At 33.0% G+C, this 72,089-nt stretch overlaps 2 protein-coding genes across 2 annotated transcripts in view; both read right to left on the reverse strand.

The window, feature by feature from the left end:
* Positions 1–25, reverse strand: part of LOC129220573 (vesicular glutamate transporter 3-like) — a 77,796-nt gene extending 77,771 nt beyond the window's left edge. The window contains exon 1 of the mRNA XM_054855005.1: positions 1–25. This exon is cut by the window's left edge and continues 62 nt beyond it. Coding sequence (XP_054710980.1) covers positions 1–25 — 25 coding nt within the window.
* A 14,948-nt stretch (positions 26–14,973) lies between these two features.
* On the reverse strand, positions 14,974–56,250 carry LOC129221171 (sodium-dependent phosphate transport protein 3-like). Its single transcript, XM_054855622.1, has 11 exons — positions 56,100–56,250; positions 46,336–46,480; positions 32,618–32,844; positions 30,990–31,226; positions 29,033–29,216; positions 26,595–26,725; positions 24,549–24,698; positions 22,343–22,475; positions 20,970–21,125; positions 19,548–19,633; positions 14,974–15,519 (listed from the first exon to the last, which is right to left on the reverse strand). Exons 2-11 carry the CDS (start codon positions 46,454–46,456, stop codon positions 15,313–15,315), a joined length of 1,632 nt encoding a protein of 543 aa, XP_054711597.1. The 5' UTR covers positions 46,457–46,480; positions 56,100–56,250; the 3' UTR covers positions 14,974–15,312.
* Positions 56,251–72,089: the final 15,839 nt, after the last annotated feature.

Here is a 72,089-nt window from a genome sequence, read left to right on the forward strand (position 1 = left end):
TGACAACAATGTATCTTCTCGGCATTATACAACTATTAGCTACACGTGAAGAAGGCAAAAGAAAAAATTTCAGCTAAGGCCCCTATATATACGAGCCGACGCATCAGCTTAAGATTAGCCATTTTGGATCGGAGCGCGTGTTAGAGTGGTTGTCTTTTCTGGCGAGTTATCGGGTTTCGTGATTGTTCACTGTGAGCAATTATTAGTGGCACGTGAGTTGTTTATTAAATAAAATATTATTTTCGGAAAATTTGGTGAAATCTGAAGCTTTGCTATGGTAACCCTAGCAGTGCAATAATGAAAAATCCTATCCAAAATGGCTAAACTTAAGCTGAGTCATAGATGTAGTAGGGTAACGGCACCAGTAACAGACATGCCTGAGACATCGCTCTCAGATAAACTCAATTTTCTGAGCCTTTTAATGTGTTTAGACTTTTAAAACTATTTTGCTCTCGTGCAACTACATCTCATCTAACGTTTAGCTGCGTCTGGATCTTCTGAATTAGTTAATTTCATTTTTATTTGCTCAATTTCGAAAAAAGGTCCGACCCCACTTACTCCGAAAATTCTGACCACACCCAGAAACAGATATAGGACGAGAAAAGGGTGCGTAATGGACAGAATTCCCCTTTTATCTTCAAAAAAGTTCTTTATTTTTAGATCTAAAATCTTATTTAATTCAAATAAACATGAACCACCGGCAGACCTCGTGGTAGCTGTTCATAACCTTCCACCACTGCCTTGTAAATACCAACTGGCTCATAAAATTTACTCTTATAACACTAGATGGGTGCACCGTATTCTCGGGTTGCAGCATCATCAGTTTTAACAGCGCAAAATTCTTATTATTTAATTCCAAACTTACAACTGTCTGTTATTGGACCCTTGTCTATTACTCTCTCTCTCTGGTGCCGTTACCATATAACTAGATGCAAAACACAGTAGCGTAAGACATTGATCGCCATTAAGCGCGCGAAACTTAAAATAGACGGGCAAAAGCCTACGGGGATGCAATGCTATTTGTATCCCATCAGGTTAGAGCAAAAGTTGTTTGCATGCATGTGCCTAGCTTCGCACATGTGCTTTTCGAACATTTGCTCGTCTATACTAGTAGGGCTCGTTGCCTATGGAACCAGTTTCTTGCTGTATATCAAAACATGTGGAAAATCTAACCTGGCAGCATTACGAAAGCTACTCAGATCCTAACCACAGTATTGCGGCGCTGCCATTTTAGGTTTTCCCCAACTATAGAAAAACAATATGGGGATGTCCATAAAACTAGGGCATCATAGTAAAAAAAAAACTTCATTGTCTGAATAATTCTTTTCTTTCATGTGAGGTAAATAAGACTAATTTTATTAAATCATGCGAAGAAAGTTATAAACGCATTTTTTGTAAGTTTTATAGGCAAATTTTGACAACACTACTCAGTGCCCATGTGTCGTTTCATTAGCGATTCTAAAAGCTAATCTTTTTTTTTTCACTTAGGAAATTAATTGCTATGTCTACAGTCTTATTGTTTTTATTGAAATGTGGTATATCTAGGAAGAGATTAGACCAACAAAGAAACTTTAAACTGTTATAATTGTCTCATACTAATGTAATATCAGTCACAAAATTGTATAAAAGTTCGCATTGCTTAAACAAAAACAAACCCAAGTTTATAAAAAGTCATATTCACTTCATTTAGGATGATATCTGTAATATTAATCCCTTAAATATTTAGAAATAATTGAATTATTTAAAACTTATTTAAAATATGTAAGATCAGTCACAATAACATCAGTCACATTTCTCTTTTCATTAATAAACCTCAAACAAACTGCATTGCTGCAGAAAGGCAAAAAAGGAGGCTATATAAATTAAGAAATAAAGAAAAACATGAAAATTACAAAAAATAAAACAAAGTAGAAGCTGAAAAGAGCAGATGATAAAAAATTAATTAATTAAAAAAATTCTAGTATAATTACCAATGTTAGTTCAGAATAAAATTAAAAACAGAAATTAGGTGAAGGAATAGAACAAGGATAGAACAAATTTAAAGTATTGAAGTCCCAGGTTTAAATTAGTAGCTGCATTGCCCCTCTTTAAAATAATGACACCTAGACAAAATCTGTTAGTCATTTAAAGCGCTATTTGTTATATCTTCACAAAGGAAAACCGCAGCTGTAAAAATTTTTCTTGCATGAAATTTGATAAACAGGTACTCCTATTTCTTCATGTATCGATGATGTAGCACTTTTATTCAAATGTGCTACATCATCATTACAGAAATATTTCTTAATGTCACAGCTTCATGTAAATTTCAAAGAGTCTATCACCATCCGACTTTCACACACACACACACAGTCATATTATAAAGAGTTATATTTGAGCAAAACTTTCTTTTTTATTTCAGAATCAGTATTTTTTTTAGCAGCAACCCTTTCTTGTACAGTAAAGGAGGGAATCACTTCCAGCAGAACATGTTCCAAAATTGTTGACTGAACTAATATATATATATATATATATATATATATATATATATATATATATATATATGAGTATAAGCAAGTATATACGTGTATAGTCGAATGTATACCTGTAGAGATTTAAAATATTTGCGGATACCCATATACGTATTTATTGGTGCATTTATGTGAATACGTCTATATACGTGCCTACACGAGTATATGCCTATGCATACGCATATACTCGTATATTTAACCTCGTTTACTGTAAAAACAATACGTATTAAGTGAAATTAAAATTTAATTTATGTCTTCCTTATACTTAAGGATTAAGTGACATTAGAAGAACAATATTTGCTTAAGCCTAATATTATGACCACTTTACCCCATCTTACTTAAATTGTTCTAAAAAATTATCTAAAATAGATTCAGCTAACTGCTAATGACTAAGGGTTCTTGAGACATGTAGGAAGCTTCCTATGCAGTCAATCTGTTCATAATTCTAAGAAACAAAATTTCCCAAGGAAGTTAAAAGAGGTATTTAGATTTTAAAACTTTACATATTCACACACAATATTTTTTTTCACCAAATAAAATTTTGCCAGTTGTAAAATTTTGTATTCAAAATGTAGCTTCTAACTGCCCTACTCGATAATAAAATTTTCACATTCATTCGAACATTTATTTCCAAGCTATAGCCATTTATTTGACGAATGACCACTTTACCCCATTGACCACTTTCCCCCACCAGACCCTAAGCATTTTAAAAAAAATATTATGCGTTGGAGAATGGTTTTGTATTGATGTCTTTGTGTTTTCTTTTCCTTGTAGAAAAGATAATCCAATTTGAACGAATGTGCTTTTTGAGCAAAAGATCATTATTTTAATTTTAAAAATTTTGTGCCTAAAAAAAATCAAACTTTTTTATCCACCTAATTAAAGAAATAAAATAAACAATAATTTTTAGTCTAAAAATCAAGAAAATTACATTTGGAAATGATGTACTTAATACATATGTTTTTTTAAGAGATAAGGGGCGGGGGGGGGGGACTTCATTCAAAAAATTACTACATTTTTTGCAGGCTTTACATCAAGAAAGATTATGAGTCTATTGGTTGATTCAGTAAATTTAAATCACTTTTTACTAGGATTTTTTTTCATATTCTAAATGATATTTTACGCAAATGTTTTTATTGAAAGGTAAAGGTTTTATTTTCATTCTCAGTCTTTCGCTTCGTTAATATTACATAAATTCAAATTTAAACACTTTCTTTGAAAAAAAATAGTTTTCAACTGAATCTACTTAAAATTAGACGCCTTTGTATAGTGCTGTATGGAAAAAGCACTCATTTATTTATATTTAAGTAAGTGTGCCATATAAGACCAACCAAAGGTTTAGAAGTCAATATCTGGATTATTTATGATTAAATTGGAACCAATTTCTGTACATTCATGAATCGACTCATAATGAAAAAGAAAAAATAAGTATTCAATGGTGGAATGTTAAGTTTAAACTATATCAGCCTTATTATTAACATAGAGCCCTAATAAGTCCTACTTTAAAAAAATCCTAAAAAGTACAATCACACGACAAAAAATTGAAAATTTCTTTGTTGTCAATATAAAATAATAGTAAACCGCATTTGATAATCTCAAAAACATTTTCAATAGTTCCATATATACTTCAATGGAAAGGAGAAAATAGATCAACACATTCGGGGTACTGATAAGCCATTGCTTTATTTTTTTAGTCACTCATGAGCGCAGTTCATGCACACATGAGACATTGAGAAGCAAAGGGATATAAGTGGGTATTTTCAAGTTTCGAGTAAAACGTGTTTAATTATACACCGATCAATGGGGTAAGATTGAGACAGGTTATTATTCTTTTTTTATATAAAGCACGATATCAACTAGACGTATAATTGTTAGAGGAATACTCAACTGACATATTAATGAATTTTTAATTTTTTTTACTTTAAAAATAAAGATAGGAACAGAGTAAAGCTTTAAAAAGTGTTCCGAAACTTACCCCATCTAACGGAGTCATAAAATGAGGTATGAATCGCTGGGACTGAATTTAAGAATCAGTTTTGATCCGTTGTATTTTGAAGTGTTATAACTTGAAAGATCTAATATAGCGTTTTTTGATTCTCTCATCATTTCTTGTTATCGAGTCATTGTCTCTTCTTAAAGGATACAATGTAACTAGTCGTAGAAAGATCTCAAGAAGTTCATACAGAACTAAAGTAGTCTGCTTTCCTGTTCGTCAACTTTGTTTCTTTTGTCATCAGCTATCTTTCTCATTCAGTTTGCTTAATCTGAAAATTATTCCAAATATACACAGTAGGATCTAAAAGTCCGGCGACTATAAAACGATTTGTAATATTGAACATAACGGGTCACCTGAACCAACTTCACAAACCGGGTATGATCCATGGGGAGTAGATTGGGCAACACTCATTCACAAGACGATTGAAAAGCTCCAGCTCCAATTTTTCTAACAGCTCCAACTTTGACGTCGTAACAACCGGCACTTTCACTGCATTACTTTGGTTGCTAATTGAAGGACCGCACATTGAGCCAAAAGAAGTATAATTTAAAAAACAAGCACTATTACTACGTAAAAAGAAACAATATAACATACCTTTGGAAGTGATTTCAAATGTTTTGCTGGTTTTCGTCTTTTCTTTGCCACATTTACATTTTTCGTTAGATATTATGTACTAGTCTCCGCGAAAAAGTATTTCAGCTTACAGAAAGAAACAACACTTGAAGAAAACATTTTCAATTTTTACAACCCTTGATTTCTGGAAATTAGAAGCTCTTAGACCACAATGTAGTTTCATAAATCACAACAATATATTTTCGTGTTGAACATGACATAGTTGTCCTTGCAAATGTTTGTGATGGAAGAAAATGAATTTATTCAATGACTTGAGGGAAGAACCAACACGTTGATGGAATAAAAAATGGAGGTAATGATACATTGTGAAATTCTAATGTTTTCGTTTATGCTTCAGAAGGATAAACATCAAGGAAATAGGCGTCATATGTACCTCGAAGCCAAAAGAAAATGGTTTGGGGCCATACATATTATCATTTATGTGACAAAGTATGTTTAGTTATAGGGCACGACATTGCAGTGCATAGCAATTTATACTCGTTTGGAAATGCAAGAGATATTAGAGGTGACTTTGGGAATTTCAGGTGTATTTTCTAACTGTAATAAACTTCTAATTCCTTACCGATGTAACCATCTGTTCTTCACACTAAAATTTAAAAAAACTAATTAAAATAAAAAAATCACTTCGTTTTAAACACTTACTGTTATCGTTGAAACTCTTGAAGGGAAAAAGTGAAAAAGGGGCGCTTGAAAAGAGCGCAAGCACTGCGACCACTAGTCTATTGCACTTCTTGAAATTCTAAGTTCAATTAGTTCAATTTTAATGACTCCCTTTCCTTCCAAATAAAAATAATTACTATAAAACGGTCAAAAACTGAAAAAAAATGGGGTGTGCCATTTCCAAAAAGTTAGATGTGATGAGGGAAAACGGTGATTTTATTTGAATTCAGAGCATCGGTTTTCATACGAATCAGCAAGACTGGTGTCAGAAGTATTTTAAATGCTCTCTTTTTGTTAGGCTGAGCAGTGTAATTTTTGCCAATGTTACCAAAATGAAGCGATAATTGTTTAAAAATTTCGTCCAAAATCTCAAATTGATTGTGTCAAAATCTCAAGCATCAAAACATTCCCTACATTGCGCGTCTATTTCAACTTCAACTCACTTCGATGAATGAACAAATATATTTAGCAACAAGTTTGCAAAACAGTGTTACTATGAGTACAGCATTGTTTCAACCCATTGCATATTAAAGAATTTAAACTGTTTCAGCATTTGAAACTTTTTTCATCGATTACAAAATTCAGCCAGACTTTTCTACATCATAATGATTCAATGATTTCATTGACTGCTGCGATATCATTACATTTTTAATAATGCAATAAGATTTATTATTATTATTATTGTTTTTCGAGGCATTGAAAAATCATATTGCGCTGTATGATTTTTTAAATATATTTTTTAAATAATTTAAGCAGGCAATTATTCATCTTTAGTTTTTAAAATGCATTCTAAGAAAAGCAAGTATCACTTTCAAGATACTGAGTTATATACTGCAATTTTATTTTGAAATTTATATTCCTTTCTTAAAGGGTTTTATTCTATGTATAAAATCTCCTTAAAACGTAATGAGTTTGCATTTGATTCAAAGTCACATTTCGTGAAGAAAAATTTAAAGGCACCAGAAAATTGCCATTTTAGTTAAAAATTGTTTTATGAAAATGTTGTCTTCGTTTTCCGATGACCTTTTTTTAAAAAACACCATAAAGCGCTTGCAACTGAAAATAATGGTGGAAACTTAAGCAATTCCACCTTTAAACATTCTACTTTTAAATATGAATTTTGAAGTTAGCACAAAAACAATAGATAAAAGTATAGCAACCATAATTTAACTACAAATATAAGTTTTAACATACCAAGGCTCTTCAATAGCATTTGCATACACTACATTGATAACAATGTATTTGTTTCACAGTATTTCGTTCTTAATTTTGAATGGTTTTTCTGAAAAGTGTAAACTAAATACAGTTGCACATCATTTTACCCACCGTGTTTGCACCGACGTGACGTCCAAAATTATCGCCTAAATGTAGTATTGATGGTGTTTCAGCATATATATATATATATATATATATATATATATATATATATATATATATATATATATATACTTAATTTTTGAAGAGCAATTTCCATAAGTAGTTTTGAAGTCGGTTCCATTTTTTTTAATTTTAACCTTCAAGAAATAAATAAATTAATAAGTAACTTTCTTCTGTTTAGTTGTAAGAAAATAATATTTCAAAACAAAAGCCTGAAATTGAACCACTTACCATAACCAGTTGCATAAAAATGAGTTGAGAAAAAAATAACGCTCAGGTAAGAAACTTCAAACCCAATTCTTCAAGCCCCGACTGTAAAAGCGTAAATGATGAAAGAATGTGAAACTGGTTACAAAAATGCATTAAATACTGATGAAAATTTCGAAAACGTTTCTTTTATTTAGTTTTTGGCTATTGTTTGAAAAGAAGTTTACTTTCTGTAAAAGAAGATAAGTTGGCACATAATTTTATGACCTAACTCGCAAAGTAAATATTTTTGTAAACACAATTATAAGAATAGCAAAGATCATAAACACACATGATGATATGGACCTACATTTAAACTTTATTTTAATTAAATTGTAACAATACATATTGTTTCAATATTAATAGATATCGAAAAAAGATATGATTCACTCTTATCTGATTCTGCATATTTGTATTAAAACTTATCTTGGCACCCTCGGTTGGCAACAGAGCGTACTTGGTGTTCTTGCGCGTTTTTTTTTTTTTTTTTGCTGTCTTATTTTACTATTTTATATGGGTTTTTTTGGTCTAGTTTTAGTGTATTGTGGCTTTTACTTGTGTACATCTACATTTCTTTTAACCCAGTTCAGGATTTAAAATTTTTTCGTGTTTTAACATAAATCAAAGACTAGATTCAAGATCGCCGATTTCAATGATGAAGCTTTTTATGAGTCACTTCTGAGTTGTTATTCGAAGATTGAAAGTGCAATCAATTCCAAGAATAATATGAGTCAACAGCCACCAGAAGCTGTTGAGGTCAGAAATGCAGTAAATGAACTGAAGTTTTTGATTTCAATGAACTTCGAACGTGTTAAGGCACATGCTTATCGTGAAGCATGTAAAGAAAGCTTGCATGAGTTTTTCGATTTAAAGTAACCTTTTTTTGCCAGTGCTGTGGCTTCATCTGGAGATTGTGCCTCGGTTGTTTCATCTAAATCAACCGATCTTGCTGCAGCTTATGAACGACCTGATGTCCCCTTGATTAACAAGAAATCAAAGTCCAAAAGCATAATAAATGGAGCTAACAAGTGCACGGGCTTGAAAATTATCCCTAAATATACCTGAAAGGAAGGCTGTATTTTTGTTCAGGTTAAGTCCGGAATCATCACCAAAGGTAGTTCTTGACGTTTTGGCTCCACTGAAATTGGATCATATCCAATGCAAGAAACTAATTACCACATATGACTCTTATTCATCTTTTTACATTGAGGTTTGCGAAAAGAATTTTGAACGTTTAATGAATCCAAAAGTATGGCCTAAAGGTTGCCTTGTGACAGAATTTTTCGGACGTTTGAGAATGGAACGTGTTATACTGGACGCTGATACTGATTGTGAGAATGGGACTCTTAATTCCGAAACTGATGATAAATGACTCAATATTTATTACCAAAACATCCGTGGCTTGAGAACTAAAATTTCTATGTTCAGCTCTGTTTCTTCCAAAGGTTTTGATATAATTTGTCTTACTGAAACTTAGCTTTGTGAAGATATTGATTCTGCTGACTTATTTGACAATAGATATACTGTTTTCAGAAAAGATCGTGATTTTGTGGCTAATGACTGTACGCCTGGTGGTGGTGTAATTCTTGCTATCAAGAACTGTTTTCTGCTGCTAATATTGACTTGCTGAACTTAAACTTTGAATCTTTGTGGATATCTATAAATTTGAGATTTTGCCGTAAATTGCTTTTGTGCGTTGTTTATTGTCCACCTGGTTTTAATAATGAAAAATATCTTGAGTTTTTTGACTGCTTTGAACGTTTTAGTTCTTTTGGTAATATTTTTATCTGCGGTGATTGTAACCTGCACAATATCGATCTTGAAAATGTTCATTTTATGAATTCTTCTGTCAGAAATTTATTTAACTTTATGAATCTGCATGATCTTAAACAATTCAATAATGTTCTCAATTATAATCGTAAATACCTTGACTTAATTTTATCTAATGTTCAGTTTTGTGATATTTTGGTTGTGCATAGTGTTGATCCTCTGGTTTCGGAAGATCTGCATCATCCTGCTCTTGTAATTGGTGTTAATTTTATGCTTGCTCGTCATAGAAAACGCCCCTTAAAAGTGCTAACTATGATTTCAAGAGAGCTGATTTTTTAAAAATGTTTTGTATTTTTTTCCGAGATTGACTGGAACTTTCTAAATGCTTTTGATGATTTCAATTTCGCAATCAAACTATTCCCATTAAAATTAATATCAGGAAATTTCCTTTTTGGCACTCAACTGAAACCAAAAGATTGATAAGGCATAAGTATAAAGTACGCAAATAGACTTTAAGAACTGATGATCCCAATGTGCTTAATGAATTTCGAACTCAAAGATCTACTCTTAAAAAAAGCAATAAAGATGATTACAGTAAATATTTACGTATTACTGAAAATAATCTTATTTCTGATCCAAAGAAATGTTGGTCCTACTTGAATAACAAATATTCCCTGCCTTAAAAAAAATGTTTTACAACAATGTGTGCTATGATAATGATAGTGATACTGCTGGGGCATGCTCAAACTACTTCAGTTCTATGTATCAGCCTAATACTTGTTATGAAAGAAATTTTAATCTGTTTGAAAACAACGTTTGTGATCTAATTAAAGTTGATATTGGTTATGATGATATGAGACCATTGCCATTAACGCTTTAAGGTCCTCTTCAACAGTTGGAGGTTGATAATGTGCCTTTTTTTTATCGTTAAAGGTTGTGCTGATGGGCTAATCTATCCTCTTCATTTATTTAACCTTTCTGTGAAAAGGAACACATTCCCTGATGCTTGGAAGCATACGAAAATTATTCCTTTTTTAAAACTGGGAATAAAAATGAATGCAGAAATTATCGCCCAATTGCAATTTTGAGCTCTTTTTTGAACATTTTTGAATCTATTATTCATAAAAAGCTCTTTCATCAAGTAAAAAATTTAGCATCACATGCTCAACATGGTTTTTTCCCCAAGCGTTCTACGAGTGCTAATTTGTTTTGTTTAACTAATAAAATCATTTCTGCATTTGAAAGCAGTGGTCAATTTGATATTATTTACACTGATTTTGCAAAAGCGTTTGATGCGGTTGACTTCGGTATTCTTTTGACGAAATTGAATTACATTGGCTTTCACATCAGTCTTACAGATTGTTTTTTTTTCATATTAAGTGGTCGAATGTTATATGTTTATTTCAATGGTGCCATTTCTGATGATTTTACTAATACTTCTGGTGTGCCGCAAGGCTCTAATTTAGGACTCTTGCTTTTTATTTTATTCATAAATGATATTTGTAATATTTTTCAATATTGTGACTATCTTTTGTTCGCTGATGATTTAAAGCTATTTAGAAACATTCGTATTCTAAGTAGTGATGTGCCGGATCGTTAAAAAAGTAGATCCGCGGATACGGATCCGGATCATTAGTGTCAAGATCCGCGGATACGGATACGGATCTCATTTTTTTTAAAACCCAATTAAACTATCCAAGTGTAATATTTGTTACGGAAGTTATTTATTACGGAAGGTATGGCAGTTTCTTCAAAAAATGTCAACTGCGACAAAAATATAATCAAGACTATGATTTACTCTTTAAAGAAATCTCCGTTAAAATTGAGGGAGAGTTGGAAGGAATGGGTCAGCGCTGCATTAATGCTTTGATGGAATGTGAAAAATTATTTCTAGTTTACTCGGCAGATGTAGGATACAGGAGCAAGAGTGTAAAGCTGCTACTGGACAGGCTAGGAATAATTCTTCCCATTTTATTTCAGCATAAATGCAGCGCTGAACCATTCCACCGAACTTCTTGGACCGACGAAATACAGAGCCGGGAACAGCTTTACAAACAGTAAATAGAGAATTTAGTCTCACTTTTTTTAAGGATGCCGAGGAAAACAAAAATGAAAAATAACAGAAACCCCAAATTAATAACAAAAACTAATATTAAATTAAAACTTTGAAAAATAAAACATATCCCAGAGAGTCGACCTCATATTAAGATGAATTCCGCGGGTCAAAACACACATTTGTTATCAAATATGAACTGACAGCAGGTAAAAGTTTTAAATCATTGAGCTTTTTCTCCTTATCTTCCGACTATGGAATCGCTACTAATCACGCGTATAAAGACTTAGAATTGCATTTAAAGTTTACTTAACAAGATTATAGCTCCTACTGTATATAAGTTGAAAGTTTAAAATAAATATCAAACGCGGAAAACTTCGTTCTTTCAGTTAGGGCCAACATTTTTAACGTACGGGTAAATTTTTAATTGTGAAAAACATTAAATCGGTTTTTAATTAATATCTCCGGTAATTAAAGTTCTACAAAAACGAGGCCAAGCTAAGAACACTTTCGAAAAAGTCACCTTTTGAACGAAAAATGAACTATCAAAATCGGATCATCAGTTTAGGAGCTACGATGCTACAAAAAGACACACTGATACACACTTTTAAAACTTATTTCTCCTTACTTTTTGCAACGGGGGGGGGGGGGGGGGGGGGGGTACAAATTAGCTTCTGAAATGATACCTTATAATTTAAATAGGGAATAAAACCTAATTTAAACGGAATTTAAGAGCATTTTTTTTAAATATTTAAAAAAATTTTAGAATAGAAATAATCCGTTTAAGATCCGTCAAAAAAGTAACGGATACGGATACGGATACAGATCTTTATTTTCCTTCGGATATCCGCGGATACGGATATCTGGAACATCACTAATTCTAAGCAGTATCTCTGACGCTACCCTTTTACAGATTGATTTGGATAAGCTGCACCGGTGGTGCATGGGAAATAGACTTTATTTACATATTAGTAAATGCAGTGTTTTGAGTTACAGTCGCAGATCTGAGCCATTCTTGCATCTTTATAAAAATTGACCAACAGTGTTTATCGCGTTCTGACTTCGCTATGGATTTGGGAATCACTTTCAATACTAACCTTGATTTTACGCAACACATTAACAACATTGTTTCAACGGCATATCAGGTTCTGTTTTTTTTTTTTTTTAAACACAAGACTAAAGATTTTTCTAATGAGCAAGCACTAAAAACACTTTATTTTTGTCTTGTGCGCTCCAAACTCGAGTACTGCAGTCTCATTTGAAATCCCTATTACAATAATAAATCTAAAACTCTTGAGCAGCTGATCCAAATTTGTTTATTATTTATGTTACAGAACTAATAATCAAGATTTTTAAACTTATTCTTACTCTCATTTACTCTCCCGTGCTGTTCATTCAGATAGAATCGTCTTTACTTAGCCGCTTGCCGTATTCCACGTTCTTCGTGGTGAGACAGTACCAGATTCATTCCTAGACTGGTACGGTTTTCATTTTCAAAACATATTGGACATTCATCCGTCTAACGCGTGCATGCTTTTACAAACTTATCCGAAAACAGTTGATTAAAATGCAATGTGCTATAGATGTAGAAGAATGTTGCTGCTCTTGTTAATAGCAGGGGTGCTCACCTAGGAGATTGGGGGGGGGGGGGGTCATGGTTCAGAATGCGCCATTCAAATTTTTAGGAGGGTTTTGAGGGGGTCTTGCTTTTTGGGGGGGGTCTATGTAATATGTAGGGGGATGCGCCCTTGCTGTTAGGGAGGGCACCCCTGTTAATACAGTTTTTTTTTCATATTATTTTATAACTAGAATTATTTACTTTAACCCCCAAGTTAAATTAGATAAACTATGGATTCTTTGTGACCAAAAACTAACAAATCAACTGAACAACATCGATAGAATAATCATTAGGTTTAGGCTATCTTTAAGCGTTAAATAGTGGTTGTGATCTAGTCCTTGTATTTACTATTGTGATTGATGTAAGAAATGTAACATTTTTTAAAATATGAGTATCTTAACTTTTACTTATACTTTTTTTACACACCTATTACCATACATGAAGCTAAGAGGTAACAGTAACACCTCTTAAGTCTGTTATCTCCCTTAGGTGCTTGTTTGTCTCTATTTTTCATTTCCTAAATACAGTAGACCCTCGTTTTACGCGGGGGTTACGTTTAACGGAAATGCCGCGTAAATTGAAACCAAATAAATTGAGACCTAATACTAGTGTTTAAATGGGGGTTTGGTTCCGTAGATAACAAAATACTTCATTCTAGTGATAACTAATTATATAACAAGTATAATATGTACTTATATCGACTTTTATGCGCAACATGCATAAAGAAAACAAATTAATTTCGTGTTCTGTTTATAAAGAGGAGCTGGTTATGATAGTCTTTTGGCAGTCAATAGGAATTTTTCTCTGTAATTCTTTGCAGAGAATTAACGCATCCACGTTCACTTGCGTCATTTCCATGATAGAATCTTCCCTCACTGACAAATCAGAAATATCATTTCTATTGTCTAGGAATGGCTCCAAATTTTCAATATACAGTTGACTCTCTGTTTAACGACTTTTAAGGGACCACAAAAAATCGTCCTTAAGTACAAAACGTCCTTAAATAGAATGCTTTTAACACTACAGTGAACCATCTGGGACCGTGAAAAGCCGTCGTTAAACAGAGAGCCAACTGTAAACGTTTTTGGTTGTGTGTCACCGACGTCGGTATCCTCGTTGGTTTTGCTCTCCTTTGTCTCTCCTAAAAGCTCTTCTTCGAGTGAATTCTGAACTGTGCGAGTTTATTAAATTTACCTCTGGAAAAAGCTCTGGAACCAATCGCATAATATGTCTCCAGTGGCCCAAGCTCGATTATTTGCACGCCAAAATGCAGTTAATTACGCGTAATCTGAAATCTTTAGGAGTTTGGATTTTGAAAGAGGGAAACATTTTATTTGTTTGCACTGCCACATCCGCGTAAAACCGAAACTCATCCGCATTAAATAAAATAAAGGAGTCAAATCTTTAACCGCGTATAATAGAAATTGCGTAAAATAAACCCGCGTAAAACGAGGGTCTACTGTAAACCTTTTTCATCCAAAAGCTCACAATTTTTTGCATTGAAAAAGGTGTTCCTTATAACAACGAAACACGTGTATGCAGTAATTTGTAATTTTTGAAAACGTTGTTTAATTGATTCATTTAAATTTCAAGCACGAATTCGTTTATTCGTTATTCACTTGCATGATATTTTTAGCAGCATTTCAGTTCTTATTTTTGAAATTTTGATAAGAAATTATCAGAAATAGCTAAGTCCGTAAATGTAAATGATCCACTGATGCAATAAAACACATTAAGGGGCTTCGTCAAAGTAATGTGTTAAAATGTTCCATAATTGCCAAAAACATATTTTGAGCCACTGCTAAATATAGCCGCAACGGAGCAGACGCAAGACATTTGTCTCAATAAAAAGGAAACATACCAAATTTTAAGACCATTGTAAAAAAAATTGTTTTGAAAATTAAATAGTGTTTTTGTTTGTTCATTTCTGTTTTTAGTCACTTTCTTCAAAATTGTATAACTATTTATTTCTTTTTGTACTCTTACAAATGAAAAGCAGCACAAAAGAGAAAACTAAATAACCACAAATTGTTAACTTTTAAAAGAGATTCTTAAAATAAATTCAACACAATTTATCTTTGAATATATTTTAAAGATAAATGCTTGATTATATCTCAACAGCATAAAAGCAATATATATTTGAAAGGCTCAGGGCCTGAAAGGATCTTCTGCAATACTAAAACCAGACTTGCTTTTCTCCAAATGACATAATTTATCGTCATGTTTATTTCAATTTTTATTATGAGGGACAAAAAGTTTGATCGAAAAGCCACTTCTTGTGGCTTGTCACATTTCTGCCCCGAGCATTTGATGTCAAATAAAAAGCTTCATATGTGAAAACTGAACGTTCCGTTTCTTTCACGTCAGTGGACATTGTCTTCTGTTGCATTTGTTCCGCATTTATTTCAACATTTCTGCCTCGAGCCCTTCATTTGATGTCAAATAAAAAGTTTCATATGTGGACTGAACTTTCCGTTTCTTTCACGTCAGTGGACGGTGTCTCCTGTTGCATTTGTTCTGCATTTTTTTCAGGGCATTCCACGTTAGTAGGATTCCAGGGTTGCAGTTCTGCTGATCCAAAAACAGCAAAGCATATCCCAGAAATCATAGCTACTGAGATTGATATTATGAAAAACTTGTTCCATTGTCCTACTGATTGCTGAAAAAAAAAAGGATTCTTAAAATAACAATAAAAAAACATTACTTCATTCACAATTTTTTCTAGTTTTCAATAAAACAAAGTTAATGTATTACACGAGATTTGAACCTTTTCAACCACGCTCCAGTTCAGGGTGTTTTGAATAGTCAGTGCATTTTTATTTGAAACAGAAATATTATTAGAAGCATCAAAATACTTATATCAGTTTACCAGATGATATTTTATGTGATAATACTTCAAACGTACTCACGTATTTTAACTAATCAATACAGAACAGTATTAAATTTTTTTTTTTTTTTTTTTTTTTTTTTTTTGGGGCAATCACGATTGCTTATTGCTTTCATTTGACTGTTTTGATGTCCTATCATTTTATTTTCTCACCGCCAACCACCGCACCATCACCGTGGACAGGCGCACAGTGGGGCGAAAACGCCAAAAAGCGCTTAGAAGTGTTTTTAAACCTCTCTCGCTTGTTTGTTTACGCAAGCATGTTATAATGGATTTTTCTCGATTTGTTTGGGCTCTGGGTCCAAAGTTCGCAGGTTTACGCAGCTAATTCCTTTTCAGGGTCTTTCTACAGACCATTGATGACCGATTAATATTAATTTCTAAGAGGACATAAGAGGACATTTTTTTGTAGGGCGTTTTGAAAAAAATAACTTTGAATTCCCCAGTTTTCGGTGCTGATCAAAACCAATTATTGGTTTGAATATTCGTTTATTCTTTTTTGTTGCTGTTTTACTATCGTCGGACCCGAGAAAAATTAAATATACCCGCCATTAATAAGAAAAAAATGTATAGATTGTTTAAAAGCAATTTGTTTAAATCCCCTTCATTCATAGTTCTTCACCATCTAAAGGCTATCTACAGCTTTGTAGTGGACGAATGGCTCTAAAATTTCAGTTATGATTGCCCAAGATGTAGGACTGTGCAAATATATCAATCCTCAATTGGTTGACTATTGAAAAAAAAAACCCTTTTAAGCGGTTTTTCTCGCTTTCGCCCCACTGTGAGGCGGGCTCCTCACGCTGCTGCTCCTGTAGCGAAAGCCGTCTCCAGGTTGCATCCATGTCCTACACACACGCGCACACATACACAACTACACACACACACACGCACGCACACATACACACACATACACCTACACACACAAACACATACAACACGCATACATAGACACCTACACATACACACACAAAAAACATACATACACACACAAAAAAACACACACACACATTCATGTCAGCACACAGACACAAACACATATGCCTACACAAGTACACCATACCCCCCTACACACACATTCATACACACAACTACTCACACACTTATGCCAGCATACAAACACACATGCCTACACACACATACACATATCCCTACACACAAACACACTCGCCTATATACACAAACTCGTGATTGCGAAAAACGTAATTTGAATTCAAGATGTCAAAATTATTTTTTTTTTTTTTTTGAAGAGGATAACTTTATATCAGGTAAATTTATTTATTGTTTTGTGTGAATTTGTAAGAATATGTTTTTTTTTTTTTGAGCAATCACAATTGCTTATTGTTCTCATTTGACTGTTTTTGACGTTCCTTTGATTTTTCCCACCGCCGCCCTCCGCACCATCACCGTCGACGGGCTCCTCACGATGCTGCTCCTATAGCGAAAGCCGTCTCCAGATTGCATCCATGTCCTACACACACGCGCATACATACTCAACTACACACACACGCGCACACATACACACAAACACACATACGCACACACACATACACACAGTCAAACACATACACACACAAATACATACAGACACCTACACATACACACACACACACAAACACATACATCCCCCCCCACATAAACACATTCAAACACACAACTACTCACACACTTATGCCAGCACACAGACACAAACACACATGCCTACACACATACACATACCCCTACACACAACACACATATTACCCCCCCCCCCACACAAACACACACGCCTACATACACACACTCGTGATTGCGAAAAACATAACTTGAATTCAAAATGTCAAAATTCAAATTATTATTTTTTTTTTTTTAAGATCGATTTTTTAATCAGAGCAATACAAAATTTCGGATAAAAAATTCAGTGAGAACGTAAAGTAGAACACTTCTCTTTGTTCTTTTTAACACCTTCCATTTCGTCAATGAAATTGCGATTACTGATTTCCAACGAGCACACAAGCTTTCGGTTATTGTTACGTTTTAATGTGCCATTTTCTATATTTGCGATTCTTTATAACTATATTAAAGTAAATTGTAAGTTATAGCGTGTGTACGTGAGTACGTGCACCACTTTGTATTAAATATAGGGTAACGGCACCTGTCAGAGACATGCTTAAGACATGCTTCTCAGGTTAACTCAACTTTCTGAGCCACTTAATGTATTTAGGCAATTTAAACTGTTTTTCTCTCATGCAACTATTTCTCATTCAACGTTTCGCTGCTTCTGGATCCTCTGAATTAGTTAAGTCTATTTTTATTTGCTCAATTTCGAAAAAAACTCCGACCCCCAGTAACAGACACCAAAATATTAAATGGAGATCAGACTCCGATCTGATGATACAGAGTAACAGACAGGATGAAGAATGAATGAGTAATAAACAAAATTTCCTTTTTCGCTTCAAAATGTACAAAAGTTCTGTATTTTCAGAACAAAATCCTCAATAAACTCAAATGAGCAGGAAGTACCAGCTGACTTCGTGGTGGCTGTTCATAACCGTCCACCACTGCATTGTAAATACCAACTGGTTCATAAAATTCACTCTGAGAGCACTGGATCAGCGGTTCCAACTTTTTTAGTTGTGCGGCCCACCAGTTTTGTAGAAAACACCATTGAGGTCCACTAACTACAATATATAACTTACACAGCCAAAATTTAATTTCTGGGAGGGGGGGATAGCCTCTGCTCATAACTGTCCTCTCCTTCTCTTCTCATGCTGCCCTACTGATACAGATATACTGCACAAGAGGAATTTTCAAAATTATTTTTTTTAAAAAGAAAACAACTTTATTGCAACTTCATTGTTATCAAAGTTAAAACGACTTGGAATTTTTGACCTTTTCTTTCCTCCACGAGGAAGTTGATATCTGGATAAGTATAGTCTCAAATAACTTGCAACATTCATTCAATGCATTTCTGTGGTTATTTATTTACTTATTTATTTATTTTGAAAATTGCTATAAGAAGAATCATTCAAATTGTAAGGTTATCGGAAAGCTCCTCAAGTGTCTAAATTCACTGGTTATTCATGCCAGTTCAACAAAGGAGGAGCATTTTTAACTTCAAGCTTGAATCTAATACTAGTTTATTTTGCAATTTTCTTTAAAAGCGTTTCTGATTCATTAGATTTCATCTTTAACTATAGGTGAAAGTTCCTAAGAAATATACTCTTAAAATTCCTTATTGCTATGAGCCAGGGAGTGCTGTTGAGTGACGGTACATCTACTCGTAATAATTAATATCTCTTACAACCACTCTTCCTGAATGCAAGTAAATTCTCGCAAAAAAAAAAAAAAAAAAAAAACTGAAATTAAGACCCCAAGATTTATCTTGGTTCAGATTCTCGACCAGTGTCCATGGCTCAGTGACATACTGCTTGCGGCCCATGGGTTGGGAACCGCTGCACTAGATGGTCGCACCGTATTCATTGGCCACATCAACATCAGTTTTACCCGCCTAAAATGTTCAATCAAATCCAAACTTATGCGTGTCAGTTACTGGACTCTTGTCTGTTACTCTGGTGACTTTACCCTACTTATTTTCAACTTTAGAAAAAAAGTTATTAAGTATTAACAATTTATAAAAACATGCCTTTTCCGCGAAAATAATAGGCAAGTCTCGCAACTTGTTTCTCATTAATCTTTTAGTGATGATACTGATATAAATAATTTTACTGTTCTTTTATAGAAAAACTGTTCTTTTGATTGATGTCTTCGGACTATGATAAGTATTACTTGCTTTCGTCATCAAAGAAAGGTTTAATATTTACCTCGTCGTTCGTTAGAAGTCCAGCTGTAATTGGAAGAATGAATCCTGATGTGGATGATATTGTTGAACTCACGCCCATTAAAGAACCTAAAATTATACATGTGATCTTCAGTAGTAGGAGAATGTGAAGCAAAGTGAATAACTTATGACAACTTATCTTTTTATAAACTTTTTATAAACTTTTAAAACAAATTGGATATTTGTTTTAAAAATTACAGAACATAAAAAAAAAACAATATTTATAATAAATCACACATTAAAGCATTGTTTCTTTTTTGGCAGAAAAACAAATAAATAAATTAACTAATCAATTTTTAAAAATCTATATAAATAAAACAGAATATATGTATTGTGTGCGTGCATGGTTGTCAATCATCTGAATCCACAGTTTATGTCGGATCTCAACCAAATTTGGCAGGGAAGTACTTAGGCACCGAGAAGGAACGTAGGGGGTTTTCGAACGAAAAAAAGAAACGAATCGTTTAAATTTTATTTTTAGGACCTGAAAACAGCATTGAATGGCTCTTTTCACCCGAAATAATTGTCCGACTGTCTTGATTTATGTCTTATTCGAAAGACCGCTTAAAAATACCCCTGTTGTAGATTTTTTACTTCCTCCAAATTTCAAAAAAAAAAAAAAACACAAAAAAAAAAACACAAAAAAAAAACAAAAAAAAAACAAACAAACAAACAAAAAAAAAAAAAAAAAAAAAAAAAAAAAAAAAAAAAAAAAACAAGGGTGTAAAGGGAACCAGGAGAAAAGTTATAATTTTTTTAAATCAAAGTTTACCAGTTTTAAAACGGAAATTTATCGTCTACCTTCAGCTCAATTTCAAATACCGTGAATAAAATCATTAAGAAGAAAGATCTGTTGCTATTTTTTTTATGAACTGTAAACAAATAAATTATTGCTTTTGTTTTGAAGCTTTTGCTGTAATCGGGGGATTAATTTATTTTTTCCTTTTTTGTTATTTTCCCGAAATTTGTCGGGGAATTTTACAGATTTTTTTTTCTGTTCATGCCTGATTGTTGAACGCGCGTCACTTGACATAACTTTTATTTGTGGGGTATACCGTGCAAAGCCGGGCGACGCAGCTGGTGAGTGAATAAAATAGTGAATCAATATGAAAATAAAAGACTGAGAAAACAAATAAGTGACTTATTAAACGAAGAAATCTAAATGAGTTAATTCATTAAATGAATTCGTAAGTGATTTAATAAGTGATTGAAAAAGTAAACCAAACAGCCGTAATTGCGGTGAAAAAAATCTATTTTTCATGAACGGTTTTTAAATACACAGAATATTGTACAGAGATACACTTAAAATATGAACGTAAATTTATCATCCTGGTTGATAAGCAATCGCAAACATAAAAGCAAAAACTTCTGACCAAAGAATGACATTTAGGTTAAGTCTACATACCTGCGAAAGTAGGTGACATATCTCCTGGTACAATCATACATCCAGTGTAGGCAAAACCCGAAAAGCCAATAGCTAGAATCGAGCTCAGGACGGTAGTCGTTGTTTCGCACTTTGAAACCATAATTGCAGTTAGACACAAGGAATATCCAAGGCATCCTTCAAAAGATATCAGGAAGAAATTGAAGAATTAGGTAAAGAAGGAAATGATAGTACAAAACTTTTTGTATAGCTTAATGTCTTAGTACGAATTAAAGTTGTTATACGATTTAGTATATCAGTTTCTCAGTATTTTAGCTTATTACAGGGTAGTCACAAAAGACGGACCCGATTTCAATATCATCATCTTTTCGAAACTGTTGCTCATATAAAAAAAGTGATACATAAATGTAAAGAAAATTACAGTGACCTCTCGTTATATCGCGCTTGTAGGGAGACGACAAAAAAGCGCGATGTATCTGAAAACGCCATGTAACCGAGGTCATAAAAAACAATGAGTGATTTGATGTAAAAATAAATATGTGCGTCTACCACAACTTCAGTTTATTGGGACTACTTTTTTAACAAAAGCTTAATTTAGCTTATCAATTATTTTTCTAGATGAAAAAAAAATCAGATGCTTCGATTGTTTTCTGCTAAAGTGAGAATCGAAAGTTGCAACATAAACTGCAGTAAGCTCTGATGAATGTAAAACATGCCAGTTTTGTTTAGCTCATTAAAAGAACAAACTTTTCCTGAGAGATAAAACATTTATCCATCAATCGGCCCGAACTTAGAGGAAATTCACGATATATCCGAATGAGCGATATACCGATGTGCGATGTAGCGAGGGTTTGCTGTACATCATTTTTTTTTCAGTTACAAAATGCTGGATGCGTAATCCTTTTGTGACACGACCACCATCTAACTTGCAATTCAGCTCGTTCCACAAGCCATGCGATTACTCTTTATTTGGTTTCGTCAAAAGCAGTTCATCAATTCCTAATAACGAAAATATTGTTGACACTCGTAGCTTTAATAAAATGAAATCTACCTTCAGCTCGGTTATTCACTATTCCAGACTGATGAGTCCGTAATGAGGACGCAACTTCTGTCTCTGGATGGGAACTGGATGATTATCGGTACATTGCACGTAGAACTTGAAGATTTTTACTTCCGTTTTATACTAACAAATGCTATAAGATTAATAAATATTGACTTTCTGGATATAACTCCTTTTTAAAATGTAGCATGCACGTGTATTGGTGCAAAAAAAAAAGGAACCAATTCTGCAATTCGTGTATGCAATTTTTGGTTGTACGTGCTTTATTACGTTGGTTGTGGTATTTATTGTCTCCGAAAGTGTGTTATCATTTCATTTATTAGTTTTTACTCACCCAGAAAATTCCACATTTTTCTGACCTTGGATACGTTTAAGTAGTTTCTTTTATTCAACCAAGTCGACAGTACGCTTGAAACGATAGTAAATATCGTTTGGAGCACGAAAGGTACAGATGTTAAAAGGCCATTCTGAAGAAAAATGAAAAGTAAAAATAATACATTGTAGTCTATAAAAAATGCATACACTTTTACCCCAGATTTTTTTTAAAATATCTTCTCTTTCTATTAAAAAATAAAGTAGGGAAACATGGGACAAAGTGAAATAGCAAGGCGAAGTGAAATGGTAAAATATTTACCCTGCTTTTAGCTCTACCTATTTGGTATTATTTTAACTATATAGTACCATGTGTAGTCCGTTCTAGTTAAGAAAAAAAATCCGCCGAAAGTTAAAGCAATTTGTAATACTAGCAATTTGAAAAAATTGATACTCACACTGTAATATTTTGTTATAAGTCAAAAATAATTTTTGTTACTGTAAAATGATAAAGCTCTTGTTATTATCATTTGAAATATTAATTGAGATCTTCTAATATTCAATGCTGCAAAAATTGAATATTGAGTTTATTTGTATTTTAAATAAGTTGTACAATTATTCAACTACATACGGGGAGATGTGGATGGGGCAAAGTGAAATAGTTTGTTTCATTTACTCACTCAATCATTTAATCTAAATCACTTTCATTTTCATTTATGAATTAATTCATTTACATTTTTTCATTTAGTGATTCTCTTATTCATTCATTCATTCACTTATTTTCTTATTCATTCATTCTTTTACTCGCTCATTTATTTTTTTCATATATCAATTGATTTATTCATTTCATTATTCGTTTTTGGTTTCATTATCTTTTATTCATATTTTTATTCATTCAACCTTTTTTTACTTATTCGTTTGATCAAAAATATGTTTTTAAATTAAGTAGAAAATATTTTATTACAAAAGTATTTATTTTTCACTTTGCCTTATGGAAAAAAGAAGTGAAAATTTTCCACTTCTTTTTGAAGACTCAAATTTACTGCCAAAAATAAAAAATACTGTTTCAACGCAAGTTTTATTATAAAAAACAATGCTCTTTCTATATGTACTGTTGTACTGTAGTTTTCAAAACAAATTTTCGATTTGTTCATTTTGAAAAAACTCAGTCATCTTAACCATTTTACTTTGCCTCACATTTCCCTACTGTATTCCAGGAATATGTTTGTCTAAAAGCAAGGATTTTCAATTATGAGGGCTATACTACAATTAATTCCAAAAATTGTAGAGTAATCTTTATTTTGTTCGTACGGAAAGGCAATAGGAAGACAACTGGCTGTGAAGAAGCAGTATAACTGCTATAAATACACCATTGCATGCGATATTTCAATTGCGTATAGCTCAAAAACGGTGAAGTTGCGAAAACATGAACTTCCACCACCGGATTCAGTAGCCTCGATATTTTAACCCTTTCAGACGTGGCGTCCGGTATACTGGACATGAACTTAAAATAGCTGCTTATCATTTATTAATTGAATAAATTATTCAATTTTCCGTAGTTGACTCTTTACAGTCTGCTTATTATTATCTGTTCAAGTATTTTTCATTTTGAGATTCACAACATTAAGAAATAGGGGTTGGGAGAATGGGACTGGCTCATTTTCCCAACCACGGATTCTCGGCCCAAAAGAGAGGTTTTTTCTGATTATTTTAAAAATATATAATCTTATTTAATCATTTCAAATGCTTATATTATGTTTTATTACTGTTTCGAGAATATTTCACAAATAAGTTTGTTTCATGTTTCATCGTTTTATTATCTGAAATATGTATTACAATAATATAAGTCCGGATTATTGGACGTGTCATAATTCTTTCAATTTCTCACCTATAAACTTGATATTGTATCTATAAGATACTCTTTACCATAGTACATTGTTTACCAAATAAAAACACTTTTGGTTAAGTATTTCAAAATTTCGTCTGAAATTGTTTTAAAGAAACATGGATAAAATTATTTTCTGGAAAAACAAGTTTAAACAGTCACCTTGTTCGATCAAAGTTGTGGCAATTTATATCTAGTTTCTTTTCACAGAAAATTAATTTAAGAATTACATAGTTAATTAACAACATCACATGTAAAATCAACCCTCCAAATTTAAATAAAAACGATCATGACAACTAATTTTGTGTTATTGTGTACCATTTTAAATAGTAAATATTCTTACCTCAGTCATTTTGTATTTAAGGATAGTGGCTAAGAATGTCGAATGAACGGTTAAAAAATGTGTTCCAATCCAATATTGTCCAAACATGCCAATTATGAGAGCATACGTAGGCAAGGAAGAAAAGATGCTCTTCCAAGGAATAGGTGGTCTCTGGAAATAAGAAAAAAACTAAGTTTATAAAAATAATTTTTAAAATTCAGTTTTGTTACATATCTTTATGACATATTAAAAGGTACCAATGTTAAAGTACATTGCAGTCCAATTGGAAAAACAATCTGGGCAGGTAAAAATCTAAAACAAGAGAAAGGCTATTATAAATTATTACCGAAGCAATTTTTAAAATCATTACAAGAACTGTAATCGAGGATACTTGAACTTTTTTTTTGTGTGTGTCGGAGAGTCTAAGAAATTTTGTAACCTTCTGAAGGTACTGATCACAATATCATATCTTTCTACAATTTACTTCAGAAGATAGCTGTGAACGAATCTAGAGAAAGGCAGCCAAAAGGGATAAGAGCCTGAATTGACCTGAATTTCTCAAAATTCAGGATGCATGATTCTACCGATTGCCTGCATATTTTTTCAGTTATATACAGGAAGGTTATAAAATAACGAGAGGTGTTCTGAGCCCTCTAGCAAGTGAAGTATTGGACGAAACATTGCCAAATTTCATGGGCGGGAATAGCAGATCATGGGATTTCGATTTCTACAATAAAAACAATAGTACCAAAAATCGCAACCAGGGTAATTTTGGCGCTGCAAAAGTGTATTACTTGCGAATACTAAAGAATTAAACGCTAAAAAATGCAGCTCACATCAAGTTTTTTCATGAAATGTTTGTTGTTGCAAATGAGGTTCAATAAAACCAACACGGAATTTCAATTTGTAACAAGAGAAGAATAATACCAAAAGTCGTCACGAAGAAATTTCGTTATGGTACCAAGGATTTCATTCTTGGATAACATTCATATAGGATGGCGCACCACCCCATGTTAGACTTTAGATCTGAGTGTATAGCGGCAACATTTCTTTGATAGTTTTATAGCTAGACCACGAAAAGAAGGCGGATGAACTTGAAACAAAAACATCATTCGTAATAGGTTGTTTGTTATTATTTTGGAATAGATAGGATTACGAGACCATGCCTCTAACTATTCGGTGCTTTCTGGCTGAGTCTACCTATTACAAATGATACAAATGATGTTTCGCTTCAAGGTCAACCACCTCCCCCCCCCCCCCCCGATGTGTGAAAAATATTGTGCATTGCATGCAGAACCTGCAAAATTTTGATGTTGGTCATATTAAACCTCATTTGTACGTAAAAATCATATTTTGTGAATAAAATAAACTCATATTTTTTCAGTTGACATTTAATTCTTTAATATTCACAGTAATACACCTTTTTAAAGCCAAAATTCCCCCTGGTGGCGAAAACTTGGTGTCTAGAGATATCGGATAAGCGCAACCGATGAGACCGCTCACAACAACACCTGGTGGAAAATTGCGGAGCTAGCATTTCTATCTCGAATACATATTGAGAACGAGGAAAAAAGTTATTTACAAAATTGTTGAGCATCATCGATTTAGAACGAGAAGATTCATCAGATCGATTGTGAACATCAATGCAAAGGATTGAACGCTAATTTTACAGTGATTACACTGTGACGTGAAAAAGTTAAGTGATGTTAAAGACCTGAACGCTTCGGAAATTTGCCAAATTCGGTGACAGTTTACGATTTCTCAGAAATTTGAGGACAACATGGCGATATTTTTTTAATTTATCGCCAAATCCATAGACACCAAGCTAACATCACATTTATTTATGTGAGATGCAGAATCTAGGTACCATAATTTACTAATAAAGTAATATTTTTAATGCTCTTCAAAATCATACTTTGTTTCATTTTTATCCAAAATCCTACATTCTGCATTTCTCTTTACAAAAACGAAAAGTCAATCTGAAAAATTAGATGTGAAGATGAAAACTACAGCTGGAAATTTCATAAAAAATGCTCTTTGAAATATAATGTAAAAAATATATCTCACCTTCGAGGATAAACTGACTTCTTGATTTCTTAAAATATAGTTTAGTTCGCATGCCGTAATTCGTGGATGGTCCTTAGGCAATTCATGTAGCAGAAATATTAGAAGAGCACTTGCGATAATACCTAACGCACCTAAAAAGTAAACTTTTCGTGTGTATTTCGTCACTAAAAATATATTTACATTAAAAAGGTATTCACTGAATTAGCCCCAAAAGATTATTTTTGCTGTAACTTAAAGAATAAATAAATTGCTGATATTCTGGAATACTATACTCTGTAACAAAATAATAATAATAATAATAAAATAAAATAAATAAATAAGTAATAATTTGAATTCTGAAATTTTGAATTCAACTTATGTTTTTCGCAATCACGAGTTGCGACACGACCCTACTCATTGGAGCTTTTGTTTCTAGAAACGGCTCCTGTCCCCCAAACCTGCCCCTCCTTCTGGGCGGTTAGGTGTGTATAGTGGCGTGTGAAGGCGCGTGTGCGTGTGTGTGTATGCTTGTGTGTGAGTGTAGACCTGTGTGTATGCACGTAGGCGTGAGTGTATATGTGAGTGTGTATGTGTGTGAGCATGTGTGTGTACAGGACATGGACGCCTCCGACCAGGAAAAGCGGATTTCGACGCACCTGCAGAGGTATGTGTGTATGCACGTAGGCATGTGTGTGAGTTTGTACGTGTGAGAGTGTGCATTTGTATGAGCGTGCGTGTGTGTAGGACATGGACACCACCGAACAGCAGCAGCGGATTCCGGAGGATAGTTCTCCGGACCAGAGGCCGGTGGGTGGTGGTGCCGCAGAGGTCTCTGGCTCAAGCTGAAAAAGGAACCAAACGCCAAGGACGGTGAAGTGAGAACAATAAGCAATCGTTATTGTTCAAAAAAAAAAAAAAAAAAAACGCAATTAGAAACAGAGCTTAAAACGTGACCACGTTTTACACAAGTATGGGCAACAATGATATAAGAAATAAATACAAAATGAAAGCAAAATGATTATTTATAATAGCAAAGCCCCCAAATGAACGGATAAAATGAATGGATATGTTTAGTACCTTGTTGAGCCACTTTTAGCATAGTGTAGTATACCAGTGTATTCTACAGAAATTAAAATATCTATGCACGAAAAGGTTTTTTTTTTTTTTTTTTTTTTTTTTTTTTTTTTTGTATGAAAGATCAGGTACGCAGAAAGTTATCCTTTAAAAATGCCTTTATACTATGAGCAACTAAAACTAATTAGTTTGGTAAATACTAATGTATTTCATTGAAATTACCGCCAGCCCGATCATGATATCCAGTATCTGGATTTTAAGATCAGGCTGGCGATATATTGCATATAGTTCTGCCTTAGCCCTGGATTAAACTGCTTTTTATTATACTAGTACTGACTCTATAATGGATATATTTATACTTGAACATCAAAACGATGATATTTGGCATTACCTTTTTTCAGAAATAGTTTAAAAGCTGTATTATTACATGATAGGAGCACGTTCCCCTTGGTACACTATAGTTCGGGCAAACCTAACCTGGTAGCATCGTAATGGTGTGATTATGATCAGTTTTCCCAATACTGCCAGGTTAGGTGTGCCCCAACTATAGCATATTCAATCAAAATTTATGGAAATGTATGGAGTTTTGAACGTTTCATTAGATAAAACGCAGTTAAACGTTGACTGCAGGTGCTGTCGTTTCCTCTGCAAATGGGACAGCAATGGTAAAATTTTTTTTTTAAAGAAAAAGAATGGATCCATTATTCTATTGCCCTGTTTAATTAGGTGAATGTGATGTTATCGAGTGTGGTCATGTTTCATTAGGTACTTAGGATTTTTTCAAAAACTTAATGAAGGCTATTGGGTGTCAGTGGTGCTGGATTTCAATGTACTTAAAACCAGAATTTTTGCGTATTATTGATGAAAAAGTGAAAAAAGCATCTTTGGCTGTTCTACCATTTTCCAACAGAGCAAATTATTACCGATTGTTGCTGGACACTTAAGAGTGGTCCTGATAGAAAATGCAGAAAGAAATAACGAATCACTATGTTTTTGATCATTTTTTCAGTAGTAATCAGGCATGTAAATAGGCACATATTCCATCGAAACTTCAAGTGAATGACACCAAAAATATGTGTGTGATGGAAAAACCGTGCATGTTTGAACTCAGCGTTTCAATTTTACACTAAGATCATGTGTTTTTATCTATGTGATAAGCCAGAAACTGTTTTTGTAGATTTAATTTTCTTTGAAGTGGTTTGAAACCAATTTGCATTAAATTTGCAGTAGTTTAACAATATCAATCCAAATATTTCAGAAAAAAATGTTTATCCGTATTCCTCCCCCCACACTACAGTACTGGTGCACAAATGATTTTTCTTTTAAATACATTATTTTAAGAAATCTACTTAACTATTATTTTTTTAAATAGTAGAAATTTTTACCAAAAATAACAAAGACAGATGGCCATCCACCAAGAAAAGAACATTCGCAAAGGTATCCGCTTAGTGATCCACCTAATAAAATACCAACGCAGAAACCAGAAAACACAATGGATGACAAAATACCTCTCTCTGTTCGAGGAAACCAGTTCGCCATAAGAACACACATAGAAGCCTGCAGCAATCCCTAAAAGAATTAAGTTACTTAGTTACTTCTTAAGTTACTGAGAGAGTTTGGAGATGAAAGAAACTCACCTTATTGCAATCAGGCGCACATCATCTCTAAATTACACTGAGAAAGTTTACCTTCCAAAAGTCTAGTATGCGACATTTGCACTATCAGAATGTACCAGGAAATTACACATCTGACGCTCAGGTAAGCAACATCGTGTTCTGTAAGACACATCAAAAAGGTTTATTTTCTGGTGATCAGACACGAGATATGGTTACACCCCCGTCTCTCAGACATGCCAAGAACGTTCACTTTTTACAATCAGCGACGCGAGATTATGCTCAATGATGTAGTTTAAAAATGCTTACCTTCTGAGAGTAACATCATGTTATAGATGTAAAAAGCAGATAATTTTACATGAAGTTAATATTCTATTTCAGTTACCTGGTATTCTATGAGGTGTACAAAGAAAGTTTATACTCTTGTTATTGATCATGCAAAACCATGTTCTCCAAAGTTAACCAGGTGAGGGTCTTTATGACTATTTTGTATCCAACATGATAGTTCTCTAAAATATATCATCAGAAATATTTTTTCTGCGTTTACGAACATTATATAACCGTTCTCAAAAATGTATTAGCCATAATGTACTTCTAACACACTTGCACATGCGCTGTTGGTAAGTTTATTTCTAAAACTCTTAAATGAAAACTCTCTTGTCAATGTACTGTTAAAAAAGATTACCTTTTCATGATCACGTAGATTCTGTAACGATCTTACAATTGCACAGGTTGAACAAGAAAGTTTTCTTTTTTTTTACAATGCTTGCGATTGCGTTCTACACAATATATTGAACAATATTATCAATAAAAGCTATGCATGACTTTCTCCAAAGGTTTCGTTTTTTAGGTCTTTCTAGCGGGCTCTTATGAAAGGTTACCTCCATATTTGGGCCTTGATCAAAAAGAATGCAACGTTTTCTCTTCTAAAACACCTCATTGATTTCCAGACATGTCTCATAATAGAAGTTTCCAACTTACTTCTAGATACAGCTTTTTCCTCCAACCCATAAATATTATATGTTGATCCTCTTTTCTTTGAAAAAAAAAAAAAAAACCACTCTGAATGAAAAATTGTGTATTACTTTGTTAGGCGCACACACAAATGCAATATACAGGGTCAGTCTGAACTCTTTGGCTTGGGTGTTAGAGAGGAAATTAAGAAGCAAATATCATGTAGGAACATTGATTGCAAAAGCAGTGCTGACACGCTACATGCACACAAAGTCAGAAGTTGCTGGATACGAAACAGGTCACAAATTTGTTATACAAAGACAATTTTAAACATCATTTTAGTTTCTAAAAAAAGGTTAAGAGCAGTTGCTTAAAGTTACGATTTGCAGCGATTGATGAAAGTATGTCAAAATGGCTTGTTATTGCAACAGTGTGTGCTTTACGCTTGTTTTTCAGCTGCAAACCACAAATTTCAACAACCACTTTAAACCTTTCTTAAAAACTAAAATGTTGCATAAAATAATCTTTGTGTAATAAATTTGCGACATGTTTTGCATTCATCAGTTTCTGGCATTGTGTGCACGTAGCGCGTTTGCGATCCTGTATGATTCTTGCTTCTCATTCTCCCCTCTATCACCCCTTAAAGTTTTTTTTCCAAAAGATTTGACTCATCCGGTATGTACACAAGTTGTCTTTCTATTCATTTAAAAAACACATCCGAAATCAAATCATTTATGTGTAATAAACGTTCCACACACTTTTAAATTAAACTTACTTGTCCAAGTCCTCTAACAAGCTGAATGCCAATGAGAAGAAATACACTAATTTTGGCGACCAACGGTGATAGTAGGTTAGAAACAGATGAAATAAATGTCCCACTAATGATAATTATTTTGAATCCAAACGATTCAGCTAAATATCCACCAGGTGCTAGTGTTAAGAAGTATCCCACGAAACTGGATCCCAAAATATATCCTTGAATTTCTGGACTCCAATCGAATTTCGTTTCAGTCTAAATAAAGAAAGAAAATGTATGTTTCATCAAATTTGTACATGACTCTTCATTGGTTACTTATACACATTGATACTGTTTCTGTAATTAGAGAATATTTAATTAAACAATAAAATTAATGAATGAGAAAGTTGAATGAAAAAAATCAGTGTTTAATTTTTTTTTCTAGAATTTAGCTTCCTTTTTTGTTTGGAATTTACAAGTTTCGTATCAGAACATCGCTCAAATCAAGATCAACTTCGTTCATCAACAAGTGCGTCCATGATTTTTTAAAAGTCATTTTGTTTCCTAATTTGATACTTCTTGGATAATTCCATACTATAAATACAAAGCAATTTGGGTTGAAAACTCCTTAATCGGTCGAAAGACGCTGCCAAATACCAGGGCAATTTGAAAAAAAAAAAAAAAATCGCACGGGTGAAATCAACAGTATTATTGCCAAATTAACTGCTAACCTTAATTAACCATAATTAACTAGGGGCCTCCACCACGAGTTTCCCTTGACAAACCCCGTTTGCCGACTGCGGTAGTTAAATGCCGCCTGCGTCGGTTGACAGTTGATTTTAATGCTTTTACCCCTGGATGTCCTCTCCGGTCCCTTATCACCTGCCTCTTATGGTTTAAAGGGGCGAAACAGGGTGGAATAGCTTCCTTTAGATGTCCTGTATGGAACGGTACCGGTACTGACCTGGTATATATTGACAGTCTGGAAAAGATACGGTTAGAGACACACAGACAGACGCGCGCAGGTTTTAATAGTATAGATTGCTCAGTTATTATTAATTTTACACACCAATGCATGGCATAAAATTCAGATACCATTCGAATTTAAGCAGAATTTGAAAGAATCGAAGAAAAAATATGATCAATTAATTTCAAAATCAGTTCAATCCACATTATTTTTTCCTTAAATAATAGACCAATTCTGCTAATTTACGAGATGGAAGAAAAATTGAGTCGTACACCAAAACGTATTGTAATGAAAAAAAAAAAATCCTTTGGGAACATGAAATGGATAAAGTGAGAAATATTTTTTGCCTCTCTAGTAGCATTTTTAAAGTAGGGGGAGGAGGTGAGGGCTCTCTGTAAACACAATTCTGAAACAAATCTCTAAAGTGCAATTTTAGACCATCTTTAGTAATCGTAGGGAGTGGGATTCGGGGGTTTCCCTCACAGAAAGTTTTAGAAGCTGAAGTATTAAGAACTCTCTGTTAAATGGATTGAACTGGTTTCGATACTGTATTCCTCAAATATCATTTACTCCTTAAGACGTCTCTTTACTGAAAGTTATATTTTATATTTAATTGGCTTTTAGTAGAGTAGTAACCAATAGTGGAGTTATAAACAGGATTTGAATTTTTCCGCCGTTCAAAGTTAAATGCAATTATTACCTTCTCACTTTGATTTGTTGTTACCAAATGTACTTGCGTTAAATTTGAATGTGCTTGCGTAAAATTTGATGTATTTAGTGAAATCTGCGGCAAAGAATGCGCTGAAGGGTTCACCATTGCAATTAGGGCAATGCTCATATTCATTCTGTGACAGCTCAGCAGAAAAAATACCAGGAACCCCATTAATGCAGCAACATGACGACATTTCAGGAAAGGCTGTTTATCATCTGTAAAATAAAAGCAAATAATAATTTATTTAATGCGTTATGTTTTTATACCTTGGAAATATTGATGGTTAAAAAACCTGTTACAATAAATTAATGAGTGAAAGTTTGTGCTAAGATAATCTTTAACCGCACGCAGTATTGATTAAAGATTAGGTGAAAGTACTACGACTTCTTTTGTTACACTAAGTTTTATACTACCATACTTGACTGGTAACTGCTTTTTATGTTTTTTTACGCTACCGTGGGCAGGTAAAGGGTTGTAATTGCAAATTTTTCATTTCTCAAATCTTAGCATTTTTGTCATCTATTGTACGTTAGCTTTATTATACACTAGAGGTGCACGCAGTAAAAAATTAAAAGGTCATTTGATTCGCCTGTATGTTTACAAATAATGAGTGATGAATTTCTCGTCAATTGGCTATGTTCATTTGCTCGCCCTTGTTACGGTTCCACGTTATGATAATTTCGTAATCTACATTTCCACGTTATGATAATTTGCTGGGTAAAATATTCTTAAAATTGGAATAGAAAAAGAACAAAATCAAATTTTCGAAAAATCGTTTCGAGGTGCACACCCTTATGCTACAAACTAACTTTGTGCCAAATTTCATGAAAATCGGCCGAACGGTCTAGGCGCTATGCGTGTAACAGAGATCTAGACATCCAGACAGAGAGACTTTCAGCTTTATTATTAGTAAAGATAAAGAAGCTTACTTATATATCTGGTTTCCGCTGGAAAAAAAACGTCTGTTTCCAACATTTCTCTATTGCTAATATTAAATCCAAAACGCGTTTCTTAAAATATCTCGAAAACTCATTTCCGCAGATGCTGCCGTTTACCTGCCAACGGCTGTATACTATGCATTGTATCATGTGGGTAAGTTTCATGAAATTCTACATGTAACTTTTTGCGCAATCGTTCTTTTTGTGATTTTTCTTTAACTTATGTTAACCAGTATATTTCTGTTGTTGTTGTTGTTGCTTATCCCACTTGGTCGAGCATGGAGAAACATCAGACCAAGTCCCTGAACCCATGCGCTTTCTTACCCTCCAACACAGCTATAGGGTTGGAGTAGAGCAGGACCTCTTCACAACCGATGCAGGAGAAGATATGAGCAGGAGCGGCTTGACCCGCATTGAATTTGGGGCATTGAGGAAAAACTTTGAGACCAGTCACATGTGTCTATTTCTGATGGGCCCCAACTTAAATTTTCAGAAGGGGGAAATTCTCAATTGGCCGAATGATAAAATACGGATACGCATGCTTGCATACACATTCATCTAATGAAACTTTCTATTCGTGCAATTCAAAATCACAATTATGTTTAAAAATTTCAAATAATGATTCTTTTGCGAGGGGGGGGGGAGGGGTTGATAGCTTCTCTTGACTTCTAATCGGTGCGCTCCTGGTTCTGCTACTGAAAAATTTACGAATTCAGTCCAGGTAGGTTCATCTACTCCAAGGGTTCCCAACCTGTGGGTCGCGACCCCCAAGGGGTTCACGAAGCATTTCTTAGGGAGTCACAACAGTCTCCTTTTATTTTAAAATTTTCATCGCATAGTTTAAAAATTAAAATAATTTGGGAAAAACTAGTATCATTTTAGAGTAGTATCAATACTTGAGCGCAGTGGCGAATCCAAGAGGAGGGCTATGGAGTTGCAGCACCCCCCCCCGCCCCCTCCTTTTCATACGAGAAACCAGAGTACCTGATCCCTCAACCTCCTTCAAGATCATCTAACATTTTGGTTTTGGGACTTCCATCCCTACGAATTTCCGCCAAAGAGTCCTAAATTCACCTCCAACTAACATCATTCAAAATCGTCTGAAATTTTGTTTTTAGAACTTTGATTTCGAATGATTTCGATGAGAGATTATCTAATTTCTAAACCCCAATCCTTATTTTGAAATATGTCCTGTAATTGCGTTTTCAGGCCTTAATTTTAGAAATATACCGGGAAGAGTCCCGAAATACATCCTGTTCTCTAACTTTGTCAAAACTAGCCAAGAAATGAGCTTTTAGGATTTTATTTTCGAAAATAATTTCAGAGGAGTGCTTGCTGTCCCAATCTCATAATTAAATACGGTATGAATTTTTGTTTTTAAAACTAAATTTCGGAAAAACTTCGGATGAGTCTCCGAACATTTCGAATTGCCACGAAGATTATGTACTGTTTTTTTTTTTTTTTTTTTTTTTTGGAGAGGGGGGGATTCCAAATTTCAAAAATTTTCTTGAAAGTACCCCCAGTCCTATCTCCTCCCACATCATAAAAACTTGTCTAAAATTTCGTTTTTGAAATATCAGTTCGAAAAATATTCCGGGGGAGACGCTCCGAGTCCAAACCTAATGTTTACAAAGAGAGCTTATAATTATGTTTTTTTTTTTAGGACTTAAAATTCAAAAATTCTCCTGGGATGGACTGCCCGAACCCCTTCTCCTCCTTTAACTTCAACTAAGATGGCCTCCAACTGAGCTTATTTAGGACATATCCTTTTCGTTTTCAAAATCATTGAGAGCAACACCGATCCTTTTTAGCCTACTTTCCCAGTAAAAGTCAGAGAAAGAAGAAAAAAGCATGAAAGAAGGCTTAATGCATCTTAAAAATATCCCGAAGAACAAAAAAGAGTCAAAAATAAATAAAATGGTTAGATAAATAATAAAGAATTAAAAATTTGGAAAGTAGGGTATTGAGATGGGGAAAAATGTCTGTCGATCTGTCTGTCTGTCCCCCCCCCCTAATAACTTTTGAATTAATTGTCCGATTCGAACAAAAAATTTTTTGTTAGAAAGATCTCGGCGAGGACATTTCATTCCCATAATTCATTTTTTGATTTGAACAATTTTTAGTTCAATTTTGAACAGTTCAAAAAAACTTAATATTAGCGGCTACGGGGAAATTCAAGTCAAACATAAATCTTGAACTTAGAGGCGAAGTGGCTCCAAACAAACTATTTAGGGAAAAGCTTTTGATGAAAAACATGTATCGAAAATATCTTTTTGATTTGAACAAGTTTTCGTTCAATTTTGAACAGTTCAAATCTCTTAACATTAGCGCCTAAGTGGAAACTGAAAGTCAATATAGATTCCGAACTTAAAGGCGGATTTACTTCAAACAAACTTTGTTGGAAATAGCTCTTGACGACCTACTCCCGACTCCGACTCCGATAATTTTGGCGCTCCTAACTCCGACTCCGACTCCTGTGCCCGAAAATTACTCGGACTCCAACTTCCTGACTTTGAATCTGACTTCGTAGCTTTGGCAAAAATTTATGCACGGAGGAAAAATGGCTGACTCCGACTCTTGAATATTCGACTCTTGACTCCGACTCCTGTATCAAATAATGTCCTACTCCGTCTCTGCTAATATTGATAGACTTGCGGACATTTTGGGGAAATGACCGATTTCAACTCCGAGTCTTTGAGTTTAAAACTTTCGGCTCTCGAATCTAACTCTTTTGTCCTAAAATCAGATGGACTCCGACTCTGACTCCACAGTCATGGTTTTTACTGTGGAATAATTGTTTAAAATATGTTTTGATTTTATTTTCAAGCTTTAGTTTTATTTTATGTATTCAGTTTTTGGCGGAGAAATTCGGAGTCCTTTATGTTTATACATAAAGATATGCACAGACGATTTTTTTTTTTTTTTGACAAGGAAAATTATTTCTTTAAGTTGACATTTTATTGTTTTTACTTATTTTTGAAAGTACATTAATTCATTCTTAAAAATTTTTTTGGCAACAGGGGAAGAACAAACGATTTTTTTTTGATATGATTATTTTAATGAGCTTTTAATTTGAATTCTTTTTTTTCCTTTTTGAAAGCAATTGAATATTTTTTTTTATGATGGAAAAAATGTGTTTAGCTGCTTTATTTAAAAGGTGCTGTTCTTTTATTTGTTCTTTCATTTATTTTTTACGTATCAACTTCTAGATGAGTTAGGCATACTTTATTTCTCGAAATCAGCTTAAAATATTTTAAAAATATGTTTGAAATAATTTACGATTTTAGCTAATTTTTAGCATACTGATCAGATACTAGAAAGTCGATATTGGTATACGGGAAAGTAGGCTCGTTTAGTTCTAGACAGAACTTCTTTTTCCCTTCCCCTATCGTTAATATTTTCTCTTTAGGACTTCAACTTCAAGAAATGTCAAAGGCAGAATCTCCGAACTTGAACCATTCATAAAAATCCCCGAATCTCTCCTCTTACTAACATTACCATTTATCGTGCAAACTGTAATTTTAGAACTATAATTTGGAACATTTTCCGGTTGAGGACATTCGTGAATGTACACTTACGACTGTAAGTTCATATTGTTAATTCTCTTTCCCCGCTTACATAATGCAATTCTTCTAATTTGACTGCGCGTATGCTAACACCATCTCCCCCCCCCCATCCAAGCAAATATCTGGATTATATATATATATATATATATATATATATATATATATATATATATATATATATATATATATATATATATATATACTAGCAAAAATACCCGGCGTTGCCTGGGTCAGTAATAATTATGAGAAACAATCGTTACTTGCACTTATTTTTTGTTTTAAGTGAAAGAATTTTAAAACACTCCTTTTTGACGTGATCAACAATCTAACTTCTTCCTAACTCATAAAACTAAAATAGGAATAAGTATAAAGAACAAAATAGTACTCATTTAGAAATGAAAGTACGACATATAAGCAGAAACAAATTTGGAGAATTTCCAAAACATGAAATTAAACTTCACATGTTTAAAAAGATTTTAACATGTGGTCTAAAACCTGTATGGCCATTAAAGTACAAACTGTTCAAAAAAATGTAGCCGCCCGCAATACCCATATACTTGTTAAAGAGATATTGTCGCCATATGCTAAGACACTTTTGGTCACCATAAAATGGGCTAAACAATTTCATCCGAAGTGTTTCCAAAATAAGTAGTAAAATTTGGCGATGGTTTGAATTTGTGCACAAAGTCACATTAATGGAAGTTTTTGTGCTGTTTATGGATTTGCCTAATTTAGTTGCTAGGTTATTTTACAGTAAAAAAAGTTTTTAAAGATTCTTTGATTGACGATATTTTGTTTACATGGTGAAAGCTGACAAACATTATTACGTAGTCTTTGACTTCAAAAACCGCGACAGTTGAAAAAACTGCCAAATGCATCCGCTACTGAAATCTTTCTGCATAAATTTTGGCGAGGTTTCTGATGTTAGATTGGATAATGATTAAAAACTCCCATCAGCATAAATAATAATTTAAAAAATCCCATTAATTACACTAAAGTTCTGTTCAAATGGAAAATAATCAACAAAATCTAGTTATTATTAGCCAATCTTGGGGGGAAAATGTTACTTTAAGATTTGACTTGAGAAAAGCCTCAAACAGTTAGACGAAACACAAAAACATTCAACAATTCTAACTATGAACTGGGAGTTGAGATGATACACTAAATAATGAATTGGGTTGAGGAAAGCCTTCAAACTTGGAACAAAAAAAGCTCATAAATAGTTTTTCATACAACTTAGAACTTTCTAACAGATGCCATCTTCAGCAGAAAAATAAGCGCTTTCGATGGACACATAATTTTAATATGTGCACGTATTTTTTCACCGTCATATTGGGGCATTTATGCGAAAATTTGGACAAATTAGAATAAAAAAGGAACTATCACTCGGATTTTTTCCAAACTGGTCTACAAACCTCCCCAGTGCCAAAAAGAACAAACGGTGAAAGTTTCAGCCAAATCTGCCGGGTAGTTTCTGAGACCTTAGGGAACAAATTTACCAAACTCCATTTATATATATATACTAGCAAAAATACCCGGCTTTGCCTGGGTTAGCAATAATTATGAGAAACAATCGTTACTTGCATTTGTTTTCTGATTTAAGTGAAATAACTTAAAACACACCTTTTTGACGTGATTTAAAATCTAGCTTCTTCCTTACTCAAAAAACTAAAGTAGCAGTAAGTAAAAAGAGCAAAATAGTATTCATTTAGAAACGAAAACACAAAATTTAAGCGTATACAAATTTGAAAAATTTCCGAAATATGAAATTAAACTTCACATGTTTAAAAAGATTTATCAATTAAATTTTTTTGTTACTTGGAGTTTTACCTTCTCTGTATGTCTATTGAAGAACGAACTGTTTAAAAAAATGTAGCCACGCGCCCGTGATCCACTTAAACTTGCTTTAGTTATTTTGGGAAAATTTCAATTATTGTGGGTTCTTGGTGCGATTTAAAATGTTACAGAATTTGAGGGAATCGTTTTGGGATAACTTGGATAATGTTCCCCCTCCATACTTTGTAAAACGGTTTGTTACTAATTTTTGTTTAAGAGATATTGCTAAGATTTCTTATCCATATGCTAAGATACTTTTGGTCACCATAAAATGGCGCTAAACAATTTCATCCGTAATGTTTCCAAAGTAAGTAGTAAAATTTGGCGATGGTTTGAATTTGTGCACAAAGTCACATTAATGGAAGTTTTTGTGCTGTTTATGGATTTGCCTAATTTAGTTGCTGGATTATTTTACAGTAAAAAAAGTTTTTAAAGATTCTTTGATTGACGATATTTTGTTTACATGGTGAAAGCTGACAAACATTAGTACGTAGTCTTTGACTTCAAAAACCGTGACAGTTGAAAAAACTGCCAAATGCATCCGCTACTGAAATCTTTCTGCATAAATTTTGGCGAGGTTTCTGCTGTTAGATTGGATAATGATTAAAAAATCCAATCAGCACAAATAATAAAAAAGCCCTATTAATTACACTAAAGTTCCGTTTAAATGGAAAATAATCAACCAAATCTATAGTTATTATTAGCCAATCTGGGAGAAAAAACGTTACTTTAAGATTTGACTTGAGAAAAGCCTCAAACACAGTCAGACGAAACACAAAAACATTCAACAATTCTAACTATGAACTGGGAGTTGAGATGATACACTAAATAATGAATTGGGTTGAGGAAAGCCTTCGAACATGGAACAAAAAAAGCAATAACTTGTTTTTCATACAACTTAGAATTTTCTAACAGATGCCATCTTCAGCAGAAAAATAAGCGCTTTCGATGGACACATAGTTTTAATATGTGCACGTATTTTTTAACCGTCATATTGTTGCATTTATGCGAAAATTTGGACAAATTAGAATAAAAAAGGAACTATCACTCGGATTTTTTCCAAACTGGTCTACAAACCTCCCCAGTGCCAAAAAGAACAAACGGTGAAAGTTTCAGCCAAATCTGCCGGGTAGTTTCTGAGACCTTAGGGAACAAATTTACCAAACTCCATTTATATATATATACTAGCAAAAATACCCGGCTTTGCCTGGGTTAGCAATAATTATGAGAAACAATCGTTACTTGCATTTGTTTTCTGATTTAAGTGAAATAACTTAAAACACACCTTTTTGACGTGATTTAAAATCTAGCTTCTTCCTTACTCAAAAAACTAAAGTAGCAGTAAGTAAAAAGAGCAAAATAGTATTCATTTAGAAACGAAAACACAAAATTTAAGCGTATACAAATTTGAAAAATTTCCGAAATATGAAATTAAACTTCACATGTTTAAAAAGATTTATCAATTAAATTTTTTTGTTACTTGGAGTTTTACCTTCTCTGTATGTCTATTGAAGAACGAACTGTTTAAAAAAATGTAGCCACGCGCCCGTGATCCACTTAAACTTGCTTTAGTTATTTTGGGAAAATTTCAATTATTGTGGGTTCTTGGTGCGATTTAAAATGTTACCGAATTTGAGGGAATCGTTTTGGGATAACTTGGATAATGTTCCCCCTCCATACTTTGTAAAACGGTTTGTTACTAATTTTTGTTTAAGAGATATTGCTAAGATTTCTTATCCATATGCTAAGATACTTTTGGTCACCATAAAATGGCGCTAAACAATTTCATCCGTAATGTTTCCAAAGTAAGTAGTAAAATTTGGCGATGGTTTGAATTTGTGCACAAAGTCACATTAATGGAAGTTTTTGTGCTGTTTATGGATTTGCCTAATTTAGTTGCTGGATTATTTTACAGTAAAAAAAGTTTTTAAAGATTCTTTGATTGACGATATTTTGTTTACATGGTGAAAGCTGACAAACATTAGTACGTAGTCTTTGACTTCAAAAACCGTGACAGTTGAAAAAACTGCCAAATGCATCCGCTACTGAAATCTTTCTGCATAAATTTTGGCGAGGTTTCTGCTGTTAGATTGGATAATGATTAAAAAATCCAATCAGCACAAATAATAAAAAAGCCCTATTAATTACACTAAAGTTCCGTTTAAATGGAAAATAATCAACCAAATCTATAGTTATTATTAGCCAATCTGGGAGAAAAAACGTTACTTTAAGATTTGACTTGAGAAAAGCCTCAAACACAGTCAGACGAAACACAAAAACATTCAACAATTCTAACTATGAACTGGGAGTTGAGATGATACACTAAATAATGAATTGGGTTGAGGAAAGCCTTCGAACATGGAACAAAAAAAGCAATAACTTGTTTTTCATACAACTTAGAATTTTCTAACAGATGCCATCTTCAGCAGAAAAATAAGCGCTTTCGATGGACACATAGTTTTAATATGTGCACGTATTTTTTAACCGTCATATTGTTGCATTTATGCGAAAATTTGGACAAATTAGAATAAAAAAGGAACTATCAATCGGATTTTTTTCGAACTGGTCTACAAACCTCCCCTGAACCAAAAAGGACAAACGCTGAAAGTTTCAGCCAAATCTGCCGGGTAGTTTCTGAGATCTTAGGGAACAAATTTACCAAAGTCCATTCTTATATATATATATATATATATATATATATATATATATATATATATATATATATATATATATATATATATATATATCTTGCTAAATATACGTTTCATAAAAATTGAGCAGCTGACAAATGCTCTGCCCCCAACTTTTCGATATCGCGACGACCTTGTTAATAAGAGGTAATGCTTTCATTCACTTCAATGAAAGTAGGAGCACTAAGACTATATAATATTTTTATGGCCTCAGCTGCTCCAAAAACTAAATTCTGCATTTACCAGAATGGTCTGCATTCTCCGTGCTTGAACCGTTCATAAGAGTCCTTGAACTTCTCCTCCTCGGAACATCACCAGAGATCGTGTAAGCTGCAATTGTAGAACTGAAATTTTGAATATTTTCCGGGGAGGACCTTCGCAAATGTTGGACTTACTACTGTAGATTCACATTGTGAATCCTCTTTCTCTGCTTATGTACCACAATTTCCTTAGTTTGATTGCTCATATGCTAGTCAAGAAATCCTTCTCTCCCCCACCCCCCACCTCTGCAAACGAAAATCTGGACTCGCATTCTCTCTTGCTATACATGTGTTTGAAAAAAAAAACGAAAAAAGCTGCCAAACACCCTCTCCCCTATTTTTTTTTATCTCGCGACAGCCTTGTTAAAAGGAAAATGCCTTTATTCTCTTCAATGAAAGTTCGGGAAACTAAAACTATATAACATTTTTATGAACTGAGCCCCAGCCCCCCCCCCCTCCCCGCAAACCAAATCCTGTATTCGCCACTGCTAGGACGCATGATTTTCGAAAGTGTCAAAATGTATATTTAACATTACAGTGACCATTTTTTTCTATTTCTACAATCATTGTATGTTAGCAAAAATAAAATATCTCATGCACATTGAGTTATTATGTAAAATATGCGCATTCGCACACACACATATATATGTGGGGGACACATAGGGGGTTGCAGGGTGTTAAGTTGGTGAAAAAGAGGTCACGACGTGAAAAAGATTGGGAACCACCGATCTACACGTACCGACGTGCCGAAAAGCTATTTCACATTTATTCCGGGGTGAGCTATAATCCCCCGCTCCCGAGCTATAATCCTCCGCTAATAAAAAATTTCATTTAAAATTGGACCGAGATTTCTATTTCATTTAAAATTGGACCGAGATTTCTATTTCATAGAAATTTCGGTCCAGTTTTAAATAATATTTTCGCGAATTCTTTTCTTTTAAAAACTAAAAAGGTTTTTAAATCATCTTGGTATAACAAGCCCTAATATACTCGGGCTTTTTTATGTAGCTAAACATTGAATTGTCGAGCAGATGAATGGGTTAAGGCTACATTCGGCCTCTTCTTTATCTCAGTAATTCAAAGTGAAATTTAATAATGGTGTCCGTTCATGTCGCTCAAAACACATTGTCTTATACGAGGCATTTTTGAAATTAATATTCGCCTCATGAATGGTGATGACAACTAAATAATTCTGCGCGTGAGGTTTGTGTTTGCGAATTCATATCCTGACCAACTAACTATTCCTAACAGTGTAGAGATAAAACAATTTGTATTGTAGACGTACAACAATGTCATCTCTGCACGAGGAAGTCCAAAATGTAGTATTGTTCTGTTGTTACAAAGTATATTTTGAGCACTTCAATAACAATTCGTGCCACATTTTGCAATTATTCATGGTGCTGTTTTGCCACTAAAACCTGCTGCAGTGTTTCAAAAAAGTGTGATTTTAGTTTGGGGATAAATTCATGTATTTTTCATTTGCATTTTTAAAGCATTTGAATAGATTTTTTTTTAAACCTGCAGCAGATGGAAAATTATTTATTTACGTGTTTATTTTTTAACTAGTTTGTTTTTTCACTTAGTTCACAAAATGTGATAAGGTTCTGTGCAATTTAAATGTGGGAGAAAGTTTTTTAAAAAGGAACAGGGTAAATACAGGGAAAAATTCAAAATGTTCTTTAGTTAGGATTATCTCTATTTTCATAAAGCGGCTGCATCAAAAGGATACGAGAAACAATTTAAAAATAGAAACTACGTGTACAATACTAATTAATGGAAGATATGAACTTGTTCGCCTGAAAAAAGAAATGGTCAAAAGAAGAATGACCAAAGAATTTCGAAAAATCTCTAAGCTTGCACAATAGGGTGGAACGAAAAAAACAAAGTTTTTATTTTCGAATCGTAATAGTGCGGAAAAGTTGCGATTGGTGAAGACTTACAAAACAAAACAAAGATTTTTAAAATCGGATAATATCTTCCGATCCCGCAACGAGCCTGAATATTTGAAAAAATGGAAAATTTCGTGTTTTCTTAGTGATTTTTTAAAAATTTTGTTTTATGTTTCTGTTTAAGGCTCTAAGACGGAAAAGTTACGATTGGTGAAACCTTCAGAAATAAAAAAAAATAATTGAAATCGAATAATACCTTCTGATCCAGAACCAAGCCTAAAAAATCGAAAAAGTTGAGAATTTCAGGATTTTTCCGAATTTTTAACATTTTTGGATCAATGTACTTTTTCAGGCTACAGAACGGAGAAGTTACGTTTAGTGAAGACTTCAAAGCGAAAAAAAAATATCTTTTTGAAATAAAATAATATCTTCCGATCGCGCAACGAACCTACATGTTAGAAAAAATGATAACTTTAAGCCCTTTTTCAGCTTTTTTTTTCTTTTAGTTTAACGATCCTCATAAGTTCGGTATGAAATACTAATGAAAGAACGTTTGTTTATAAAACAAATGTGATATTTTAGTATTAGAGCCTGCCTGTAAATTGTCCACATGGCCCTTTAATCCCGCGATACTCATATTTGTTTATGCCGCTTAGTACAGTGTATGCATCTAATACGCCCCATTAGCGAAATAAAGAACCGCAAAAATTTCACAGACGGTGCCATTCATGTTTACAGAACAATTCAAATCTGGCGATACTTACCTGACAATCTAAAACAAGTTGTTTACCCTGTCATTGAAAGAAACTCTTTCTTTACGCATCCCGAAAACTTATTAATGGCAATGGTGTTTGATGAAAGGAGGCACATAAGAGAACTAGCGTTTAAAAACGTCTTAAAATCCAGAGAATCTGTTTCTAAAGGCAAAAGCATTAGAAACTTTGTCATTCCATCTCTAAATTTCGAAGCAGAAGGTTACACAGAGATTATAATTTGGAACACGACAAAGCTATCTTATCCTCCTTTTCTTCGAAAAGTTCCTAACAAAGACATTGAAAATTTTATTGTAACAGGCACTATACCCGACTGGGATATAAAATTATTCCCTTGCCATATGCAAGCTGTCGAAAGATGTGTGATGCTAGTGACGGAGGCTTCACTCAAAGTGTGTGGATTTAAATCAAGAGATGGCTACATAAGAGCAACATTGAAATCCAGACCAATTACGCCCGAATTTTCCAAAAAATCTGATTATAAATTAGCTTCAACAACTAACACTTAAAACAATAAGACTTGTATACTGGATTGTAAATTTGGTAAATATTTTATAACTTTTTATTATTTGAAAATGTTTCATTGTTCTAAAGAATGGTAGTTTTGCATGTTTCGAAAATACCTTAAAAGTCAAGAAATAAAATTAATGTTTATGTGTAATATAGGGGTTTTTAAAAGGCTTTTCCCTGTAACACCGGGGAAAAAAACAACGAGAACAATTTTATTTTTAATCACTAAGAAAATATGAAATTCTCCCTTTTTTTACTTTTCATGCTTGTTCCTGGATCAGAAGGTATTATTGATTTCAATATGTTTTTTTAAATTTCTGAAGGCTTCACCAATCGTAACTTTTCCGTCTTCGAGTATGAAAAAGAAACGTTGGAGAAAAATTTTTAAAAAATCTCCAAGAAGACATGAAATTTTCCATTTTTTCAAATTTTTAGGCTCGTTGCGGGATCGGAAGATATTATCCGATTTTAAAAATTTTTGTTTTGTTTTGTAAGTCTTCATCAATCGCAACTTTTCTGCACTATTACAATTCGAAAATAAAAACTTTGTTTTTTTCGTTCCACCCTATTGCACAACTATCTACGGAGGCTTACGCTATTGAAATAAACTATCATATGCTAAACAAAATTACAATGCATATGCATATTACTAGTGTATTTTATAATATGTAGCACTGTTTTTTCAGTACAATGTATTTTTAACCCCCCTCCTCATACGTGTAAAATTTGGGGGAGGGGGTTAAGCATCCTCTTTCAGTTGAAATAGGAAACTCAAATTCTTCCAGTATTTTTCTATCCATAAGCCTAAAAATATTGAGGGGTGTCCCGTTGCCGTGGAGAAACTTTTTTTTTTACATGTATCTTTGAACCACCCTACTGTTTACATTATTGTCATGTAACGGCTCTGTACTCGTAATTACTAAATGTATTATTTTTTTGAAAAACCCTGAAATCACGAAAAAAAAACATAAAAAAAACCATCATCATCATTATTATTATTGTTATTTATTTTATTTTATTTATTTATTTATTTATTTATTTTTTTTTGCTACTTTACGACAAAATACAAAACGTTCTCTTTTTGTCAAAAAACATCTAGAACTTCCAATTCTTTTGGAGTGAATGTATTAATGTGCTGATTACTCGTTAAAATGGGTACATTTTAGTGTTTTTCTGAAAAGCTTAAGGTGAAGAATAAAACTTAATTGAACCAAAAGGGAAAAACATAGAAATATTCGTTTTACCTTCACATTTCTTTTGACCTTTTACTTGCTGTTGACTAGCCTGTGAGGAGACATTCACAGCGTAACAATTCTTTTTCTTTTGACGAATAACAAATAATCTTGAAAATAGATTTTCGATCATTCTAACGTTTGAAGTTTTCAACGCCTGCAAAAAAGTGCTTTCTATTAATTTCCGTAAAGAAAAAGGCGTTAAATAAATAAATAAATAGAAATTGTTATTATTTTTAAATGTTTTCTTTATTTTAAGTAGGGAAAGAATGCAGAAAAGATTTTATTGCAGCAGTGTTGGTATTAGGGATTTCCCCGATGTGACATCACTTCTACGGAAGTGATGCATATGCTAGTGTGCGATACAACATAAACAACATAACCAGATAAGCATTCATCTGAAAGAATTATTTACGGATAGAACTGAGTCTGTGAACAGTGTGTTCCCAGCTACTAGTGTAAAAATAGTATTTTTCGTGCACGACGTGAAATGAAGTACTTATTACGTAGTTCAAGAAAGATTTTAAATCAGTAAAATTGTTATATATATATATATATATATATATATATATATATATATATATATATATATATATATATATATATATATATATATATATATATATATATAGCTTTTATTATTTTTTTTAATGCATGCATTGATTTTTTGCCCATCATTAATTCCCTTTCCTTGCTGATTTCTACCTTTTCGTCATGAAAACAAGAAATAGTTCAGGATGCAGAAGTTACTAGAAAACCATATGTATTTCAGTACTCTATTTGTTTTCACGGTGGAAAACAAAGATAATAAATATACTTCAAAAATAAAAATAATTGCGAAAAAAATGTATTTTGAAATGTTATGTAAAGTCTATTAAGATTTTAATCTTTATACTTTATTAATACTAAAAAATTTTCTACATTTTGGATAAAAATGACGTTATTATGTGATTATGTTATTATTATGTTACATTATTATGTTATTATTAAATGATTATGTAGTATTGTAATTTGTGAACTATGTTCTTTTTTGAGTTCAAACTATTGTTCGTGGTAATTTGAACAATGCTATCATACATGGAAAAATACTGTAATCCCATTTGCATACATTTTACTTATGTGTAATATTTGTATATTGTATACATCAGTTTTCGTTTACTTTTTAATTCCAAAAATTAGCTACGTGACCATAAATTCTCGATTCCCTTCCTCCCTCTCTTTTTTCTTTAATTATTTGCGTATTTAAAGAGCTATGGACAGTGAATTTGTTTAAGGTATCATATTCAATGACTCTTTAATGATTCCGTATTTTAGAATAATTGATTTTACCGGAAAGGACTTCAGTTTCAGATTTTAAGGTGGAATACCCTCTTTTAAGAATAGAAATGTAATAATAAGTACCCTGTTGTCATGTTTTAACAGGCATAAAAGTGTTTAATTATTCATCAATTAGAGATTAGAGAGATATTTAGAGCGACGTTAACTTCGATATTTAAAATATTTTCTTTTTACAAAACACGTTAGCATACCAGATAAGCTACTGAACTCGAAATAACTTCGAGATATGAAGTAAAAACATGCACTGCAATCCAAAATTTAATACAAATTTTTACATAGTTTCTTTGTTTGTGTGTTTTTTTTAATTAAATTAAATGCTAAAATTTTTTTTTTCACGTCACATTTGTCTAAAAAACCTCATTCCAGGTGTTAACTATATTTTTGCCGGACGCCATTGCATAAAGGCGCTCAAAAGACATTGCATCTTCTTTTTATTAGTACCATTAGAAAGAACATATTTTTTTCTATAAAAATAGCTTTTCCTTCTATGATGTTCTTTCAGATAGGCATGAAAAAATGAGCTTGAAATACTATTTGTCGTTCACAAGAAAATCTCGTTCTACAATGAATAAAGAATAGTGAATGCCATGGAAACCGGCTTATAGGTATATTGCAACTATTATTAGAGAGAAATAGTTTTTTAATTGCCTTTTAAAAAGTTCTTTTGCAAAAGAAATACGGTAAAAACAGATAAGTATTTTGTTCAGGAAGCAGACTGATACAGCAGACAGAGCAAGATAATTTTTTTTTCTATCATAATTCATTTCCAAAGTATCTTTTCAAAAGATTAATAAAAAACTATTTCTGACTTATAACAATTGTAAAATACCTATAAGTCTGTTATCACGGCATTCACCATTCGATATTTGTTGTAAAACGAGCTTTTCTCGGTAACGACAAATAGTATTTCAGGCTCATTTGGTACGCTTATCTGAAAGAACACCATCTTAAAGAAAAACTTTTTATAGGAAAAAATATGTTCTTTTTAATGGTATCAACGAAAATAAGATTCAATGTGACAAACTTGAGCTACAGGGCATTAAAAACAGGCTTTTTTTCATGTGAACTATTTTGATAGCCACTTTGAAAGCCCATATCTTTTAGAAAATCACTAGTTACGCTCTGACATAACCCATTTAAATCATGTAGTATATAGCTATAGCGCTTTGAAAATGGGCTATTTTTCACTTGAACGGTTTTAAAAGCCACTTTGGGAGACAACATCTTTTAGAAAATAGATATTTTTATTTAGAAAATAGATATATAAATAGATATTAATAGATATAGATCTGCAACTGTAACCCATTAAAACAAGTATTTTTACAACGGAATCACATAGCACGATCTTTTGAATTATTTTTGTTCAGATTTTACGAGTTCACGAAATTTTCTCCATCGCGCTTTTTCACAAGTTCATGCGCATGCTACACAAAATCTAACGAGCACAAATTCACAAAAATAGCTGAATACATAAACGGCAAAACGTACTTTAAGCACATAAAATTTCAGGTTTCCAGTATGATAAAATTTTCTGTAAACTTAGTCCTTAGTTGACACAAAAAGCTGATCCGCCATTTTGGATCACATTTTTCGAAGATCCTAGATCATCAGGATTTGAATCTCGGAAGCTGAAAATTTACATAGGTTAGTTTCAAAGGCATTTCTTCGCCTCGGTCGAGTGTGGACGATTTGAAAAACTAGGTCAGTTGACGCGGAATGACTCACTAACTGAATTTTAGATTTACATTACTTGCGCGCGAAACGAGTGACCAGACCAGTTGTGTTGAAAGAATTTCCCTCTCTTCTCTTGAACGTATTTGGTTTAACCTAGCTTGATCTGTTTCAGTTTATCTGTTTGAACGATTTGCTCGCGCTTATGTGTAATCTGACTGTAATAATGAACAATCCTTATTTGGCTTGTACATTCATTTTTATATTTACTGCTAGCGTTTTTAGCTACAGTTTAAAGGTACGCAAATGACATTAATTTTTAAATTATTGCATACACTAGTATCATTTTTTACCCACTTTGCGGATTACCCGCCAAATTTGCTTATCAGCGGTTACTGTGTGCCACCCTATTGCGCGGGTATTCCGGAGTTTAATACTTTTAAAGACAGAACTTTAAAGCTTCAGTCGTACCACCTGAGAAGAGTATCTTCTGAATATCTAAATCAGTTAACTTTGTCCCCTCCAAATCAAAACTTTGGGTATGTGAGTGTAGCGTAACTACATGTGTTAATAGAGAAAAGTATTATTTAATCCCCACAGATGGCAGCACTAAATACTGAAAGTTATTTAGGTTTTAAGTTTCAAACACAGCGGAAATTGTTACTTTTTTTTCTCTCTTTTTTTAAAAATTGTAAATGGATTTTGGGAAAATATTTGGAAATATACCAGAAACCATCTTTTGAACACCCCCCCCCCCCACCCTCCATACACACACACCAAAAAAAAAAGAAAGAACTTTCAAAACTCAATAATGCTTCCCTATTTTGTTTTACGGAAAATGCCTTCATTGGCTAAAATCAATCACAAAAGCTACCATTTAAAGTTGTTAGATAGTACAAAAGCGTTAAAAAAAAGTGTTAAATGAAGCAGATTTTTCTGTATTTCAGCAAAAATTCAATGGAAACACTTTTTTTATTAAAAAAGCATAAATATGGGCCTATTATGACATCGCTTATTAGTGCTGCAGTACAAGGAGTTATTATTTTGAGTGTTGTAAATATTCTGGTTTTTTGTAGATAACTTAAGCTTTCATTGTTCGAAATTAATTCGGAAAGCTTATTTGTGTATGCAATAATTTATTTTAAAATGTTTTTTGTTCCCGGAAGCCGAGATTGGTTACATTCGACCGTGGACCTCCTCGTTGAAAAACTCTGTGTGCCCACTGGTGTAAGTTAAACATTTTCAATTTACGTTTAGCATGGATCTGTAAGTTCCTATTTAGTTCCTCTATTAAGTGTACCAGTACTGCCCCCATAGGAGAGTACAAAAAGCGTCCAATAACCTAATATAAATAATGAGAGTGGTGTATGTCAGTTTCTAGGTTGCTGATTGAACCTGCAAAAGTAGTACGGTTCTTTTTTTCGGAAACGGGGGGGGGGGGGGGGGGTCGATTCCACAAACTACCGTCCCCTGGTGACACCCGTGCAAGGATACTACTGATATGTACGTAAAATACGTTTTCATCCATGCACATAAATTTTCGAAATGCTAACCAAGCAAACGAAAATTTGGACGTTAGATGGAAACTTTGTATAATATCTAAAAAAAGTGACGAATACAGTGTTACTTGTTGTAACGAATACCAATAAAACGAAGTATCCGTTTCACAGAAATACTAGCATTTTTTCACTAACAGTTTAATTGCCTAGTCATTGTTTTAATTCCATTAAAACGAAATTTCCGTTACAACGAAGGAAATTAACTAGGAACAAAGGATTTAGTTCATAACAATTCTTTAATTGTATTTGACTTTCTCTCAGTAAACCGTTTGTAAGTGTAAGACACTAGTGGTATAACTCACTTAGAGTTGATTTGAAAAAAGTAACAAGCAACTTTTGATAATAGTTGATCATAAAAAAAGAGAAAAGTAACCTATATTAATATACAAATAAAATTTAAATATTAAATTTACGCTGTCTGAATGAATTTTATAAACGCCTTTACAAAACCATCAATTACTTAAACCTGTCACTTACAAAACCATCAATTACTTGAACCTTCCGCTTACAACACCTTCAATTACTCAAAACTAAGTAAGAATAACTTCCATCACTCTTATTCCTACCACGTCATATGTAAACACAACAACCATCAGAGTGGTTTCATTTTTGGACTTTTTGTATTGTTTATGGGTTTTCTTTTAAAATTTATTACTTAACGGTTTTTTCCTGATGGAATTATATAATAAATTTTGTCTCCATGTGTCATTTTATCTTTTTTGTTTTGTTTAATTTCTATTTTTTGATATTAATACTACCTCCTGTTCCACCGTGTTGCTTTTCTCGGATGACTTTTCATCCAAAAGCTCACACTTCTTTGCATTGAAAAAGGTGTTCCTTGTAACACCGAAACACGTGTCTGCAATCATTTGCAAGTTTTGTGCTTAATAACGTTGGATTACTGACATTTTAATTTTTCAGCACAAAGGTATTTATTCTTTATTTAGTTGGCTTAAACGGGCCGTACGTTTGCATTCTACTTTCTTTTTTCTTTCTTCTTGCCTTGAATTTTGGTTGTATTTGTTGTATTTGGTAGTTTTGAATTTTGCTTCATTTTTGCCTTGTTACTGTTTTAATTTGATTTGTATTTTTGATAATAATTTGTTCTTATGTACTTTGTTATTTTGTTTTTGGAATAGCTCAAATCAATAGGTTTTGCAATCTTCGTATTAAGAAGTTTCGCTTTTTGAACCACTTAAAATTTCTTCAAGAATGTAGGCGCAGGAAAGTTATTCCGAATTTTATTTCTTTGAAATGTAACTTACCACGTTCTGTAAAAATTGATAAAGTTATTTTTCGGTCGAAATTGGCTCTACTTAGAGCTTCGATCCAAGAAACTAGGAAACGCCTCTCGTTTATTGAACGTGAGCTCTATGATTTGCATCTCTCTATTTCAAATTCTATTTCTGATTTTGATTATGTTAATAGAACTTCTTGGTCTAGAACCCTTCGTTCTACGGAGAATCATCAAGTTGTTTTGAAAAAGAAATTAGCTAAACTTTGTAGAAATTTGAAAGTTGTTCCTTCGGAAAATTTACCAGTGGTAAATAAAAATGTTGTCGTTAATATTTCAAGTGTTCCTTTAAATAGTTCTCAAATTAATGCTCTAAAATGCAATGATAACTTTGCTCTGGCCAGCAAACCTTCTTTTTCTAAGCTTATTGCTCCTATTGAGAAAGCTTTTAAATTTAGTGCCTTATCATCCAATCAAAAAGATTGCGTTAGGCATCTTATTGCTTCTAATGTGGACTTTAATTCTAGAATTTCCAATCCCGTCTTTACTAATACTGTTCGGCGTACTGTAAAGAATTTAACTTCTAATTCAGATATTGTTGTTACTAAAGCTGACAAGGGTGGTCAAATTGTTGTTCTTGACGAATCATCTTATGTTGACAAAACTAATGATTTGATTTCTTCTGGTCCATACTTAGAGATTTCTAAAGATCCTAGTGAAAATGAGTTAAAGACTATTTCTTCGGCTGTCAAGTCTGTTCAGTCTATTCCAATAAATGTTAAACGCTCTGTTATTCCTTCTATTGCTAATTGCGCTAGATTTTATGCTTTACCCAAGGTACATAAAGCTGGCATTCCTTTCAGACCGATTGTTTCCAATATTGGTACGGCTTCTTATAAACTTGCAAAATATTTAGTCTCTGTGTTTTCTCCTCTTATGAGTAATAATGTATTCACTGTAAAAAACTCTATCGAGTTTGTCAAAAAAACTCAGAATTGCGTTCCAAATAATTCTTTTATGGTTTATTTTGATGTGAACTCATTATTTACGAACGTTCCGGTCGAGGGTTCATTGTTATGCCTTCAGAGTAGACTGTCTGAATTTCATTTTACCTCTAAGGAAATTGAGGATTTAGTTTTCCTTACTCATACTTGTCTAAGGCAAAGTTCCTTTGTTTTTAATGGTAAATTTTATACTATGTTGGATGGTTTGGCAATGGGAAACCCACTTAGCCCCATCCTTAGTGATATTTACATGCATTACTTTGAGGTCAAGTTGTTTCAGAAACTACAGTTTCAATTCTATGTTCGCTATGTTGATGACTGTTTTGTTCTTATGAACCACGGTCAACTAAGCATTGATGATGCTTTATAAATTTTAAATTCCATTGATCCTCATATTCAATTCTCTTGTGAAAAAGAACAGAATAATTGCCTTCCATTTCTGGATGTTCTCGTTTCTCGAACTGAGTCCGGTTTTGAAACTACGGTTTATCGTAAACCTTTTGCTGTTTCCTTACCCCCACATAGATTATCGTCTCACCCTCCTAATCAAAAATATTCAGCTTTCAACACATATGTTTATCGTGCAATGAATATTTGTTCTTCACCTGAGCTTCTTAATGCGGAACTTAACTATATAAGAGCTGTGGCTGCTGATAGAGACTATCCGCCCACCTTAGTTGATTCCATTTATAAAAAACTTTGCAAAAAATCTCAAAATGTTGTTCTTAATAGAACTTTTAACACTAAGAATTTAGTTGTTCTGCCTTTCTTCCCTGGTATCAGTTTTCAGGTTGCTAAGATTCTGAAGCGATTCCAATTCCAAGTGGTATTTTCTCCTATTAATAAACTTTCTTTCTCTTCTCTTAAAGATTCTATTCACCCTCTTAATTGCTGTGGGATCTATAAAATTGTTTGCAATTGCGGACTCGGATACATCGGACAGACCCGCCGTTCTTTGAAATTTCGGTTAAAAGAACATCAAAGCTATGTGAGAAAACAACAGCTGAATAAATCCAATATTGCTCAACACTGTTGGGAATCGAATCACTCTTTTGATTTTAACTCTTATCAAATTATCCAAAAATGCCCCAATTCGTTCGATCTTGATTTTTGGGAATCTTTTCACATCCTGAGGAACCGTTCTAATTTAGTTAACGATCTTACTACAATTCCCTATTTTTCCTCTGTGTGGACTGCTTTGTTAAAATTGGTTTAGATTTTCTATTATTTTTATGTAAACGTCGTACATTTCTTACTTTTATTTTTTCATTTTTTGCTTTCTTATTTCGTTTTGTGATTAACTAATTCCAATATGTTTATCCTTCACTCTGTTTTTTCTGCATTTCTCCATTTGATACATTGCTTCCATACATAGTTTTTCCCGCTGGTAAATTTATTGCTAACTTATTCAGAGTGGTTTCATTTTTGAACTTTTTGCATTGTTTATGGGTTTTCTTTTAAAATTTATTACTTAACGGTTTTTTCCTGATGGAATTATATAATAAATTTTGTCTCCATGTGTCATTTTATCTTTTTTGTTTTGTTTAATTTCTATTTTTTGATATTTATACTACCTCCTGTTCCACCGTGTTGCTTTTCTCGGATGACTTTTCATCCAAAAGCTCACACTTCTTTGCATTGAAAAAGGTGTTCCTTGTAACACCGAAACACGTGTCTGCAATCATTTGCAAGTTTTGTGCTTAATAACGTTGGATTACTGACATTTTAATTTTTCAGCACAAAGGTATTTATTCTTTATAATGACGAATTGTTTATTGCTCTTACTTAACCAAAGTTGATGTTCCTTTGATTTTTGAACTTGGGCTTCAGCGACCAGTACTGTCCCTTGAGCATTGCGAGTGGGACCACTTCCTGGTTGGTGGAGTCCATGACCTACACACACACATACAAACACACACACACACACACACACACACACACACACACACACCTCCGTCCAGTAGGAGGGACATACTCGCGGTGATTTGCTGTGTCCTGATTGCTGTTTTCGTCTAAAGGGTCGTGTGAAGTGGAGAGGGTCGGGTATAAATAAAATCGATTCCGGGAGACAGGAACCGTTTGTAGAAACAAGAAACTCAATGAGTAGGGCCCTATCGCAACTCATTCCTGCGAAAGAGATGGTTTGAGTTCAAGATGTCAAAATTCCTTTTTTTAAACACATAAACGAAATATGTATTACATTAAGTTTAACAGATTAAGAGTCATAACTTATAAGCTTCAAAGCTTCAGGCTTCAGGAGTGAGCAACCTACCCCCCCCCCCAAGACACATTTTAAAATAAACCAGACAATGTTTTAAGAAAGGTTCAATTGTTTTATTTTCTTCACAATTTGTATAAACTTAAAGTGTGCGTGGAAAGGCTTTTTTTTTTTTTTTTGCAGAAGAGGTTGAGGGGTGATACCACAAATAACCTCCCCGGGTGACGGCAGTGCTGAGTACGCCACTGGTATAGATATATATACACTAATACAGATACATATTAGGAAATACTAAATAAAGAAAAAAAATTTGGACATTAAATGAAAAATCCTGCATACTAGCTGACAAATTGACAAATAAGGTTATACTGTGAATCCTATTGTAACGAATACCATTGCAACGAAGTATCCGTTTCTAATAAATAACTTTTCACTTGCAGTTAAACTGCCAGATCATTGTTTAAAGTGCATTAAAACAATTTTTCCGTTACAGCGAAGGAAACTCCTCCCTTGAAGCTCACTGCAACGGGATTTCACGGCACTATTTACCACTTTAAAAGTTCAAAAGCAGATTTAAAAACACTTATTTTTTTAATATTGGCATTTTGAATCAAAATTTAAATAAATAAAATACAGAAAACAACGACGAAATATTCCGCAGTGCTTTACGAAAAAAGTAATCTAAGGTTAACAACTAAACATAATCTCCAAACTAAAACTTCCTCCAAACCTAAATCTGAAAAGTTACTTACCTTTTTCTGACTTTCTTTTACTAACAGATGGTGAAAATAAGATTACTATTTCTTTAAGCTATCCAATGTACTCGTAGTATGTATTGCATTAAAGATTAGGTATAACGTGTGATTTTTACGATAGACATCACACGAGCGGCACTTTGTCAAGGTTTTGTGTTGTTCTTTTCCAATTGTTCTACAACTTTAAAACTTCAGTCTTGCCTCCCAAACATGAAATCTAGTTGCTATTGCGTATGAATAAATAGACAGAAGAAAATTTCAATGTGAATTTGCTGATTAAACAAGATTTTTTACTCTTCCGTACGCATTATTGATTCTTTTACCGATTTATTGATATAAGTAGAGTTAAACTAATGAGAAGGAAATAGTACAATCTTTACTTCCTCATACGTAATATCGCGGTTGTAATTTGATTTAACCTACTTTTTTATGTTTTTTGTATTTCTTTACAATGTTTTCATCAAACTGTTTCGCATTTAAAAAAATTTGATCAGTTTTCAATGTGCTTAAATATATAATTATTAAATATAAAATATTATATTAAGAAATTATTGCGTAACTTCAGTATGTTGTTCTTGTACGTGAATATGTTTCAGTTTTTTTCATATTTAATAATTAATTTAGAAGTAAAAGTTGCACAAACAATTTATAATACTCTTAAACTATATTTTAATGAAAATTTCCTAGTTTTGTATAGTTTTAAATACCGCACCTCTGTAACAGAAGTGACGCATCTCAAAAGTTTGAGAAAACTCACTACTTATGGATTTTAAATTATGAATGTTTATTGCTCTTTCTTGCCACAAGTCCTGTCTAAAGTTAGTCAACATAATTGGCGAGTAGTGACGTGGAGGTAATGCAAAAAAAAAAAAAAAGCGAGATCATTTCAATTTCGTAATTTAGAGCTCATTATTGAACTTTTAAGCAGGCACCATTAATTTAAACCACAAAACCTAACCAGTACACATAGCCTCATATATGTGCTGCGCGTTCTTTGATACCTGAGAATAAATCAGTTAAAAATAGAGCTGCGTAAAACTTTGATTTTCTTCCATTATTGAGCAATCACGATTGCTTATTGTTCTCACTTGACCGTCCTTGATATTGTGGTTCCTCCTTCAGCTTGGACCAGGGTCCTCTGCAGCATCACCGCCCACCGGCCTCTGCAGGCGCGGCTCCTCCGGTCCTGAGCAATCCACTTCTCTTGGTCGGAGGTGTCGATGTTCTACAGACACGCACGCTCACACACACCACTTCACATTCATTCACACACGCCTTCACACACATTCACTCACACGCCTACGCGCATACACACAGGTTTATGCATACACACACACACACATACAACTATTCACACGTAACCGCCTAGGAGGAGGGGCAGGCTTAGGGGGACAGGAAGCGTTTCTAGAAACAATAACTCAAATGAGCAGGGTTCTGCCGCAGCTCGTGATTGCGAAAAACATAATTTGAATTCAAAATTTCAGAATTCAAATTAATTTTCTTCTTTTTAATTTTTTTTTTAGTTGTATCAATTTTTTTTCCGGGCTGCTATGTGTAGCTTCAGTTAGAGAAAATAAGTAATTAAATAGAGAAAGTAAAACAAAAGCATTTGTAACATAGATATTCAATATCAAAACAAATTAAAACACATTCCATTCAAACCAATTAAAATACCTTTCAATGACACAAAATGTTTTAAATTTGAAATATACTAAAGAGCAATTTTACTAAAGGTTACGTTTATTCGAAAAATATTTCTGAATATATTTCAGGGTAATAAGTATACGTATTGAATACTTAAACTGCAGGGAATAAGTTATGAGCTTCAGAAATAAGTTTGCTACTTATTATGAACATTTTTTCACATTTCGTGAAAAAATCATTTAAATTCACGAAGATATAAGCATTTCTTTCAAAATCACGAATTTTATTTGAGGATTTTTGGCCCACAACCAGGACCGCGCCGTCCCTATGTGCAAGGTCGTGTAACGCACGACGGCGCCAGAGCCAAAAAGGCGCCGAGCTCTACCAATCCAAAATTCTTCAAATAAAGGCGAAAAAAACGCTAACCAAAAAAATAAAATTGAATTCTTCATTATATTTAATAGCGGCGGGGAAATTATACTGCTAAAGGAATTTTTTTTCTTTGCTGTATCTAAACATGCTATTCAAAACGCAATATTTTACACCAGGGATGCCCCCTAAGATCAAGGCCGCATCCCACTGAATATCGTGCCCCCTCCCAAATGAAAATAGCACCCTTCAAAGCACTCCCCCCACCCCCCGAAAATTTCAATGGCGCAGTCTGCGTCTTGCCCCCCTCCCCCTTCGGTAAGCACCCCTGTTTACACTTAAAGCAAGGGACTTTATTTAAAGCATAATATTAGCCTTTTTCTTACTAATGTGGAGCCGTGAATGCTATTTCGGTATGTCTATAGTACACAAGGTGAAGTAGTGAACATACTAGGCGAAAGAAATTTTCTATTTCCCATTTTGGTTCTTGCGGTGAATATCTTGTATTATAATTATGTGCAATTATAGCCTTTTTGTGATTTTTAAATCGTGATAATTCCACTGCTACGTATTATCATACATAAAAAATACGGTAAGCACATTTGTATATTATTTAGATGTGCGTAATATTTATATATTGTACACAATAATTAAGGTTAGGTTTTTAGTTCTGAAAAGTAAAGACTTCAGCATAATTACTCAATTCTCTCCCCCCTTCTCTTTTTTATTTCTTTAACTATTTTTATAATAAATTTAGAAGAAAAAAAAAAGAAAAAAGCTTTGGAGAAACTATGCATTTGTTGCAGGCATTAAATTCAATGCCTTTTTGTAACGGTTCCTTGTTTTAGAATTTTCTACTGGAAATGATTTCAGTTCCAGATTTTAAGAGGCAATATCCTCTACTTCAATTTAGTAATCTATTCAGCACTCCGTTGTCGCGTTTTGATAGACACGAAACTTTGAACAATTATCTATCAATTAGAGATTAGAGAGATATTTAGATCGGCGTTAATTTTAATATTTAATATATTTTCTTTATCCAGAAACGCATTAGCATATCAAAGGCAGGGTTCGTCAAACTGGGCCCAGCGCGTAAAAACTCGACCCGATTTTTTTCGGGCAGACACACTTGAAAAACCCCACTATCTCGGTAAAGTGGGTTTCAGAAACAAATTCAGTATCGATTAATACGAAGCCCAGAAATAGATATCTTGCTTTCAGGACAGTATATAAAATTAGAAATTTCAACTGCATAATAACCGCTTCCCATTTTTCAAAAAGTATATTTATCAGAGCATAAGTATAAATATTTAAAGTAAGCAATAATTATTTCAATCAAATTCCAAGATTTTTTCTTTTTAAATTGCTGGGGGGAAAGTGCTTTTACCTGAAACTGGCCAGCTCTTTTTTAAAAACAGCTCAATGCAAAATTTCCAAGAGAAAAAGTCATATTGCAAAAGTCATTTTCGATCACGCCTCCCTTACTCGAGATAACTTCAAGATATGGGTAAAAAAGATTGAGAAGAGATGAAAGGGAGGGAGTGAAGATTTTCATTCGTGGAGGAAAGGGCCCAAGTCACGTGATTTAAAGCAAAACATTGGTAGAAATGAGGTTACTTTGAATCGTTTCAGCCCCCCCCCCACCCGTAAAACGTGTCAACCATTCGATATTTGTTGAGTCACGTGACTTGGGGTCTTTTCTTCAGCTTTTGCTAAGCCAATGATTGGACTTATTTCCTCCATTTACTAATTTCTGCTCTAAAGTATAAACGCAAACTGTGTTTCAAAATTAAAAATTTGGTTTTTCTTGAAATTAAATTTAAAGCTCCTTTTTTCCTTATTACATTTGTCTATAAAACCTCACCCCAGGAGTTAACTATATTTTACTCGAACGTTACTGCATAAAGGCGCTTAAAAGATATTTGCACGACGGCGCCGAACAGGCTTGACGCGGGCCTGTCCGTACCACGCAGTGTTTTCCACCATCCCATACCAGTCTTTCAGAAAATTTGACAGCATACAAAAGAAACATGATACTAAAATTTGAAGTTAAAATATTAAAATTTGATAAAAATTAGTATTTAAAGCAATTTATTTTTCATTGCGCATCCGCAATAAATGGCAAAACCTCCATACTTTAAAACCTAAATAGATGTGGCAACTTATTAAAAAATCAAGTTTTATATTAAAAAAAAGAAAAATCAGTATCTTACAAGTTTAGAAAAATTTCCCCTAACTGAATGAGTGATTTAATTTGTTTCGGAAAATGACATCTGCAGCATCTTTTTCTTTAGAACAATTGGTCTCTTATTGTTCAAGAAATCCATAAAAATGTGTCTGGGTATGTAGTGTATCAGCAGAAAAAACTTCACAATCGTGTTCTCAACAATTTGCGTCTCTTCTGACGCACAATAATAAGGTGTCTCTTACCTTAATGTACTTTACAGCTCTCAAAGATAGCCTAAAGTTGCGTTTTTTAAACTTTAATGTTGAAAGTTTAAAGCAGAAAGTTCCAGAACTTTCCCTGTTTCCATAAAATCACCAAAACTTTGGATGAATCACATGATACTCGCATGATAGTTCAGTAAGTTAAGATGCTGAAGTTTTCAAACGTCTCTTTAAAATGAGCGGTAAAATTATTGAAGTTATCCAAAAAGCATGTTGAAATCAATCAGCGCCCACCCCCTGCTGCAATGAATCAAATACACTGGTACAAAACATTACTGAAGCAATGCAATGCAAGTCAAATTGGACATTGAAATATAAAAATCAAATAGACAGTTTTCGTCGGAAGCTTGCAGTCCTTGAGCAAAACCATTACCCTTATAAGAAAAGGAATATGTCTTTTAGAAGGTGATGAAGTTTACGGGGATCTTTTGATAAATGTTCACATTTATTTTGTCTCAGGAAAACCAACTTTAGTGGACTCACAACTCGCGTTTTCATCAAGCGCATTAATTTTTGGCTCAAAAATCGCTGTCCGTCATATACGAGCGATGTTTCGTTAAGACTCATTGGATTCTTGTAGGGCGCACTTTTGCGTTCCAATCGATAGTATCTAATTGGGAAGTGACTTTGTAGTGTTCAACAACTGGTGTACGGAATTCGAGGAAAAACCTAATTCAAGTAACAAAAGCAGCCCTTCCTAAAAAGCACAACTATTATTTATTTATTTTTTTTGACCTTAAAATTGAACTTTAAGATGAATAAAGTCAACCCCATGGATTCCTGGGATCCCAAGCAATTGGCTCCTTACAATCGCAAAATCCGGCTAATTGAAAACTACGGCATAGAACCGAAAAGAGTTAACACAAAGTCAGTGGGTAAGTCTTTTAAACTTCATTGATGTGAAAGAAGAAATTATAAAATTATTATTATTTTTTTAAATTAGGATTATGTTTTCGAAAATAATAATTTGCAACACGCATTTACTTCCGAACTTTAATTTTTTTCTTTTTGCTGTATGAAGATATATATAACATGCAAGTTGCAAGAATCGAAGTTCCTGACAACACAACGTGTATTAAGTAATACAATCTGTTTAGATAAAAAAGTCATCCATTATTTATATCTCGTTACGCAAAATACTTCCTATTGATGATTATGCAAAACGAACTGATGTCGGCATCATATGACTTCCTTTTACACCAATTTAATGTTATTTTCCCATTATTGGCAATTTTAATGTGATTCAATAGTTAACTCTCAAAATATCACCAACAGTGGCCAAATTCAAATCAGATTTAGAAACAGAAATCGCCAAATTGGCGACAAATTTTGGCGACCAAAAGACTGGTGACATATTGCCAAGTATCCTCCAAATTATAACACCACTTGAGTTTGCATCGAAATTAAAAATAATTTTTCCCCAAAAAGGTGAAAAAGTCCCCTTTAGAAACAAATGAAGCCAACCAAGAGAGATGCACAAACTAGACCACACTAAGAGTCTACGTACCGAATTTCAACTTTCTGGGACATACCGTTCTTGAGTTATGCGACATACATACGCACATACACACATAAACACATACGTACATTCGCACTTACAGACGTCACGGGAAAACTCATAATTAACTCGGGAATCGTCAAAATGGATATTTCGGGTGTCTATATGTTCTTAGGTATGTATGCACGTGTGGTCGGGTCGAGAAAAAAGAACTCAACATTCATTCGGGGGTGAGCAAAATGGAAGTTAAGTTTCGCGTGAGTTCGCCATGAGTTCGGTGAGCATGTTCGTCATTGCCGTTTAGGAAACTATGATAAGTCAGCCGTAGCCGAACACAGCCAACAAGAAGGAGTCCACAACATCAAATTTAAAGATACAGAAATCTTGGCTACAACATCTCATTACTTTGCCCGTCTTCATCGCGAAGTTATAGAAATATTCAAACACGCCTTTAATTTCAACAGAAAAGAGGAGAATTTCAATTTACCAAAATCATGGCACCCTGCCCTTAGATCCGCTCGCCACAACAGTCTAAAACATACTGTGGTCCCATCCTATCAGAAACCGGTAGCCACCACGGCTTGTGAATCCCATCAAATCAGGTACCAGGATCACCCAGCGGTTTGAATCTCATCCAATCAGGAACCTTATTCCACCAGCGGCTTGAGAACGCCTCCCAATCAGGACCAGCAGCGCAGCAGCAGTTTGCTTAAATACCGGAGCCACCGAAGCAAGGAATCAATCTCACCAAACTCAAACCACTGATGATGGCTGCAGCAAAGCAAGCCGAAACGTCTGGAGCTTCTACTCCAATTAGACCACGGCCAATAAGCCCGGAAATGTTATCTCCTCATAGATGTCTTACGTTTCGGGATATTTTAAAGTTGATTTATTCAATAAGCTATTATTCAATATTGCGTCTAAATGAAGCTAACCCAACGTCAATATATTAGTGCAGAAAAAATAAAATATTTTACGATATGCTAATACCATTTTATTAAGTAAGTTCTTCTCTTTTTATGGCCCTTTTTATATTTCCTACAAGATATATTTTTAAAAAATCTCCATGACAAAATCTTTCAGAGTGTCAATCTCGCAGCCCCGGGTTATTGCACTCTTTTTGCTTTCTTTTTCACAAACAGCAGGTGACAGTTCATGGCCTTAGAAACTTTCTGCACGGATAAGAAGCATTTTATTCAAGACTGAGAAGGGATTCTTCAGAGCTAGTTAGATGTGCAGTATTGCAGGTATAATGTTGTTTGTCCTACACAACAAAACACACTTGTCATCAGTGACAGATGTGTTTTTACTACAGATTTCATTTTTATCATCTCTTGCTAAAAGTACAATAAACCTAATGACCCTCAAGAACCAGTACTGCGGAGTCGGATATAAAACTACCGATTCTGACTCCTTTACTCCAAAATCAGTCCCATTCAGGGTTCTGACTCCAGTTCCGCAAACACTGGCAAAGATGCGGAAAAATAACCGACCCTTGAACTTTTGGAACTTCAAAATTTTTGGTTCCGACTCTGATTCCTTCACCCCAAAATCAATCTGACTCCGAGCCAGCACTTCTGCTTTAAACACAGGCTAAAAAATCAATTTCTCGTTCGAAAGAAAATCTTAATCGGCAATCATTACTGCTAAGAGTATTTGGAAACTAAATTTTACTTTCAGGATGGTGCAAGACCTTACTTATGGAACAGTAACATCTCTACGTCATGTCTTCTTTAATCGGTAAGTTTCGAGAAGTTTTCCGACTGCTAAGCATTGTCCGCACTATAGCCACTAGGACATTTAAAGAGTATATTGATTGCTGCCAGTTAGACGTAGGGTTTCCACTTTTCTGATTCGCGGCACTCATTGTAGAGTTTGAACTTTCTCCCGGCATCCTAGTCTCTCTTTATTCTATGCATATGTATACTGATACCATGGACATGAATAAATACCTTAATGCAACGGCGTAACAACAGGAAAAACCACGTAATAAATGCAACATAAATTAATTAAATAAGATATGAATTTTAAATATCATGTGAAACTTCTTCGTTTGAGTTTAAAACATTTTTTTTTTTTCAATTATTTTTGAAAATCTGTGAACTTAAAACAGTTGTCTCTTACTGTAAAATGCAATGTGTAGCTCGCAGCATTGAGCATCTTTTAGATGATATACGCGTAGTTAAATGCATAGTTTAAAATGTTACGTGGTACTAACAAACAGCAAACCCAAGTTAAATATTCAGAACTTCATCTAAAGAATATTTCAACCACCAAAAAAAAAAGTACTAGTGACCTGATTTCTTGAATTTAGAAAAGGCACTTGTTTCCACAAAGTAACTAAATATTCGTGCAGAAATACAACGCCTGGACTTAAAGAAAACATACGAATTTCAGAAATATGTTCACAATTTGGCTTTGACTTTAAAAACTTTATGCCATGTTTCAATCGGTTAAAAAATGTGCATTCAAAACAAAATTTAGCTGTTTTATGCAAACAAACAAACCAAAAATGCATTTATTTTTATCTAATTTACATTGATTTGTTTTCAAAGACCGATTGCGAATATTTCCCTCGAGTCAAAAAAAAACCAACTTTCGTTTTTTTTTAATATTTCGGTATTTATGTAATTAATTAATTTATTTTTGAGGTATTTTTTAAAAATGTTTTTAGTGATATTTAAAATTAGTTCAGAACTACAGAGGTAACCCTTAAAGGATGTACTAATGCTTATAAATTTTGTTTAAATATAAAATTAGTAGGGTAATGAGGGGCAAAGTGAAATGGTTAAGATGACTTAGCTTTTTCGAAATGAACAAATTGGAGTTTTGTTTCGAAAATTGCAGTACATGAAGAAAGAACAATCTGTTTTATTATAAAACTTGCATTGAAACGTTATTTTTATTTTTCGGCAGTAAATTTGTGCTTTCAAAAAAAAAAAAAAAAAACTCCTTTTTAATTAATTAATTTTTTTACGGAGCAAAGTGAAAACTGAAATATTTTTCTGATGAAACCTTCTCTATTCGATTACAAAAGGTATTTTTGATCGAATAAATGATTACGTAAAAAATTAATGAATAAATGAAAAGATAATGAAACAATAAACAAATAAATAAATTAATTAATTGATAAGTATGCGAGGAGGTATAAATCGGTGAATAAAATAGAGAGTGAATGAGAAAAAAAAGTGAAAGAATGAATGAATGGGTGAATTATTAAATAAAAGAATGTAAATAAGGCAGTTAATAAATGAATAGATAAAGTAATGTAATAAACGATTCAATGAGTAAACGAAATGAACTTTTTTACTTTGCTCCATCCACTTTGCCCCGCATGCACTTGCCTAATTGCAAGAAAAAATATTTAAAACACAAATAAGCTTACTAGTAACAAAATAAATACTGCGCCGAGTATTAGAAGGTCTGAATTATTAATTAAAACGCTAAGTCCAAGAGCTTTATCATTTAATAATAACAAAAATAATTTTTGATTGACAGCACAGTAATTTGCGTTGAAAATTGCGTGTATTTTCATATTCTTTGACTTTCAGAGGCAATTTTTTCCTGACTGGAATAGACTACATGTGTTACTACATACCGTTAAATAGTCCAGCTATGGGCCATTTTTCGATGTTTTCAGTGAAAATTCCGTGTACATCTTTGATTTAGAATTTTAGCAATGGTAGCTACATATCTCGTCTTTCAAATGAAATGTTTAAAAAAATCTCGTAAGTTTGAAATATAGGTCTCTAGTGAGCAAAATCATCACTACGGCAACAGTGGCCCATTGTTGCCCCCTTGGCACAAAGTTGTACAAATATAACCAGAAAGGTGGTTCTAAAAGCAGAGTAAATATTTCGCCATTTCACTTTGCCCCACATTCCCCTACATATCATCTTTTGTATGAACCCCCTTTTACAAAAACTCAATGGGATTTTTCTGACGATCCGATTAGAAATACCGGAGCAGAATTTTCTATAATGCGCCCATTTGATAGCTCAATTTTATGTGTTATGTGCTTCTTTTGAATTTCAATGCATTATTACATTTTAATGTTTTAAATTTAAAAAATGTAAGTATGTAATAAGTAAAGTTAACATTGTATAAACAAATTCTAATTCTATGGGGTAAAAAATAGTAAAGCTATGAAAACGTTGCAACAAGTTAAAACATCGCTTTCAACCACTGTTACTTCAACAACAGAAATTCGAAAGGAACGACGCTTTTCAAGTAAAGAACAAAGAGAAATAACTCTTAGATGAAATTTAAGCAGTTCATAGCTTCAGAATATTCTTTGCCTACCATTTTTTGCTTTAATTTGCGTTCAAATAAGTCAGAAATGTGAACAATGCAATAAATAAGTAATGCAGTCATGCTCGAAGGATCCCTTCAGCCTCACGCAGAAAACAAAACAATTCAAATTTCAGTATCCCCTCAGCACCAGTATCTATGTACTTGCTAATTTAACTGTATGACTTGATTGGACTAGTACACTGTATTTTGAAATTCCCTCAAAAAACGGAAAATGTACTGGCAGCAGAGTTGCCGACAATTTTCCGTTTTTATCACGGATGCTTTCCGTTTTTTCATACTGACACTTTCCGTTTTTATCACGGACACTTTCTGTTTTTATCACGAAAACTTTCCGTTTTAAAACTACTATTTTCCGTTTCATGAACTGATGTTTTCAGTTTCTAATATAGATATTTTCCGTTTCATGAACTGATGTTTTCAGTTTATAATATAAATATTTGCCGTTTTATTCACGTATATTTTCAATTTAAAAACCTATTATTTTAAAAATATAGCTGGGCAATTAAAGCATAATGAATTAATATTTGCAGATTTTAAATGCCCATATATATATATATATTTTTATCTTTCTCTTTTGAAGGTATAGAGGGAAGATATAACAGCTATCTGGGAATGTATTTGCTTTGCAATTTATTATATTGAAATCTTTTATGAACAAACAATTGCAAAATATATGAAATAAACGCAAATCATACCAACTGTTTTTTTTTTCTTTTTAAATCAGTCTTCACAAAAATACCCTCCTCTCACCCCCCCCCCCCCCCCGGCAAATAAAAAAAAAAACAGTTCCTGTAGTTAACTGTGCGATCTTTTATTTAACAATAACTGTCACAAAATTTAAGTTTATCAAAAGTATTGAAACTTATCAATTGTGCATAGTTAACATTGTTTTCAATAAGAAAAAACATTTATTACAAGTACAAAATCATTTATTGCAGATCTTGTGTTACACACTTTTAAACATTATTTGCTTGCACAAATGTCAAATTAATAGTTCGCTTTGCTGTCATCATTAATACCATTTATTTCAGCACTCATATATAGAGATCAAATCATAGGTACAACTGGGCCATCTTTCGACGATTCCAATTTTTCACAATTAATGTCACAAACCTAAATTACAAGAATAAGAGTATCAATGCATTGTATCAAAAATATTTAACACACGGACTTTTTATTGAATAAACTACCAAGTGTCATGTCATAAACATGCAGATGAAAATATCACAATTATCTACGGTAGGAAATTTGACTACAATTTTTCTTGACAACGATGTAATACGCTGACGGTAAGCTAAAAAAGTAGCCAACAGCAGTGTCGAAATTTGGAGAGAAATTAGGCATATCTTACTTTAGAAACAGTTAATTTGTAAAAACCCGTGCATATATATATATATATATATATATATATATATATATATATATATATATATATATATATATATATATATATATATTTATTTATATATATTTATATATATATTTTTTTTTGCAATAATTTTTTTAATTAATACTTTCAATTTTACAAGTGGCAGTGTGGAGTAGTAGATATGTTAGAATTGAACGTGCCAGCCAATAGCTCAAAATCAGTTATCGATCTCTTCTAATTCTCGGCTAGCTATAGTTGGGGCGAACCTAACCTGGCAGCCAAGTAATACTGAGCTTCGGATGTGCTTAGCTTTGACAATGCTTCCAGGTTAGGTTTGCCCCAACTATAGTAAGTGTAACATTTTATTTGCTAACTCAATTTTTGTACCGAACCTCATTACTTGACTCCCAAGAAACAAAACTTACCCATGAAAAAATAATATTTTAGCAGGTCATAAGAATTGTTTCGAGCATATTAATAACTTCAAAAGAACTGTCATGAACGGAATCATGAATTTGTGAATCACAATAAATATAATGGAGTTGTACCTGGATGTTTTTCTACTATATTCTATCCCCCCCCCCCGCCACAAAAATAATCATTATTTTTTATGTTTATAATTTGTCCTTGTACTGTGCTTTCAATCTCCTTTCGCATTTATGTGGAAGGATGCAATAATGCACAATTCCACAAAATCGTATAAAATTGCAGCTGGTGCAGAAATAATTTTAACTACGAGAAGGCAACTGTTTCAATGTATATGTTATAGTTGAACTCAAGTCAACAAGAGCCAAGGTTAGCCTTTCTTAGTTTGGTCGCCTTAACCCCTCTCCACATAAAACTAAAAATTATTCTGATTCTGACTGATCAGAATAACATTGCCTCTCATCAGTGCACTGGTAAATTGAGTCTAATTTCAACTCTCATATTATACACCTGAAATTTTTTTTTCATAAAACATTTATTTTTAAAAGAGTAAAATATTGTTAGGCTTATTTCTCGAAGACAGTCGAGTTTTTAAACTTAAATTATATCCTTCCGCAAGCGGAAAGACTTCTCTTTAACATCAGTTTTTCTTTAAATTATCATTGAATTCGGTGTACAGACATTCTGCATTTTAGAACAAATTGTGAAGTATGTTGAGTTAGGATAGGCTGTCTGCTTTATTAGTTTTATTTGCTAAGCAGCTATGTCATCAAAACTAGATGACACTGCAATAATTAAAAATTACTTTTGCTAGACTTAAAGCGGAAAATTTTCATGTGTGTAAATTTTGTCATTATAATTCATAGTAATCTAGTAGCTTATAAACAGCCAGCCATTTGTGCTGAGTAGGGCAATGTGGGGCAAAGTGAAATAGTTAAGATGACTGAGCTTTTTCAAAATGAAAAAAATTAGATTTTTTTTTTTTTTGAGAATTATAGTACATAAAGAAAGAACATTCTATTTAATAATAAAACTAACATTGAAACTGTATTTTTTAATTTTGGCAGTAAATTTGCAGTTTCAAAAAAAAAAAGTGGAAATTTTCAACTTTTTTTTTTTCATGGAGCAAAGTGAAAAATGAAATATCTTTTACTCAATTATAGAAAATATTTTTGATCAATTGAATCAGTAAATAAAAGGTTTAATGAGTAAATGAAAAGATACTGAAATAATAAACTGAAAATTAAATTAGCACACATATGTGCACACACACAGTTTGTAAGCATAATATTTCAAATTTTAATGCATAATTAAAATAAAAGGATATGTATTTTTCATAAATAATTTTTAAAACTGTTTTATTGATTAAATGCAACTATTCTTCAACATTAAAAATTATTCACAATGAAGATAAAGGACACTCGTTTATTAGGAATATACTAAACAGCCCACGATATATTGCTATTCTTCAAAAAAATTGTAACATGTATTTAATGTATTAAAAAATAAGTAATATACTTTGAGTAAATTTTTAATTTATTTTGTACTCATTAAACTATGAAACAAGTACGTATTATGTTATTTATATAGTTTGAAACGTATTTTTTAAAAAATTATCATGTAATTCTATGATGCGACTAGCCTTTTGGAACATGCCGCCAGTTATTACTTGCATATGGTGTAAACTTAACTGTTTACTTAAAAAATCAATAGAGACTAATTATGGGATTGATGTTTCATATTTCTTTTAATTATCCTACTCATTTATTTTGATTTTAAACTTTATTATTTCCTATACCCACGTCCAATAGCCAAAACAGATTTTATCCAAGCCGGTTTCAACCGGTGTTATCTATGGTTAAAACCACCACTGGCCAAAACTCTAACAACCCTGCTAAAAGCAGAGGAAATATTTCACCATTTTACTTTGCCCCACATTCCCCTACTTCCACTCGCTCTAGATGTAAAAATTAATCTATTTTACTGAACTTTCCCACTCGGGTAATTTTAGTTTTTCTAAATCAATAAATATTTGGTTATCGTGAAAAATATATTGTTACTACCTGCAATTAAAATGTGAAATCAGTTGAAGTTTTAGAAATATTTTAAACTGATTGTCAGGTGTAAGTAAAAGCGCACTATTTATATTTAATTAAGCGATAAAATTAGAGAAAATTGTGAATTGGTAAATTCCGTTTGTGACAGACATGACATGAGACTACTTGTTTGTTGATTTTCAAGTAGTAAATAATAATTTTTAAAAAACAATTGCGTTTACTACAAGTTTTCGGAAAAGTGAAAGTTGTATGTTAGTTTATGATACTTCTTTACAGACAACCCTGCTTTTAAATGTTTGGGAAGGGATGATTTTTTAATTTGCCGAATGATACTCTGAATTTTGCCGAATGATAAAATACGAGCATGAACACAAACGTGCATCTAATGAGAAGAGACATTAAACATCAATATTTAAAATTTTCAAAGTTTTGCAGAGAAGTGTCCAAATTTACAGAATCATCAGAAAAAATTGTCGACTTAGAAAATTTTTGGTAGGTCACAGTGACCTCCCATCAGACTGCCGCTTCCAGTGGCGTTTTGAAACAATAAAGATATTATAACGGCAATGATCGTAGAGCGATGTCCATACATTGGCGCTTCGATTTGTAGTTGGTGCGGAACCAATGCATTGGTTAAGAGAAAAATTTGAAACCGATTTAACAATGCAGGATTTACACTGGTTTTTGACAATGTATCTATCAAACGCCCAACCCAAATGCATATGTAACACAACATGTTTTATACTTACAATTTGCATATTTGCAGCGAACTTCCCTTTTCTGTTCAAGGAGTTCTGTTCACTCATTGCACATTTGAATCCGTGTTCCACCAATAATTCTCCGGTTCACTTTGGAAAGTTAGAGCGCTGAGAGGGTGCAAAGTGGACAGCATCTGGAATGTTAAATAAAGTGCTTTAGAATAATATGATTCAAAGTTCTCAAATTAATGCTTTTTTTAATGATTGATACATTTTTTTATATTCATCTCCTTAAAAAATTATGTATTATATTCATTAATATAGATAACAAGCATTTAAAAGTTTGAAAGAGGGGGAGGGGGGGGAGAATCAATATTTAAAATTGTTTTCTTGAAAACCCAAGTAGTTAACTAAAACTAGATGCTTCAACTTGTTAATTGAAATCTAATCAATTGCAAGAAGCAAGTTTATACAGACATAGTTGTTATTCATAGAAGAGTTAAAATAAATAAAAAATAAAAAAACAGTAGTATTTTAAGTAATAAACAATATCTTTACATTAACCTTACATGTAGGCAGAGAATATTCTTCATTAACAATAAAATAATCAAGACTCAATGGTGTCCCATCTAACAATTACTTAGTTATTCGAAACAATTTTGTAAAATATCCTCTTAGCAAACGAAAGATTTTAATATTATTAGAAGTTTTTTAATTTAAAAAACTTGTCACGATGTTTTAAAGTTTAAACAAAGGTCTGCGGGAAATTGAATGTTCAAACTAGATAAAAACTTAATTTTAAGCAGTAATCACCGTTACAGAATTCAAAAAGTGTTTATTTGTAGTAAAAATGTAAACACTCACCAGCAATCAATCCCGGATGAGAAGATATCAAAAAATTCCTATTCGGCGAGAGCGATTTCTGACCGCTACGGCATCCGCCATTGCTGCAAGATAAGCAAACTAGCCTACGAACAAGCACTCGAAGTGTTTCAGTTAATGCCGTATTTGATCGAAACAATTTGATGTTGATGGAGAAGAGGAAAACGTTCGAAAAATGTTCAATATTTCAGTCATGGAGTCTATCAGTATACATTTCCATGCACGAAATAAACAACGTGCTTCGCCGCCATAACTCATTTGTTGCCGTTTCTAAGTACTAAA

This window comes from Uloborus diversus, chromosome 4, assembly GCF_026930045.1.
Source record: "Uloborus diversus isolate 005 chromosome 4, Udiv.v.3.1, whole genome shotgun sequence".
Taxonomy (NCBI): domain Eukaryota; kingdom Metazoa; phylum Arthropoda; class Arachnida; order Araneae; family Uloboridae; genus Uloborus; species Uloborus diversus.

Coding starts and splice junctions, on each gene's coding strand:
- LOC129221171 (XM_054855622.1), bottom strand. CDS start 46,456: ATGATCGAAAATCTATTTTCAAGATTATTTGTTATTCGTCAAAAGAAA. Junction 32,845..46,335: donor AGGTCAAAAGAAATGTGAAG/GTAAAACGAATA, acceptor TTTATTTTACAG/ATGATAAACAGCCTTTCCTG. Junction 24,699..26,594: donor AAGTCAGTTTATCCTCGAAG/GTGAGATATATT, acceptor TCTTATTTCCAG/AGACCACCTATTCCTTGGAA.